At 55.8% G+C, this 60,948-nt stretch overlaps 1 protein-coding gene across 9 annotated transcripts; it reads right to left on the bottom strand.

The window, feature by feature from the left end:
• Positions 1–3,253: 3,253 nt before the first annotated feature.
• Positions 3,254–50,897, bottom strand: JADE2 (jade family PHD finger 2). Of its 9 annotated transcripts, none has more exons than XM_056124252.1 (13): positions 50,804–50,821; positions 46,165–46,238; positions 41,186–41,243; positions 38,643–38,731; positions 27,247–27,404; positions 22,977–23,131; positions 22,108–22,319; positions 20,949–21,116; positions 19,219–19,335; positions 17,252–17,716; positions 11,350–11,467; positions 8,755–8,883; positions 3,254–7,707 (listed from the first exon to the last, which is right to left on the bottom strand). In XM_056124252.1, exons 3-13 carry the CDS (start codon positions 41,241–41,243, stop codon positions 6,908–6,910), a joined length of 2,469 nt encoding a protein of 822 aa, XP_055980227.1. In that variant the 5' UTR covers positions 46,165–46,238; positions 50,804–50,821; the 3' UTR covers positions 3,254–6,907. The 9 variants fall into 9 exon arrangements, with proteins under 9 accessions (XP_055980227.1, XP_055980224.1, XP_055980225.1 ...); XM_056124249.1 differs by lacking the exon at positions 50,804–50,821 and adding an exon at positions 49,222–49,582; XM_056124250.1 differs by lacking the exon at positions 50,804–50,821 and adding an exon at positions 48,923–49,003.
• Between the last annotated feature and the right edge of the window lie 10,051 nt (positions 50,898–60,948).

Genomic DNA, 60,948 nt, shown 5'->3' with positions numbered 1-60,948 from the left:
CGGCGATGCTCGGGGAACCCTATAGGATGCCGGGGATCGAACCCGGGCCGGCCGCGTGCAAGGCAAACGCCCTCCCCGTAGTGCTCTCGAGCCAGCCCCAACTAGCAGCACTTCTGACAGAGCAGAGTCGAACCAGAACTTTCCACGACTCCTCCTCAGCGCCTCAGACTTGGGTCCCTTCTCCAGGCCCGGGGACGGTAGCTCGGAGGAAGGCGACTCCCCCGGGTGCCATCTGCCAGAGCAGCTGCCAAAGCCGGGGCACCAGTTCACTCACGAATTCAGAGAAGAGCCGCTGCAGGTCCCAGCAGAGGGCGTCCATCCTCCAGGAGACAGCCGACCCGCTCCACTCCCCACCCCGGAAGCGCTTCAAAGGCCCGCTCCTTGGGGGGCTTTTCAAGAAGCTGCTACATTGGCATGATTGATTGACCCCTTGGCCAATCACCTGTCCCTCTCCGCCTCTAAATGTTGCACCCACTGGCTTTGTTTTCTTGACAACATCCATCCCCAGGTGTTTCCCTGAAGTTCCCTTCACTACGATGAGGTCCTTTCCCAGCTGTCCACACTTGGAAAACTCAAAAAAGTTTTGAGAGCTCAGTGGGGCTGGAGAGTTGGTACAGTGGATAGTATGCTTGGCTAACCCCAGTATGATCTCTGGCATCCCAAATGGTTCTTTGAGCCCTGTCAGGAGTAATTCCTGAGTGCAGAGCCAGAAGTAACCACTGTGTGCAGCCGGGTGTGACCCAAAAAAACAAAAACAAAAACAAAGAGTTTGAGAGCTCAGGAACTAGGGACTGCTAATGAAGACCAAGTGAGTATGTACTTTTGCCTTTGTGTGCACAACCCACAGTGCTCAGGATCTATTAACCTAGCTCTGTGCCCAGGAGTGATCCCTGGCAGTGCTAGGAGGACCATATGTGGTATCAGGGATCAATCTAGAGTTAGCCACATACAAAACAAGTGCCTTACCCCATGTACTAGCCCTTTGGCCCTAGAAACATGTGTTTTGATGGCATGAAGTCACCAAAATGTCATCTCTAGGTGCCCTTGCAGACATACCTTCTATTGCACAAATGAGGAAACGGGCAATTTTCTGGGGGTAACCTATGGGGTCAGTAGCCCAGGACCTAGATTCCTTGAGACCCCATCCAGCCACTCTCCACACAACACTGAGCTCTTAGAGGAGGTCTAAGATCCCTGCAAGTGTGTTGGGCTACCGCCACACACACAGCCTCTGGTGGCCACTCCATTGCCCTGTTCTCTTCCCTGATCCCCTTGGTCATGCAGCTACTAAATTTTCCATTCTCTGTGGCTTTAGGGCAGGTTCCCAAGGACATTGTAGTATACCTCCTGGAATACTGGCAGAACTCAAAGACGACTGAATAAATGAATGAACAAATGGTGTGGCTTCCTTAGACCTTGAATGCTCCCACCTACAATGAACACTTTCCCTCCCATCCCCACCACTTCTATAACAGCACCCTGTGTCCCCACAGCACAGGACTGTCCCAGGGTGTGGAAAGTGGCTACATTCCCCACACTTTTCAGAGTAGGTGTTCAGAAATTATGAGACTACTTACATATTTTGGTTCAAAATAGTTGCACCCACTCTGTTTTGTTTCATTTATGTTTCTATTATAGTTAGTGTGTTTACAATGGCTTTGATATTTATGGTTTGATATACAGTTACCTATTTCAAAACATTGGCACAACTTAAAAAACTTCATGATTGCATACCACGTTTGCAAAAAAAAAAACAAAAATTGACATAAAATCTATGATTATTGAGGTACTACAGCAGCTAAGTCAGTTGCTCTGAGCAGGACCGACCCAGGTTTGATCAACAGCTCCACATACAGTGGAGGTCCCCCAAGCACCCCCAGAGTGATCACTGAGTATAGAGCCAGGAGTCAATTCAGTGAGGTGTGGTCCAAAACCAAAAATAACCTTTGATGGAGCCAGAGAGATAGTACAGCAGGTTGGGCGTTTGCTTTGAACGTGGATGACCCAGGTTCAACCTCCAGTACTACATATGGTACCCCAAGAAGGAGCCAGGAGTGATCCCTGAGTGCAGAGGCAAGAGTAACCCTTGAGAATTACCAGGTGTGGCCTAAAAACAAAATGCAAAAGAACACACACACACACACACACATACACACACACACACACAATACTCTGTTACACAGCGAAACGTAGCACCCAAGTTTTTAAATTCTTCCCTGATCCAAGGGCACTTACCCCAGATTTCTTCCAAATCATCTATTGTCCCAATAGGTGCATCAAGTAGGGGGGCTGGGGACTGGAGCTATAGTAGAGCAGGTGGGACATTTGCCTTGCAAGCAGCTAACCTGGGTTCGATCCCCAGCATCCCATAGGTCCCCCAAGCACTGCCAGGAATAATTCCTGAGCGCAGAACCATGAGTAACCCCTGAGCATCTCTGGGTGTGACAAAGAAAAAAAAAGAAGGGGGACTGTCTCCCTACTGGTGCTCAGGAGTCTGAGGGCCCCTCCTGGTGATTTTTGGCCAGGCCGACCAGTGGATCAGTGCGATGGCCCAAAGATATGGCGTTGCTTGTTTCCTGGGATGCCAGGGATTACCCAGTCCACACCAGGAGGTGCTTGGGCAACCCCAGAGTTATACATCACCTCAAGGGACCATGTGGTGCCAGAATTGAAGTGAGGTTGGCTGGCTGCATGCGACGCATGGGCCTTCACATCTGTATTATCTCTTTGGCCCCTCTTAAAATTTACATTTAGTGAGCCAGGAAGAAAACATGGTGGGTGAGGCAGTTTGAAACCTGGTGCCAAATGATTCCCTGAGCACCGCCAGAAAGTGGTTTTTTGAGCATAGAACCAGAAAGAAACCCTGAGGACCACCGCGTTTGGCCTCTAAATCCTTAATCCATTTTCAATTGATTTTGGGGGCCACACCCAGTGGTCCTCAGGGGACCATGTGGTACCAAGAAGAATCACACCCAGGGCATGTGGCCCTGAACTTCACCTCACCAGATTTTGAGAGTTGGGATCTGTGCCATATCCATTCTGAATTCCAGGGGTAAGGTGAGTTTCGTGAAAAGCAAATTAGATATTGAGTATGTCCTCCAGTGCGCACCCACTGCCGCTCAGACTCCTAGTGGATTGCAGATGCCCTAGTACAGCCAAGGAACACGTGACTTCGCCTGGTGCACTGCTGGGGATGTACAGAGCCCCTGCCCCCCCCCCCCCCCCCAATGCAACAGAGCCTCAGACCAGCCGACACAGAAAACATTGCTTTATTAACTGCGTTTGCCAACACATGAGGAGGAATGCGGGGCTCCGAGGGCGACAGGCCCTCAAGGGGACCTGGATCTGGAGACCCCCATGAGTGAGCAGAACAGGATGGGCGGGGGGGTGACGCAGCAGCGGCAACACAGAGGCATGCAGGGCACAGCGGGCACGGGCCACGCCACGGCGGCCGCACATTCTATTGCTCGTCAAGGGCAGCGAACATGGACGATGTACAAAAAGGAGAAATAGGTCTTTGCGTTAATGAAAAATACATTTTTTTCTCTACAAAGGAATCTTCTCTAATACAAGAAAATAAATATTGCAACATAAGCCAAAAATAATTTAAAATTGCTCTTTTCAATATATTTTCAATATTTCTCTTGTATATTAACAAATGGCACATCACTTTCTTTGAAACAAAGACAGAAGAAGATGTCTCCTCCTGTGACATTCATATCACCCCCCCCCCCCACCCCGAGCTGATGTGGAGCAGAGTATGGTGCATCTGAGGGACATGGCAGGGGGAAGTGCCTGAAAGGCCTGAGGTCCCAGACTCCAGCCCTGGCTCTGTGGCCAATGTGGCCAGCGGGGCCAGGGGCACGGGACACGGCCTCCTCCCCAAGGACCTGGCTCCGGATCATCCTGTAGCGCGTGGGCATGGGGGGAAGTGGGCCACGTTTGGCAGTGAGCAAGGGAATGCCGATTCCAGATGCGGCTGACAGTTAGAATCGGGCAGTGGCATCTCCAGGAACGGCCCCGGCAAGTCCCATCATGCCCATCGCCATCACACGGGGCACCGTGTCCCAGCACAGGCGCAGGCTCAGGCCCTTTGTCTGCCAGCCTGGGGTCGGGGGAGGCCCTCCCTGCCATCCCACCAGGACGCTGAGCTGTGGGCACTACCAGTGCTCACACCATCACCAAGTCAGAGCTCCATTAATAAAATAGACCCTCTCCCGTGCTTCTCCTGATCTGCTTTCAAGTACACTTACGATCCATAAAAATACTTTCCTTGTATTCTCCTTTCTTGTGGTGATGAAGGGGGGGAGGGGAGGTGGGAGAATGGGGGTGACCGGAATGAGTAACAGAGCAGCTTCTCCCTCTCGGTGGAGGGTCAGTGAGTGTGGGGAGGTGGGGGGAATGGGTGGCCTTAGATTTGGGCCTCCCTTCCCGGCGTTTCCTCTTAACCTCGGGGCAGCAAAACTGTCCACTGTGGACAGTAGGTAGGAGAGCGGGGGGCCAGGCTGAGGACACAGTGGTAGGGAACTGCGCCCCAACCTTTCCGCAGCCTGACCGTCCTATAAGGGGCGAGCAGCCGCTGACACACAGATCTGGGGACCAGGCTGGAGTGAAGTGGGTCCCTGGGTGCCAGCCAGTTCGACAGTGGGCTCTGCAGGCCACAGCAGTGTAGAGCCCACAGGACGAGGCCATGGAGGTCAAAGCCAGATGCCAAAGAGAGCCCATCTGGCTCACCTAGTCCCTCGCCATGCCCCCTTCATGCTCCTCCCGGACTGCTCCTACTCCCATTCCAGGGAGCCCAGAAACCTCCGGATGGAGTAGAGACGCAGGCAAGGACTGCATTTGCTGGACCTGAGTCATCATCGCTGGCTGCCCCCCACGCCACCTGCGGCAGTCTGGTGGTCATCCTGCATGGTCCGAGAGTGTAATGCAGCAGAGATGAAACCGTGACCCAAAACCTGGGGAAGGAAGGTCCATTCTAGGCCAGAAGGAGACTGCGGGGGGTGGGGGGGATCGGTGCTGACCATGTGGGGGCTACTATAGCCCCAGCAGCATGGCGGTCATGCCCCGCTGTCCCCCACACTGCGCCCGCAGTTCTGGACGCATACCCCCGCGTCCACTCTGCCCGGCCCAGTGTTCAAAGCGAGGTCATTCTCTTGGTTTCTGTTCATGCTGAACTTCACACGTACCTCAGCGAGTGTTGGGAGCCGGCTGTGCCCGGCCACCCCGATTTGACCTGCGCAATCTTATTTTTTGCGTGGGGGCCACGGGGGTAAGGTGGGCGCTGGGCTGGTGAGCTGTCAGTGTCCGGCTCCCTCTGTGAGTCTCAGAGTCCGACAATGTTGGCGGGTCCTGCCCGGGATCTGGAGGCTAGTGCCGAGCGCCCGTAGGGTGGCGGTGTCCTCTCCCGAGGGTGCGTGTGCAATGAGCAGGTGTCGACGCTTTGTTGCTAAAGTAACGCCATTAGAAAAAGTCCCAGTGACACGCTGTCAGGTCCAGGCTGTGCTGTTTTTAGGGTCAAAGTAATCTTTGGCATCCATAGAATGATTCGACTGATTCACTGGACTTTTACTAGGTTCTTTGTTGGAGAAGTTCTGGCTTTACCAGTGGCGAAAGTGACCCAGGAGTAATTTGTAAAAGAAAAAAAAAACATTTTCACTGAATTCCTTTGTTTTTGTTTGTTCCCTGAGCGATCACCCTGGGGCCACTCCACTCAAATGCTTCCGAGCAAACCACCTGGAACCTGGAGGGGTAAGGTCTGGAAGGCAGGACACAGGGCTGGGGGACAGGGGTATGGGGTGGAGGGAGATGGGGGTGGGGAGTGTTAAGGCTGGGAGGGACAGTGGAACCAGGAACAACCATCCAGCAGGACTTCGCGCTGGCCCACCCCGGGCCCCGGGATCCCACTGCTTGTTGGAAGTTGTTTCCTAAAGGAAACCAAGGAAGAAGCTCACCTCTTAGCAGGGCTGGGAAACTTGAAAAGGCAAACGGTCTGGCCTGGTCTGCCATCGGGGAGTGACCAGACTTTGGCCGAGACTAGCCCCGAAGGAAGGAAGGAAGTTGGAGCCCCAGAAGGGGGCTCTGCAGCCGGCAAGTCTGTGCCCCATGGCCCTGTCTGGGCACTGGCCCTCCTCTGCAGCCCCTGCCCGCCCAGGCAGCTGCTGTTTGGGAGTCCCCTGAGTAAGTGGCACAGCTCAAGAAGGATTCTGGGAATCCCTACTCAGAGCCGCCGGGCTGGGCGCTGGCAGGGAGGGGCAGCAAGGGAGTGGAGGGGTGCGGGGTGGACGGGCAGGCCTCGGGTGTGGGGGGTTCTTAGGAACGGCTGTGGTTCCCCTGAAACTGGCGGCCGGGCCCTCTGCACCCCCTCAGTGCTTTCTCGGATAACCTCGTTGTGCTTGTGACAGTGATAGACTCTGGCTGGTGTCACTGACTACTTCCTTGGGGATCAGTGGAGTGCAGCAGGACCCCCCCAAAAAAGGACCCCAGTGGAACTCGGGGATGAGGCGGGGCAGGCCCTGGGCTGGCCCATCTGCCATGAAATAATGCCCAATTGACAGTCTGCGTGGCCTGGTGGAAGCGGGCTGGAGTCCTGAGTTCTCCTCGCCTGCACTCAGCCAGGAGCCTGGCGGAGCCTCGTGGGCCGGGCCGGGGCGCTGCTCGGGGCCCAGCTCGGTCTCCCTGGCCAGAGCTGTGCAAGGAACCCTAATGTCCTAGGCCAGCACAGAGGAAAGACAGGTGCGGAATTCAAAACTCTATTATTAAAAAATAAAACCACAGCCGAGGGGGAGCCTCGGGAGGGTCTGGGACACTCAGCGAAGAATAGAAATGGCAGTTGTGACTGGGCTGAGGCCTCGTGGGAGGGGGAGGGAGAACCAGAGCAGGGCCCGGGACAGGGGCCCAGGCTGCCTTAGGAGGCCAGTACCCCCATGCGGACCACTTCCTCAGCTGCCTCCCGAGAGCTCCGCTGCACCCCGCCGTCCTCAGCCTCCGCGTCAGAGTCACTCATCTCCCCATCAGAGAAGTAACCATCAGTCTCGGTGTCGAAGTGCAGGCTGACCTTTGGCCTCTCGGCCACAGCAGAAGGTGGTCCCGCCCCAGCGTCAGGCCTGGCCCCCGGCGATCTCCGGGTTCCCTTGCTCTCTCGTAGTGGCCGGAGGCGGCCTGAGGGCTTGGGGCTTGAGGTCGGGCCAGGCACTTGGACATTCGAGTCGACAGCCACTGGGGCCAGGGTGTCGGAGGCCAGTAGTGGGGGGCTCCTGGGGCTGGCTGGGAGGGGGCAGTCCCTGGCAACAGGGCTGGGGGACAAGTGGGAAGATGTTCGCCGTGGCGGTTTTCTGGTGGGTGGCCCCTGACCCCCTCCCTTGCCACTGCCCGTATCCTGACCCCAAGGCTTCTTGGGGGGCTTGTCTGGAGTGGTCTGTGACCCGGACCTGTCCTGGGCTGACTTCTTCTTGGCTGGCAGGCGGGTGCGTCCGCGGGCCTTCCGGGCAGGGTCTCCGGGCCGCAGTGAGGGGTCCCGCATGAAGCTCAGCAGCGTCTCCTCATCCTGCAGCAGCTCCTCGGACAGCAGCCCCGGGGCCGGGTCCTCCGGGTGCCCGTTGTTAAGCGGCCACTCGCTCATGGCCACGTTCTCAGCGGTGATCTGCACGGACTGCGCCAGCCAGCTGTTAAAGAAGGTGCCGTCGATGGGGAAGGAGGTGGAGAGGCCTGGTGGATGGGACAGAGCAGGCGGTGAGACGGCAGTGGGGGCCATGGGGGCGTGGTCCACCCTCCTCAGGCCTCCCCGCAGCAGTTCTCGGTGTTCCTCTCGGTCGCCCTGCCACCACCACCACCACCACCGAGGACAGGATCCACACCACACCCCCTCTCCCCACATCCCATGTCATTATCTGTGGGGGCAGAGAGACAAGTGACAGTACAGGTGTGGGGGGTGGAGGCCAGGCCCGGCTATGCTCAGGGGCCTATCCTGGCAGGACTTGGGGGGCCATGTGGGATGCCAGAGATCCCTGGCCAGCCATGTACAAGGCAAGTATCCTGCTCGCTGCAATGCAGCAAACCCCCCAGGCTCCTGGATTAAAAAGTAGCAGGAGGACCAAAGGAGCTGTGTAGGGAGGAAAATGCTCACTCATCACCAGGGGGCGCTGGACTTCCGAGCTGCCACCGCACAGCAGTGGGGTGAGGTGGGGCATGAATGGGGGCGGACTAGTAGTAACAACAGGCTGGGCTGGGCTGTGGCAGGCAGCTTCCATTACACAGCCCAATGGGAAACGAAGACCTGGAGCTTGTGCGCCATGATGATGAGGGTGGGTTCCTGGGCCCCGGGGAGCAGCACGCAGGCCGGGGGACACAAGAGCCCAGAGCCGTGGTTCCTACATCGGTCTCTAGGTGCGTCTGGAAGGTCCAACCAAAGGAAGAAAAGGGAGGACCCATTTGGAAAGATGCAACTGAGCAGGATGATGACGACGACTGCGAGACCCCACTGCTGACAGGAGATGGGGATCTGGACAGCACCAGAGGAAATGGAGGCCCATAAAGGGCCTCTGGGAAGACCCTGTTTCTCAGGGGGTGATGGGCCCAACTGAGTTCCAGGCTCAATCTCCAGCTCTCCACGAAACTGTTTTCTGTAATGCTGTGGCTGGTTCTGAGGCCTTGCTGTAGAGACCATAAAGTGCCTCTGGGGCCTTTCATTCCCGCCAGGGTGGCGAGGGTGGTCCCCCCGTCTCATGCTGGGGTGCTGCACAGTGGGGTACTCACCCAGCTGCCCCAGGACGGAGTCAGGGCCCGCCTTCACTTTCTCTTTCTTCTCGGGGCTTCCCTTTGGGCCCTCGCGGCCTTTCCTTTTGGAGTCGCTCTTCCTGCCCTTGGCTCTTCTCCCGGACCGCTCTGCATCAGGGACAGAAAAAGCAGGCAGGGGGGAGTTACCTATAGCCTCAGCTGGAGCTCTGGAGTCCTCCATCACCCCGGCCTGTCTCTGCACCCTGGGTTCAGAGCTGGGAGGGGGGTGCTGAGGGCAATAGGGGCACCCCAGCAGGTGTCACCCAGGGTGGGGTAACTGCCCTTGGTGGCCCTGGAGAGCCAGCGCTTGGCTCTCTGCAGGCTCTCGCCAGGGTCTCCTGGACTCTTCCCAAAGAGGGCTGGGGTGCCTGCTGGCCCTCACCCTTTCAGAGCACCCACACAGGACTGAGGCACTATTGAGAACGTAGAGCAGGGCCGGGCCACGTGGAGGAGGACGCAGGGCAGCGGCAAACCTTCCCCCAGCTTCCTGACTGCAAGCTGGGAAAGAATTAAGTCCTTATTCCAGAATAAGAAAAGGTAGAGTAGTGTGGGCCCAGCTCCTGGACATCCCCTGGGCTACCTCAAGGTCCTCCTCTCTCCCAAGGAGGCTGCTCCTAGATCCTCCGGAGGGGGCTGCTGAGGTTCTCCACGTCCGTACATTAATCTGCGCTCCTCTCTTATCCTGGCACTTTCCACTCAGATGGCCTCACTGGTTTCCCTGCAGTCCTGCTAACAAGACTGGTTCTGGTCTCCATGTCTGCTCTTCCCCTGCATGGCCTAAGTGCCAGCAGTCTTCGTGGCCAAGTAGGCCTCAGCTACATGCTTGTGGCCCTTGTCACCCAGACCTTCTCAGCAGAAGATCTATACTCAGGAATTAGTCCAGATGGTGCTGAGAGGACCATATGGGATGCTGGGGAACGAACTCGGGTCAGTTACATGTAAGGCAAGTGTCCTTCCCACTGTACTATCGTTCTAGCCCTAAGGAGTCTTGTTCCTTGATGCTCTGTTCTGCATGGAGGATGCCTGTGACCACCATGCTCATCCCCAAACTCCATGCAGAATCCTGTCCTTTCTTGGTTCTTCTGGTTTGTTTTTAGTTTTGGAGCCATACCCAAGTGTACTCAGGGCTTACTTCTGGCTCTGCACTCAGGGATCACTCCTAGTGGGCTCAGGAAACATGGGATGCTGGGAATCGAGCCTGGGTCGACCATATACAAGGCATGTGCTCTACCCACTGAACTCTCTCCAACCTTGGGAGTCCGGTCCTTGATGAGGCTTTTCTGGCATGTTGAGTGGGCACGGCCTGCCTTGCCAGTCCACAGGCTTGACTCTGCACCTCTCCTCCTGCACATGGACGTGTGCTCATGTGGGGTTACTGCTCCAGAATCAAGACCACCTGAAGCCATCGACAGATGGCCCTTCCCAACGCTGGCAGGGCGGTCCCCCCTGAGCCGGAATTCCTGTCCATTCTATCGTGACAGTGAGCAGCACAGTCAGGTGGGAATCTGCCGGCGTCTCAGGGACGTGAGGTGCATGTTGAACTCTGCAGGGCAGGGCCCCACCTGAGCCAGCACTTGTGTTTGGCAACGTGGGGTCACAGCCAGAGGAAGGGGGAGGTGACAGAGCCAGCTCCCTGGTCTCCTCCAGGGTTGGCCCAGCAGTGACCTCGCTGTCCACTGCAAGTCGAGTGGACCCAGAGGCTAAGCAGAAGAATCTCTGTCCAAGAGAGTTGCACGTCATCCTCCAGCAGGGTGCCGCTGGGGTGGGGAGGTGCTGATCTCTTCAACGTGTCCAGCCTCAGCGCAGGGACTTGCACACACACACAGCTGACCAGAGAGCAGTGTCCGAGCTGCCTGGCCTCTGTCTGGTTCTTGAGTTTGTTTTGGGCCCCTCCAGGCAGTATTCAGAGAACAATGAGGTGTCAGGGTTTGAATCTGGACCTCCTTCATGGACAGCACACACTCTAGCCCGCTGTCTCTCGACCTGGGCTTGTTTGACTGTAGTACCAGGGCTCTAACGCAGGCCTTGTGCTCTCATGAGTCACATCCCCGCCTTAGATCATCATTGATTCCTAGATCAGGACAGCAGGAGAGGAAGAAGGCATCCAGGTAACTGGCATGGGGCTTCTTGCATTATCTGGCATTCTTGTTAAGGATTGACGCATCAGGCTCAGCTCTTCTGACCCCAGTGTTGGCTTTTGTTGTAAAGTTGATGAAAAACAAAGACAAGACCAGTAATTGCCGAGAAACAACACTGCTTGAGGTTGCTGGGTCCCAAGAACCTCTGGGCATCAGGATCGCCAGCCCTGAGTCTCAGGGAGCTGCTCGCATTCAACTCTTCCCTGCACGCGGTGGCCTGCACTGCCTCGAAGTCCCCAGGGAACCAGAAAGCCAGCTTCTTACTCCGACCTGCGGCTCTGACCAATACTGGAAGGAGGAGAGCAGGGGAGACTGCCACTTGTCCCAGGTCACCCCCCTTGATCCCCAGCAGGTCCTAAAGACACCCCCTTGGTGGGAGTGAGCCCTGCAGGCGTGCACAGAGGTGGCCGTCGGTGGTGGGCGGGGAAGCGCCTACCTCGACACAGATCCTGTTCAATAAGTCTCATCTGCAGGTGGAAAATCTGCTCCTGGACTTTGCAGATGGTGTGTTTCGTTCTCTCGCGCCTTGTCACCATGTAGCACAGATTTCTAACCTGAGGAAACACAAGAGAGATTTTTCCACCTTACTCACGGGCCACCACCCCTAACCTCCCAGCTCTGGGGGAGCCGTACCCATGGGTGAAGACAGCGTCTGGGCCCGAGGCCCGGGCTGGCACCCCTACCTGACCTGTGCCAGAACTCTTGCATCCAAAACTTGTGGCCAAGCACAGCCTTGGCCCTGGGCCTGTGTGGAACCCACAAGTGGCCGGGAGTGCTGGGCTGGCTCCTGCCTCCAGTGTCCTCCTGGTGGGCCTGCACTCCCTGCAGAGCAGCCTTGAAAGGCCACCAGGTCCATCCCTCTACCTCCTCACCAAGGGCTCTTTCTGCTCAAAGGAACTCTTCAAATCAAGCACCACAGGAAAAAAAAAAGTCCCCTGTCCTGAGACAGCAGTGGCCACGGGATGTTCTTCAGTGCTAGTCCAGCAGTCGTCAGCTCTGAGCAACAGCGGTCCTTGGCCATCTGCCTCCAGGCCCACATCTGTGCTGGTTCCTAGGTTCTCACAGCCACGCCGGAGATGCTACTCCTTGGGGCAGGGGCCTCTCGGGCTCGCCGAGGCTGGCCAGAAGATGTGCTGTGTCCACGTGGCCCCTTCGTCAGTGCCTCTCCACTGCCTGGGGCTGCTCTGGCTGCTCTCAGGGTGCTTCGTCCTTGGGTCAAGTCAACACATGTGAGATGTCCTCTTCCTGGCATCGTCTTCAGCTCAGGACGGTGCCCCGAGCAGCCTGGTCAGCTTCTCCAAAACTGCGGAATGAGAATTCGGGGTCCCACCAGAATCTTTCTGTGCAGAGACCAGAACCACTGTCCTAGCTGGGGGTTTGTCTTCATGTTCTTCAGTTTGCTGTTCTACACGTCTGAGCTGGGGGTCCCAAAGTGCCCCCCAGTTTGGTGCTGTCACTGTGCTGAAGCGGCAGGAGGCATTCTCCTGGGCAAGGTCCTGAATAAGACCCCAGAAAGCCTGCTCTAGTCTCCATCTTGCTGGACAGGCAAAGTGATTCTGGGGTGCTCCGTCGAGGTGTGCCAGGTCACCATGCCCATCACAGGGCCAGAGCCTCTCCAAGGTGCAGCCACGGGGGCTGGAGAGATGGTACAGCAAGTAGGGGTGTTTGTCTTGCGTGCAGCCGACCTGATCCCTGGCATCTCATCTGGTCTCCTGAGCACCACCAGGAGTCATTCCTGAGTGCACAACCAGGAGTAACCCCTGAGCATTACTGGGTGTGGTCCCCAAACAAAAACAAAAACAAAAAACCCAACATGGGGCAGTCACTGCCCCAGCCCTAGAGGACTTGCTCTGGCCTGAGGGTCCTTCCTCTCAAGTCCTGTACTTGCTTGGGGCTCTCTTCCAGCAAGTTCTTCCTTCATGTTGTCAGGCTGTGCACTCTGGACCCTGGGCTCTGGGCCCTGGTCTCCGCAGGGAGCAATAGCTTCCAGGTCACTTTATTCTGCAGGGCAGACAGAAGCCAACTAGTAGTGACAGGACCAGGCAGCTCTGAGCAGAGAGGAATGTTTACTGCCAAGGGGGCAGTGAGGCTGGTGGGAGTCAGTCGCACAGGCAGGCACAGGCTGGGAAATGCACCAGAGTAAAGTCGGGCTCAGGGGCTCTGTGCAGGGCTCTTGGTGGTGGTAGGAGAGTGTGGAAGGACTGAGGCTCAGAGGTCATCCCGAAAGACCCAGCACCTCATTGGCCCCCAGAGCTGATCCACCCGAATGTTCCCGATGCTCTTCCCATCGGTTCCCTCCACTCCCTAGTCACCCCACCCCCTGCACCTGGACAGGACATTTTGACCTTCTGCTAGCCCAGAGCTCTCTTCCTCACACAGAAATGTCCTAAAATACCCCAGCAGGGGCTGCTAAGACAGTGGGAAAGGCGCTTGTCTTGAACATGGCTGACACGGGTTTGATCCCCAGCATCCCGTATTGTCCCCTGAGCACTGCCAGGAGTAATTCCTGAGCACAAAGTGAGGAGTAAGCCCTGAGCACGAGCATTGCCAGATGTGGCCCAAAAACCAAAACCAAAAATGAAGTGGAAAAATTACCTGTGTCTGCCCCTTCGCCCTCCCCAAATAAAAGAGACAAACTAGGGTAGGGACTGGGCACCTAATCAGCTTGCCTGGCTGTTGCAGTAGGTATCATCCCATTTTCCAAATAATCCACACAGGGGCTGAAGCAAGGGGAGAGGAGGGAGGGACAACACCTGGCCAGTGGCCTTGTGCTAAGACGCACCTGTGCTGGGACCTGGAGGAGCAGGCATGCAGCACACCAGGTGTGAAATGGAGGTGTGCTGGGCCAATATCTGGGTGGGGAGCAGAGGTGTGGGGTAGATGCGAAAGAGCACTGGGGCCTGAGCAGTACTCACACAGGGAGTAGGCAAAGTGAGCTGTCGGGGGCGGGTGGTCCTGACTGATCACAGCGGTCACTGCAGGGAGGCATAAGGAAGCAAGATAGGGATAAGAGGAGAAGGTGAATGTTGGGTGGCCCTGGTGGAAGGTTCCAGAATAAGGAAGTAGCAGGAGTTTGGCCAGAAGCAAATAAGGAAGAGCAGTGAGCATTAGGGATGAACCAAAAAAAAAAAAGAAAAACAACTACCCTGACCTGGGACATGGTGGGGCTGTGTGCAGAGAGAAGGTGGAAGAGGTGGGAGCACCCAGGCTGGCTGCGAGGGGACCCCGTGCTCACTGCTCCAGGGTCACTGCAGGTGGACCCCATGGTCTCTCTGCTGGGAGACCCCGCAGGGACAGGCCCCTGCACTGAGGGCGAGCCAATGGCGCAAGAGTGAAGAGTTGGCGGGCGGTGAAGGCGGGGACCTGGGAGGCGCTGGGCTGGGCGCAGGAGGCTGAGCAGAGACAGCAGGGACCTCCCGGGAAGCCAGCTGAAAGGGGCTGCAGGGGCTGGGAAAGGCAGGGGCCCTCCCGGGGTGGCAGGTATGGGCTGGGAGGGGCCTCAGTGACGGCAGCCAAGACGCCCCCAGTCACAGCAGTGAGAACGGAAGAAACGGGGAGCGGCCAACTGACAAGGAGGAAGAAGGTGGCAGCTGTGGGGGAGGGCAAGCTGGCCCTCCCCTTGGGAAAGCTACGGCAATGAGGCGAGATGGGGGAGGGGGGTCCCTGCCTGTTCATCCTGGCTGGGGGTGCTGCCTGTGAGCTTCCCCTCCCCCGGGGCCCCTCTCAGACCAGGGCTTCGCATAAATGCCCCGTGAGCAGGTGCTGCCAGGGCTGTGCGCCGGCAGCCCTGCAGCCAGCCCAGTTGCTAGGGGAAACCAGTGGGGTGGGCTGATGTCAGCCGCTGCGACTGTTCTGTCAGCCGGGAACGACTCCCAAAGGCTGCAGGGGCTGCGTGTGCCCGAGCAGGCGGGCTGAGCCTCAGGCTGAAACTGTGGAGATGCACGCGCAGGCGGACCGCCCAGTGAACCTTAACGCGCTGGCCAGGGCAGGGGCCCTCTGCCATCAGCAACAGCCTTGCCTGGCCGTGAAGGACAAACTGACGGCGGGAGGGTTCCCTGCAACAGCCAAGAGTCAGCTCCCTCAAGCTCCTCGGCTCCCCCGTGGAGCCCACCCTGACAGGAGTCAAACTTGTGGGGCTGCAGTGGTGGTACAGTGAGGAGGGCGCTCGCCGACCCGGGCTCAATTCCCAGCATACCCATATGGTCCACCGAGCCCCAGCAGGAGTGATCCCTGAAGCCGTAGGGTGTGGCCCCAAGCTCCAAAGAAAGAATGAAACTTCTCTAGGGGTCACAGTTGCTCCAATAAATCTGCCCCCCCCATCTTTGCTGTGAATCAAGGCCAGCCCACCCAGGCCTCAGCTTCCAAATGATCCCGCCCTGCTGGCCAGGTGCCTTGTGCCAGGCTGGACAGAGTCTGGGCTCTGCCATGGGCCCTGGGACTGAGCTGGCCAGCCAGGCCACCCACAGGCCTGGGTCATTACAAAGAGCCGGCCCAGGGCTCTGCCCTTGTCCTGTTCACTCCCTCCGATCCTTCCAAACAGAAAGCGTGGCTGTGACCGAGGCTGGACCTGGGCTCTCCTGGCCCAACTCTGCTGCCACTCCCCTCCCTTGCCTGCCAGGCCCAGGCCAGCAGCCTGGTCACAGACCCTCCTGCACCACTGGCAGCTGTACCAGCTTTGAAGCCAGTCCACCTCCTCTTCCTGAGGCCCCGAGGGCCAGTGCCTGCCCAACTAGGAGGCTCCGCCAGCTTGGGGCAACTGGGGTCAGCCTGAGCTGGAGCCCTAGACACCAGTGGCCTCTGCCCACCGGAAACGGTGGACACTGGGGCCTGGTGAGGAGGAGTCTTCTCCCGGAAATGACAGAAGCTCGAGCGAGCTGGCTTCCCAGCAAGTCGCACCCATCCACGCCCCCTCAGGTTCGGATTCAACTCAGATCTGAGAAAAACCAATCCTGGACGGCCTCCTGCCATGGAATCTCCAAGCACTTCTTCAGTTGCCCACATGGGCTGCAGTGGCCTTTCTCCAGGGTAACTTTACGCCCGCTGTTGGCGCGCCCACCCCGTCTCTGCTTCCCACACGGCTGAGCTGCAGGGTCACTCGGAAACAGGAAGTCAAAGCAGGAGGCTTGCGGGAAAACCCTAGTGATGAGCGTGGGCCCGAGGGACGCTTGGGACATAGCCTGGCTCTCAGCAGGGCGTGTGCTCACTGCCCCCTGACCCCGAGAGATGCTGGGGGAAGTGAATGCTGCTGAGCAGTGGGAGGGCTGTCGCAGCTGGGGACCTGGGGTAGGACAGTGGGGTGTGGGACCTGGGGTAGGACAGTGGGGTGTGGGAGAGGACCCTGAGTTCCCCGCCTGCCAGGCTGCCCTCCCTTTGCAGTCTTCCTGGGAACACTGGCTGCCCATGGCTAGACCAAGGCTGCCGCTGCTGTCCCTGGCACAGCCGGTAGGTACTGCCTCAGGCACCCAGACATCGGCGGGGCCCCCAGGAACCCAGGCCCGCCTGCGAGGAAGGCCAGAACAGCACCAGGGTTCCAAGAACTGGGTCACTGACCCAAAAGTGCCTTTTCATCCTGAGGATGCCCAGAACTGGGGACTGGTATTTTATTAGCTGGAGATACTGGCAGGATAGGAAAATCAAGCTCAAGGGTCCACTGGAGGCAGACCCCCGCCCCGCCCCCTCAAGGGACTGGAAACTGTGGGGGGACCTCCATGCTTCAGGAAATCAATTCATTACCTTGTAACCGACAGCCCCATCCCAAGCCATGACACCCGGACCCTCCTCCTCTCCTCATTCAGCCCCCAAAGCCAAAGTCTTCAGCCTCCCTGCACGCAGATGAAGGGAGTGTCAGGCCACCCTGCAGAGTTGGGGTTCCCAAATTCCTGCACAGGAGCGGCAGTGACCTCAGCCCGCCCCACACCCCCTCTCCCACACTTCCCTTGGTCCAGAGCCCCCAGGAGACAAGTTCACACCTGACTCCCCAGTGCTGGCACAGCACAGGAAGAGCCCGGGTGACTCCACTGGCCTGTGACTGCCAGCAACTCCCACAAGGCCACAGAGGGGCCAGAGGACATAGGGTGTTGGAAGCCCCTTCCTGTCCTGAAAGGCCCCCCCACCTTCACTGGACTGGCGAGAGGGCTGGCAGGAGAGAGGCTCAGAGCCCCAAGGGGCTGTGAACCTTCCCTGTTGGGCAAGGTCATCTCCACTGAGTGAAGAACCTGGAGGTCCTGGGTGCTCACCTCAGTCCTCTGAGTGCCATGGCTGCCCCAGGGCAGGGGTATGGGGTGGGGGAGGTCCCCGGGAGCCCCAGGGGGCAAGCAGGGGGGTGGGAGGGCACTCACCCTCTCCAAGTCCTGCCGCAGGTGGGTGAAGAGCTTCAGACGGCCGTACAGGACATCCTGCTCCTGCTGGGCCAGGTTGTCCACCTCGTCGGTCTTGGGGGTGAGCAGGGGCTGGTTGCCGTTGGCTTTCCTCTTCAGCTTCCAGTACTGGTAGATGAAGTCCACCAGCGCCTCCCCCAGGTCCAGGCGCTCGGCCACCTCGGCCGGCTCCACCAGCTCATAGAATTCCTCCTCCAGCTGCTGTAGCCGCTGCTTGCGGAGCGTCACCTTCTCCAGGTCCTTGCTGGCTGGGCTGGGCTCCATGGGCTCGGACGCAGGCTCCCCCCGAGGACCCCCGTCGCTGTGCTCCTGGCAGAAGGACTTGAACTTGACCTCGTCGTTGTCAGCTAAGATAGTCCGCATTTCCAGGCCGTGGTCGAAGGCGCAGGTGACGTGGAATGCTGTGATGCAGGCGGGCATGGAGCACTGTGGGGAGAGGGGGGGGGCTTCAGGCAGCTTGGTGTGGGCATGTGCCCTGGGGGCCCGGGCTGAGTCAGGCACAGGGTGTGGAGACAGCCTGGGCAGTTCTGGGGGCACCAGGAGGTGCCTGAGGGCACCCACTCTCCTGCCGTGGGTGGAAGGAAGTATGGCAGCAGGAGGAAGCTGCTCTAGGGTACAGGAAGGGACAAGAATTCAGCAGCATGTACCCCGGGAAGCCAACAGAACTGCGGCAAAGTGGCATCTCCAGGGCACCCAAATGTCTCCAATCGTGCATCAAAAGCAAGAAGTTCGGATGGGGCAGACTGCAACACAGGGCAGAGGGGAAATCCCTGGCTATGCCCTCCAAGAACAAGAGCTGATATCCTTATCTTTTTCATTTTGGAGAGCCACAACTGTCAGTGCTCATGCATCAATGTATCATACCTGGCTCTGTGCTGGGGGAATCACTCCTGGTAGGGCTGGGGTACCACAGTCAGGGAGCCAACCAGCATTAGTCACGTGAAAGGCCAAAGTCTTAACCCCTAGACTAACTCTCTAGGATCTCCCTGCAATTTTATTTTATGTGGCCCAAATTTTATTTGGGCCACACCTAGCTGTGTTTAGGGCTATCTCCTGGCTCTGTGCTCAGGGATCACTCCTGGCAGGGCTCAGGGGATCATATGAAGTACTGGAGATTACATCCAGGTTTACCACATACAAGGCAAGTGCCCTACCTGCTGTACTATCTCTGTGCCCCCAGCGCCCATCTTTTTGTATTTTGGGTTCACAGATGATAGTGCCCATGGCCACCAGAGCTACAACCCCCAAGGCACTGAGAGTGGGCATGCCGTGTCAGATGCCTTGCACATGCACGTCACAGCCCTATCCCTGATCTCATCTCTTCTCCAGGGGTTCACACCTCCCTCCTCACCTCAGCGGATGGCCATGGGCAGCAGATAACTCTTGGCAAGAATCCCACTGTTAAGTGACCACCTACAAGTCCTGCCCCACCCAGGTGGAGGCCCCTGAAAGGCTGTGACAGTAACTGTTCTCGGGAAATGAGGGACAGAGGGGTGACCCCACCACACCTGAGACCAGCAGCCTCAGGAAGGCCTTCTACAACGGCAGGTCGGCAGGCCAGGCACCGGGGGTGACCCCGCCGCTCACCGCCTCGGAGCACCGCTGTTGACAGACAGACAGGCCTGCCTGGTGTCAGGAGAGCCCGTCAGTTCCCACCCCGTCCATGTCAAGTATGCTGGCTGTCACAGCAAGGTCAACAGGCCCCTTCGGCCCACAGTCTCTGCCAGCTGGGGAAGCCAGAGCCCTAGCACCAGCGACGGGCCATGTGCTAGCTCCAGTCTCAGTCTCACGTTATAGAGGACTGGCCCTGGGGTTCTGGCACAAGGTGCCGTCCCAGGCTCCTGGAATTATCTATAAAGGGGTTGGGGGAAGGGAAAGTGCAGCTTCCATGTTTCCCTGTCCCACCCCAGGCCGGAACCCTACCATACCTGGATGCAGGTGCCTGTGCACTCTTTACAGAGGCTGCAGGACAGAGCCCAGCGGCTGGCCGGGATGTGTGAGATCTTGGTGATGGGTTCCATCTTCTCGGGGCAGCCGATGCTGACCTGGGCAGGACACGGGGAGTGGTCTTAGGCTCTGATCCCAAACTGCAGGAGGCAGCTGGTGGGCACACGGGGAGCCCCTAAACCCCCAAGTCCTTTTCAACTGCCCTAAACTGGCCGCTGGGTGGGCATGTCACCATGGGTGTGTTCGCCTGGGCTGGGCCCTTGGGGTTCCTTGGGTGCGTACATGCTCACGGGTGAGCATGCACGAGGCCCTTCTCTATTCTCTCTCTGCCTTAGAACTGTTAAACATATCTTCAGATTTCCCTTGGGAGCCCGCGTCTAACTATTTACTCTGGCTTGTCCAAAAGGGAAGCAGAGGTAGCACATTCCGCCCCCCCACCCCGGAGGCTCCTGGGGTCCTCTTGGCTGGTGGATGTGGGCTTGGCTGAGCCCCTCAGTGGAGATGGGAGCCCCGCCCACACTCGGGCCTGGGCGTCATGCCCAGGAGCCCTTCCAGACATTCCAAACCAGAGGGTCCCACTGGCTGGGGTCCTGGTTCAACACCCAGTCCTGTTGTGTGCATCCCGGAGGGTGTTCAGACGTAGATCAGGATTCCAGTGTGGATCTGGGAGCTGGCGGCTCTTGTGGGCAGAGCACAGCCACTCCAGAGGCCACAATGTGCAGCCCAGCAAGCCACGCGGGACCGTGAGCTGGTGAATATGCATGCCGTATGCCCGTATGCACACTCTTGTGTGCCTGTGTATGTGCGCCATGTGTTGGAGTGTGTGTAAATGTGTATGAACGTGTTCGAAAGCATGTGTTGTGTTGTGTGTGTGTGTGTAAACGTATGAATGATCATGTCAGTATTTGTGTGAGCATGTGTGTGTGTGTGTGGTGTGTGTGTGTGTGTATGTGTATGTTAGGGCTACCTGGCAAGTATCCTACCAGCTGTGCTCTCTCTCCAGCCCCGCATTTAGCTTTGCTTTAATTTTACATCTTAGGCCTGCCAACCTGAGCTCAGGAGTCACGCTGATAAAGAGCTGGTGCTTGGGAGTTCCATGCGATGCTTGGAATTGAAGTTGGTGCCTCGCACATGCCAGGCATGTGCACTAGAACAGAGTGATCTCCCAGCCCAGCTAACTGTGCATTCGGCGGCTGCCTGACCTTTATAAGGTCATTTGGGTTTCTTTTTTTGGCTTAGAACAAAGGGTATGACTCAGCCTGGATTCCAGAGACCCCACAACCTGCTTGCCCTGTCTTGCTTCTCTCCAGCCCCCATACCGACCACCTGTGCCCACCCTTCCTTGACCCACACTCCCACACTCGAATGGACAGCTCCCTGAGGGCAGCCCTCCAAACCCAGAGCCCAAACTTGACAGACCCATTTACAAGTGGGTCACACTGCTCACCCTAGAGCTCTGCCAGCTGAGTACATGCACACCCACGCACCTCAGAGATTTTGTTTGTTTTGTTTTCTGGTGTTTTTTTTTGGGGAGGGGGGAAACTTTTTTTCGATCACACCCAACAATGCTCAGGGGTTACTCCTGGCTCTGCAGTCAGGAATTACTCCTGGCGGTGCTTGGAGGACCATATGGGATGCCGAGGATTGAACCCAGGTTGGCCTGGTTTAAACATCCTGCCCACTGTACCATTGCTCTAGCCCCTCCACGCACCTCAGGAATCCATAGAGCACAGCTCACATGCACCCACTTCGTCCCGCTTCTGGTGGGCTTCAGGGCCCCTCCTCGCTTGGGGCAGAGCAGGCACTTTGGCTGGACGCCCAGGGCACACGTCCGGCATAGCCAGCTGCCCGTGGGCACCTTGAGAATCCCGTAGCAAGCCTAGGCAGAGAGCAGAAAGCGGGGGTCGTGAGCAGAAGAACTGGCCAGTGAGGCTGGGCCACAGCCCCAGCTAGAAGTATAGAGCGACACTCTGGCTCAACGGCTCTGCCCCACAGCTGGTGGGCTCCCCAGGAGCCTGTAAGGCTGTCCACTGTCCTCTGGGACAGCCTCAGGGCTGCCCTCTGCCGGGCAGATAGTCACCTTTGCTCCAGGGTCCAGCAGCGATGGATTTCCCAAGCCTGGACTTGAACGGAGTCTATACCCTCTAAGAACGGAGCCAACACCCTCCTGCACGGGGGCTGTGAGCACAACTCCTCCTGCACAGACCTGGCCCAAGGGACTGAGAGCTGCGGGCTACGGGTGAGGTGGGAGAAGGGCGTCCACTGCCCACCCACCTGCCAGCCTGGTGTAGCCTCCCTGAGGTCCCCAGGCATGATTCCTGCCGCAGGTGGGGAGCGGCTGCCCCAAAGTTAGGGCCAGACCTTTTGCAGCCAGGCCCAAGTGCAGAGCTTTGGGGCCTGAGATGAACAGGGTGCCAGCGGGGAGGCCTGGGGTACCAATGCCCACAGCGGTGACACAAGCTCAGAGAAAAGGTGCCAACTCCTCCCAACTCATTTTCATTCCCTGGTGTGGAAACAGACCCAGGGTGCTGACAGGTATCCAGAGTCACAGCGCCTGGGCAGGATAGGGGAGGGCAGCCGGACTCTGAGCTCTGCTCTCTGGCAGTGTTCTGGGCTGTGCTTGAGTATGGGCGATACTGGGGGACAGGAGGCTGAGAGGGAGGCCTAAGGGGTGTACAGGGGGGACTTTCCGCATGTCTTCAATCAAGGCTGAACCCAGTGGCCCTGAGTCCTACTTCTCAGTGTCCCACCAGACTGGTCAGCAAGGACCTGCAGGCAGGGGCCAGCTGAGGTGGTGGTGGTGTGAGCACAGTGTGGGGGGTGCAGAATGGGGGAGCACAGAGAGGGGAGCACTACGTGGGGCCGCCCACCTGGTGCACGCAGACATTGCACTTGTCACAGAAGACCATCTCATTGCCATCCTCGCCCTCGGGGGAGCGGCACACGTCGCAGACCACGTCCTCATCATACTCGATGCCCAGCCCCTCCTGTGTCTCAATGGCCCGCTCCATGTTCTGGTGGCACAGCGTCTCCAGCTCCTCTAGCACCCGCTCCAGCGTCAGCTCGTCCAGCTCGGGCCTCTCTGTGAGTGGGCAAGGGAGCGGGTCAGGCACGGCGGGGATGCCTGGGGCTTCTCACCTTCCACTGTGTCACACCATCAAGGGCCCCTACAGGCCCTCAGGATATCCCAAGAGGGCCACAGGTGACAGTCACAACATGGGGGTGGGGGCATGGCAAGAGACGGAGGGCCAACCAGCAGGACAGGGAGGCCACAGGAAAGAAAGGAAATCAGGAGGAGCCCTCGTGGGGAAACGGTCAAAAAACAAAGGCTGCAGGTCCCGGGCTTGACCCAGCTACCACAGACACGCGCGCGCGCGCGCGCGCGTGTGTGTGTGTGTGTGTGTGTGTGTGTGTGTGTGTGTGTTTGTGTATGTGTTGTGGCAATGGCTGGGCCCTTCCCTCCTGGGCTCTAGCACACTGCCATCCCACACTCCTGAGTTCATGAGTCCCTTCCCTGTGCACTGGGGGCTATGTGACTGGGGCGCCCTCACACTGCAGCTTTGCAAACCAGAGAATGCCTCTAAACAGCAGTGCTATGGGGGACAGCCCCCAACCCCACAGCAACAAGGGCCAGAATGGCCACTGCCCTGTCACAGGATGATGCAGGGCAGAGGGGAAAGCCTGCCTCCTGCCCCTTGCCCGCCCCGCCCCCACCCCACTCAGTGGCGGCGGTACCTACCCATTTCCTTGAGCTCGGAGTTGATGAGCTCCAGCCAGTAGGCATCGATCTCATCCAGGTCATAGCGGCTGCCCCCCGGCCAATCGGGTCGGGAACCCTCGCCAAGTCTGGAGCGGCCAGGGGAGCTCTGGGGGCCTTCCAGTGGTGGCAAGAGCCTAGGAGATCAAAGTGGGGGGTAATCATGAGGAGAGGGGCCTCAGCTGGGAACCCCTGCTGGCTCGGTGGTCCTCTGATGAGCGGGCTGACCCAGCCTAGGAGCTGAGGCCAATCAAGGTGTACAAGCACCCTGGGTGCCAGCTGGGACACCGCTTCCCCACCCCCCAACCTCTTTCCCCTGCTTCCACCCTGCTTCCCAAGCTGTGGAGACAGGGAGTACCAGAAGTGTCCCAAGCAAGGCCACTTTGGCATACAGGTTGGAAGAGCCAGCCAGGCTCCAGGCCCTTCAGCACAGTGCTTGGGGTGGAGAGGCCAGGGATGAGGAGGGCCTCAACGATGCAGCCTGAGGCAGCCTGGTCCAGACAAAGGGCCACAGCGAGGCCCCAGGTGTTGCCCACACCCATTGTCCTTCCCTGAGACAATGTCACCCCCGCAGCAACAGACAGGATCACCCGCAGACCAGCCTGCAGACCAGCCTACAGAGCCCCCACGGTGACCCATGTGTGCCTCTGGGCTTGTCCCACCTTGGCTAATACCGAAAGCACCGACCTCTGACAGCTAGCGAGGCACTTCAGTGGCTGAACCACGTCAAGCCCTTGGCTCAGCGCCTGGCACACGGCCCAGTCTTCCGTGGGTGCGCGCGGCCCGGCCGTGGGGTACCACTGTGCCCCTCTGCACCCGAGCGAGACTGTTCTGCCCTGCGAGGGCATGGTTCCCCCCACCCCCCCAGGGCTCAGCTGTGCGCTGCCCCTTGGTTCCTGATGCCAGCTCCAAATGCCAGCTCTTCCCACCCCCCGCCGGTTGCCATGGTTATTGCTGCGGAGCCTGGCCTCCATCTGGCCGGCCCTGCCAGGGCTGGGAGGCCCCTCACTTGCCCGGGAGGCCTCCTGGGGTCGGAGGCAGGGCTGCCAGGGGCTGTGACTCAGCGCAGACTGGGGAGGGGAGGGCAGCGCCCTGCATGGCACAGAGACACAGCCCAGCTGTGGGGAGGAAGCACTTGGGGCGTCAGCAAGAGGGGCAGGAAGGGAAGGCGCCCGGGCAGCAGAGGCCTGAGGGAGAGGCAGAGCAAAGGCTGCTGCCCAGAGGGAGAACAGCCCGAGCTGGCACTGCAGGGGACCCTCACTGCTCATTCCAGGAGAAGGAGAGATACTCTGCCCTACAAGTGCCTTTCCTAAGGCTGCGTTTGTTTGTTCGGGGGCCACCCTGGCTGTGCTCAGGGGTTACTCCTGGCTCTGTGCTCAGGAGATCATACAGCATGCTAGGGATGGAACCCAGGGCAGCAGCATGCAAGGTGAATGCCCTCTCCGTTGTACTATCTGTCGGGCCCCCACCTTGAGACTCTCATTTGCAATAAGGCACTCAGAGAGCAAACTCCATTTGGAAGCCAGTCAGTCGCTTCCCAGGTCTCTCTTCCCTTTACTTCACAGTGCTACACTCTGGGGTAGCCCCTCCCTTCTTTAGGGTCCATGTTCCTTTATGTGGGGGGGGTGCGGGGGGCCTTGCTTTTCTTTCATTCCATATTCTCCTTAGAATTCCCATCTTCGGGGACCGGTGAGATAGTACAGCGGGCAGGGTGCTTGCCTTGCTTGCGGCTGATACGGGTTCGGGCTTGATCCCTGGCACCCCCCAGGGTCTCCTGAGAACCACCAGGAGTGATCCTGAGTGCAGAGCCAGTGGTAACCCCTGAGCATTGCTGGTATGCCCTCCTCCCATCCCCCACGAAACAAGTACCCTCCTTAGCAAGATGATTTAATTTTTTTTAAAAAAAGTGTAAGACAGGGGGGGGAAGAAAAAAAAAGGAAAAAAAAGAAGAAAAAAAAAGGAAAAAAAAAGAAGAAAAAGAAAGAAAAAAGAAAAAAAAGTGTAAGACAGAAAAAGAAACAGCCACCAAAAAAAAAAAAAAAAAAAAACCCACAAACTACTGTCATGACCCTGCTCTCTTTGTACTCCAAACACAAGCTAAGGATTCTGGAGAACCCAGGCGTTCAGCCTGCCGCCAACTGGAAGACTTGTCCATACCTGTTCACTCGCTCAGGCCCTGGGGACAAGATCACGTGAGCGCCTTTTCTCTGGGGAGCTGGGGTGAGCGGGTTCACCCCAGAAAAGGCATTTCCTGTGCATCCTGGGGCTCTCCTCTCTAGGGTCTGGAGGAAACTCTGCTAACAACACATGGACAAACCTCACCCTGAGCCAATACTAAGGGCAAATGGGAGGAAGTGGGTTGCTGGGTGGGGACTGGGGGGATGGGCACCCAGAAGACAAACATCTGGGTCTGTCTAATCCCAGGAGTGTTTTTTAGCCCCCACCCCCACCAATAAAGGCACAGAGGGCCCTGTCTCAATTTGCCATCTATGGTGAGATGGGTTCACCCCTGAGAAATTTTGGGCCATGAAGTAAGGCAGGGAGGACCAGGAGCGGGAGCGGGAGCGGGAGAGAGCCAGGGTAGCGGAGGGGAGGGGCCACGCCAGGGTCTGTTCTCATGGCCTGTGATTTCCTGGCCCAGCCCACAGGCCCTGGGAGTCAGGCAGGGAATTCCCCAGAATGTACGTCCTTATCTCTGAAATGGGACCGGGAACCTGTGCATTAGAGGGTTGTTATGGTAATTAAGTGAAAAGATGAATGGTGAGATCTCAGGAGCTGAGGTCTTGCCTGGACCATCCTGACAGCGCTACACGTCTGGTTCACTGCACGCATAGATGGATGGTCCAGGACCTGCAGGGGGAGCAGGGTGACCTCGCCAGGAGCGCCACCCTTGCAGTCCCTGGTTGCCCCTTGCCCAAGGGCACAGACCAGGAGGAGAGCAACAGCCCCCAGGTCTGCTAGCATGTGAGTCCCACTCCTGATGTCGACAGATACACCCTGTGCATGCAGGTCGAAGCCCAGGGACAGACAAGCAGGCATGTGCAGTTCATTCCCGGGGCTGGCCGCAGCTTCCAGAACGCTGACACTGACATCCAGGGGCATGACACACTGCTGGGCCAGGCCGAGGCAGGGCGCCCTTCTCTCCAGCAGCAGTTTCACCCTCAGCGTCACGCGCCCAGGACCACACTGCTCTGACCCACTCGACAGCTGGGAAGATGCTCAGAGGTGCAGGGACAGCAGCTCAGTCTACAGATGGAGCTGGGGCAGGGGAGCACACATTCTTTGAATCTGCAGACCCTCTCTTCCAGAGAGGCCCAGAGACTCCCAGAACCTCAGGGGGACCCCCAGTCTGTACCCCCAAAAGAAGCCTGGGCCAGAGTCTAACCCAAACCTCTGGAGAACTTGAGTTCACTTTGCCTCTGTGACATTTGTCCAGGCCAGGTCAGGCACCAAGTGGGCACTGGGTGCCAGCAAACCAGTCAAATGCCCTCCCTGCTGTACTTGGGTACACATCTGTGATCTCTGCCCCCAGGCCTGGGAAAAATGGGCCATGGCAAGGGCTGTGGGCTGGCAGTACCAGCAATAGACCACCAGGGCCATCAGTGGGTGAGGGGTGGGAGACAAGGAGACATATCCTTGGAGGGTTTCCGGGGTGCAGAGAATCTCTTTCTCCTCTCTTCCTCCTTCTCTTCTCTCTCCCTCCCTCCACCCCCCCGCCCCTTTCTCTGCCACGTGTGAGGCCAGCATCAGTTCTGTCATTTCCACTCCACTGAGACTGGATTACATTTCTGCCCTAGGTCGCATAAAGCCATCAGCCTCAAAGTTAGTAAGTAAACCACCAGTATTTCTGGAATGCATTTGATGGTTTACGGGACAACAGAATAAAAAACAAACTGGAGAGACAGTGTACAGCGGGCTGGAGTGTGTATTATGCCTGCAGGAGAACCGGGTTCCATCCCTGGCACCAAAAGGTTCCCTAAATACTGCTGGGAGCAACCCTGGGCACAAGCCAGGAGCAGCCTGCAAACACACACATACACACACGGACCAAGAATGTAACTCAAAGCACTAGAACACATACTTTGCATGCGAAAAGTTTTGACTCTCAATATCAAATAAATGGTCTCCCGAGCACTGAGCTGGGGTAACCTAATGAACAAATACCAAAACAGAGAGAAAGAAACAGACCAGAGAGAAGACCCAGACTGGGAGCTTTGGTTCCCCCCTTCCTCTGCCCAGGGACGACACTCACCTCACTACGGGCTCAGGAATGGCCTCAGCCCCGGCAGGCACCTGCACCCCCTTCTCCCATTCCTGTCGCCAAGGGTCGGCCAGGATGTAGTAGTCATCCGGGCTGAGCTGGTACGAATCTGGGATCTTCATGGCGGTGATGAGGTCTGTCCGGAACACCTGTGGGCAGTGAGGGGGGGGCAATGGCTTCAGCCGGCCCTGGGAGGTTCACAAGGCGCCAGTGAAGGCAAGGACAGTGCGACTCTAGCAGCTTCCTGCCCACTGCCTGAGAAGCAAGATGCCAGAGGGCCTAGTGGACAGCTCAAGAACTGGACAGGCCCCCAAGTTTGCTCCCTGGCACTGCATGGCCCCTGAGTGACAATGGTGGCCCCCAACATTGCTAGGCTTGAGAAGCAGTACAATGGCAAGTAAGATAAGACGTGGCCCCTTCACATGCCCTCCAAATGAGAAAAGAAGTCAATCTAGGGACTAGGGACACAGCACAGGGAAGCGCCCAGCCAGGATGAATCCCTGGTACCACACAGGCTCCCAGGGAAACAGCCTAGCCTTGGGTCCTAACACTGAACCATCAGTACAGTTGGCCCAGTGTCGTCCGGTCCTTTGAGTACCATGAGAGCTCCCACCCCTCCCAACCACCATCAAAAGAAGTCAGTACACAAGCTGTCAGTCACCCAGCACACGGCACCCAGCCGTCACCCAGCACACAGGGCTCTCTGCACACGAGCAGACTCCAGCACTCTGCAGAACTGAATTACCGTGTGTTCTGACCAACCAAAGGGCAGCCAAGAGAGGCACCAGGATGTTTTATCTTTTTTGCTTTTTGGGCCTCACCCGACAATGCTCAGGGGTTACTCCTGGCTCTGCGCTCAGGAAACATTTGCCAAGGAAGGTAAGAGTGAGGCGGGGTGGGGGATGGCACGTGGAGGCCCGGCTTTGGTGTTCATACCCCCTCCTGCCAGTGTGCAACGGCTCGGGAACTTCTGCAGAGGGCTGAGCACACCTGCAGCCACGGGAAGTGGAGGGGTAACGTGTGCAGGGTGTCAGCCCCAGGAAGTGAAGGCCAGATTCTCAGGCAACAGTTGTGGGAGATCAAGGGGTCTGGGGAAGCCTAGGGAATGACTTTCCAGGGACCAGGGTCTGCAAGGTCCCCTAAGAACAAGGACCCAAGGGCCAGAGAGATTGTACAGAGGTTAAAGCATGTGCTTCGCACTCAGCGGACTCTGGTTTGAATCCCTAGCAACACCAGGAATGATCCCTGAGGGCAGAGTCAGGAGGAAGCCCTAAGCACCGCTAGGGTGTGGCTCAGAAAAAAAAGACCCCGTGGTCCTGACCAGTGGGGTCTTCACATTGCTGTGTGGGAGGATAAGAAGAAGATAGTGTTGAATTTCTTTGAAAACAAGTAAACCCTGCCCCTGGCTGAGAGAACCCTGATGCTCTGTGTACCTCCCACTGAGGGGAATGACATTTCCCATAACCGTTACCCCACCCCCACCCCTGCTGGTCCCTGCCTCCTCAGCTGCTGACCTCACAGAGGGCCTGCCCCAAAGGCTGTGCTGGGGCTTGGTGGCAGCTGCAGATGCTGTGACTTGCTTGGGAGCTGACTTCCCCAGTGATTATCTCATGAGATTCACATTAAAGAAGTCACATCACCAAGACCAAAGGAACCACTTCAAGGAGGACTCTAGGCCTCACATGAAACTCCTAACACACCCTCCCTGGAGAGCCAACACTGCTGGCCTCACTGAGGCTCAGACATCCATGCAGAGGGCAGCCCTGCCTGGCCTGCCAGAAGCCCTACTTGCTGGCTGGCTAGGTGGGTGTCAGTTGAACGGAGAACCTTCACCACAAGGGAATAATGGAAAAGGGTGCAGGGGTGAGTGGGGAAGGGGCTGGGCGGGTGGGTAGGGGTGCTCAGGCAGCCTTTTTTGCAGAAATGTAATTAACATCTTCATCTAGCTGGAGTCAGCCCTGGCTTGAAAAAGGTCAAGTTTCTTGAAGACTCTATTTGCCAATATAATTTAATTGTTAAGACTAACACCCTAACATTTAATTAGGGTGCCAGTGTGAAAAAAATTAAAATGAGATTACGATTAAATGCTAATTAAACAGAAGATGGAATGTGGTAGAGATTTCACAGCCCCAGTAATTTGCATCTCTTACTAGCAAGCAGTAAGACACGGCTAATCCAGGCCCGGGGAGGGAGGCGAGGGGCGTTTCTGTGGAGTTCTTCAGCCGCACCCCCATTGCTGGCTGCAGCTTTTCTTGGCTGAGGCCTCTGCCAAGCCCAGCAGGGCCAGCCTGGCAAGAGAGATCTGAGCCCTAGTGAACTCTGGACACTGGACAGTCTCAAAGATCTCCCAGCCCAGACAAGCCAGTGCCACATCCAGCACCCCGAGCCCTGCTGCAGTGATGCCAGCACACCTGGAACAGCTCACTTGCTGCTCCAGCAAGCAGGCAGTTTCTCAAGAGCATCCCGGTCCTCCTGAAGAGGCACCGGAGTCTGGACACACCTGTGGTTTCTCATCCTGGGTTATTGTTGAAATCAGACTTCCCTGGGGGTTCCTCACCTGGAGCACCCAGACTCCAGGAATGCTGATGGCCAGACCAAGCCGTGTCCCACCCCATCCATCCTCCCACCTCACTGCCCAGCACAGGCACTCGGGAGAGCTAAGTGTCTGACCCACGCTGCTTCTTAGAACCTCCCTTCCACGCCTCACCCATTCTCAGCTATACTCTGTGCCTCGCACAGCGACTGAATAAATGAAAGACTGAACGAATGAAAGTGCATCTCTGGAAGTCTATTTAATGGGCCTTAAGCTCCCAGCTGGCTCTTTGTTGAACCCCTAGGAACAGGGCGCGCCCTTGAGGATAAAAACAGTCAAAATCTCCATGTGAACGGACCTCATTGGAGCAGCAGGCTGGAAAACCAAGAACCAGACCATGGCCCAAGACCCATGGGTGGACAAGACCTGGTTCTAGGCACAGGCCAGCACACAACCCAGGCAGGGACTCAATTCTGTCTCCAGTTCAATTCAGTCAGATGAGAGTGATTCAGGAGAGCCCAAACCTATTCCAAGAGGTCCACATGTCGGGCTGCAGGGATGGGAATAAGACAGTTTGCCTCCCAGAGGGAGTCCCAGCTTCGATCTCTGGCACCTCACAGTGCCCATGCGCTGCTGGGAGGGCCCCACTACCATCCCTCCCGCCTGCACCCCCTCCCAAGAGCTCTGTGTGCCCACAACAAGCCTGAGGACGATCCATGAATCAGCTAATGGCCCCTATGCCAACTCTAGTTTAGGGCACGACCATCTGATTATTTTCTCTCTCTAGTGGACAGCTGAGAAACCCTGGAACTCAGGTCAGTGAAACAACAGACTCAAGATCCTACGCACTGCAACAGGTAAAGGAACCTTCAGGACTGGAGCAATAGCACAGCGGGTAGGGCGTTTGCCTTGCACATGGCCAACCCAGGCTCGATTCTCAGCATCTCATATGGTCCCCTGAGCACCGCCAGGGCTAATTCCTGAGTGCAGAGCCAGGAATGACCCCTGTGCATCGTCGGGTGTGATCCCCCAAAAAAAGCAAAAAAAAAAAATGAACCTTCTCAGGGTTCCTTCAGCCCACGACAGCCTTGGAGTCTGCCAGCACTCTCCCGGGGCCCCTGCTCCTCTCAGTCCTGTGCTTGCTGCCAAAGTCCTGCAGTTAACCCCGATGAGATGGTTTCCATAAAAGCTGGGACATGTAAATCAGACGCTGGCTTTGTAAGCTCCCAGCCCCCTACAGCTTTGCACCAGCTTCCCACCGCCGGGTCCACCGGGCTTGTGGCCACAGGGATGTACTTGCAGTGTCCTGGGAACTTTTGCTTTGGCACAGCGGGGGTTGTCTTCACCCCTGCCAAAGCAGGCTGAGCTTAAAGTCTCAGGCCAGCACACAGCTGCTCCGGGCAGCCTTCCTTAATGCCAGGCTGGGCTCTGGGCTTCCTCTGAGTGCCCACAGCCCCAGCGTTGGAAGCTCCTGGCTTCCTGCCGTGTCTCCTTACGAGTGAGCTCAGTGAGGTCTGGCCAGAGGACTGCGCCCCGCAGTGCACCCCAGGCCTGGCAATGCCAGGCACTAACCAAGGCCTAGTGGCTCCCAGCCTTGCCTGGATCTGCCGCCACCTTTCCAGGATGCTGTCCAAGGCTGTGCAGCTGGGCACTCTCCTTTCCAAGGAATCTCTGGACACTTACAGGAAACTTGTACAACAAACGCGGCAATTCGATCACAAACCTGAACATCCTCTGTCTTTGAACTGCTAGAGGTCGGGTGTGAAAAAGAGGCCCAATTATTCTCTCACAACGTCTCTGAATTATTTATGGAAATGGAATACAGAATAAAATGGACACTGATGAACTGGAGGCCTGCTGTGGCAAGCAGAATGAAAAGTGAAAAACAAGCCATTTTGGGCTGGAGGGGGTCACACCCTGTGATGCTCAGGACTTACTCCTGTCTGTGTTCAGGGATCACTTTTGGTGGACTTGAGGGACCTTATGTGGTGCTGGGGATAGAATTCAGGTGGGCTGCATGCAAAGCAAGTGCCCTGCCCACTGTACTATCTCTCCAGCCCCTAGAACAAGCCATTTCCTTTGATAAGTGTTTGTTATTTTTCTCTTAAGGCAGCAATGGGCACATTGTCTTTAACAGTCTGTTGCCTAGGGGCTGGGGAGATAGCTCAAAGGGCTGGGGCAAGCCCTGCACATTCAGATCCCGAGTATAGATCCCCACCATGGCATAGAGCCTTGTTCTGTCCAGGTGGAGCAGTGAAGCCTGCTGTGGGCTAGGAGGGGAAGGTCTGTGGTGCAGGGCACGGACCTCAGGGTTTCACACACACAGATGTTCTACCACTGCAGCTATCACCCCAGTCCCCCTCTGATTCTTTCCCCCAATAATAAAGACTACCATAAGGGAAGAGATGTGGCTCAGTGGCAGAGTGCCTGCCTTGTACGTGCAAGGACCTGGGTTTGATCCCTGGCACCACACACACGCACATGCGCACAAACACATGCGTATACACACACACACATACACACACACACACACACACACACACACACACACACACCACTGAAACACCTCTCTAGTTTTCTGTATCTACTTCCCTAAGAACTAGAAACAGGCTCTGCCAAAAAGTATCTGTAGCGTCTGATGCAATCTCCGAAGGCAAATAAAGAAGAGGACAACAGGCCACGTCAGCGCACTATGCTAAGAATTCGTTTATCTGAGCACCAGATTGGTGGGTATTATTTCAGTGTTTCGCCCAGGGACCTTGGTCTCTGCTTCCCTTTCTCAAGGGTAAATTCCTGTCTCTTCGCTAGTCGTTGATTTTTAGACCAAGAGGCACCAAGAGGAAGTGGGTTAAGCTCCAGCACTTATCACAATTACAAAATGTGATGGTTTGTGTAATGCCCATCTCCTTGAAGAGTGGAGATGAGCTGAGTGTGGCAGAGGGGGCCTGCGGTTGGCTCGTCCTTGTGCCTGTCTGGAGCCCAGGACTGGGCAAACAGCTGGTGCCCAAGAATTCCCTGTGGCATGGATGACTGAGTGATGGGAGCTTAGGACTGACTGGCAACGTGACCCCATGCTTCAAACTGCCTGTCCTACTGAACAGAGAGAATCAGGAGTGGGTGCATCTGGCCCCAAAGGATCTGGGGGACTCATCCTGGTCACTGTGCCAGAGCCACTAAAAAATGCCATTAGTCAGGATGAGACCTGAGCATCAGCTCCAGCACAGTTAGTTTCTCAAAGGATGCTTCAGGGCCTGTCTTAGAAGAATCAAACAAAATCACTATCAGATTTCTGATTTTTAAATCACAGTATTTTTCTCTGAGTACCTCATCTCATTAGCTCATGGTAAAAAATTGAAAACCAACTGCTCTGACCTGGCATGTCAGATATTGTGCTTAATGCCTCATATAAAAAGAAAACCTCAGCAAATTCCCATTAACTGCCCTGCTCCACTTTACAGATGAGAAGACTGAGGCTTATGAGTTAATGAGGCTGGAGCAATAGCACAGAGAGTAGGGCGTTTGCCTTGCACGTAGCTGACCCGGGTTCAATTCCCAGCATCCCATATAGTCCCCCAAGTAATTCCTGAGTGCATGAACCAAGAGTAACCCCTGTGCATCATCGGGTGTGACTTAAAAAGAAAAAAAAAAGAAAACAAAAAAAGTAAAAAGTTAACATCCCCTGTGGAGATCTGATCTGTTCATGCCTTTGTGTTTGTTTGAGCTTTGGGTCACATCCATCAAGTGCTTGCTGACTCCTGGATCAGTGCTCAGGGATCACTTCTGATGGAATTTGGGGGTGCTGGGGATCTAACCGGGCATGCAAAGCAAATGCCTTAACCTCTGCACTAGTCTTTCTGTTCTGGTTTTGGTTTGGGGCCATACCCGGCTTAATCCAGGACCCTCTGGAGTGGTAGGGACCAAACCTGAGTCAGATGTGTGCAAGGCAAACGCCCTACCCAAGTACTCTGGCTCTGGCCCTGCACTACCGCCTGCACACAGTTACCTGTTATTCCTTCCAAACAAAACAAAATGTTCTCTCCCCATGCTGGGAATTGATCAAGAATGTCTTAGCCGGAAGCAAACTTAATATAGTCAAAATCAGGCATGAAACACTAGAGCGAGGCTGAGAAGAGCCTCAGCCTGGTCCCTTTGAAGCTTCCACCAGGCTAAGCTTCGGAGACATACCTTGCGCTGGCTTCCACCCTCGATTGCTTTCTCTTACTTTCACAGAGATAAGGGCACTGCCTGCTCTTAAGGAGGATTCATTACACACATTTCTTTCACGGGACAAGTCCCAGAGGCCTGGAGGCCTTTCCAGCTGCAGGATCAGCCCTGCTTCCAACCACTACAGGAGATTTCAGCCATCAGCCCATAAGGAGGCAGGCGCGGGGCTCGGGGATGCCCACCCCACCGTCTGCTGCACAAGGATCCCGGCTGGGTCCCACATAGCGCACACAAACACTAGGTCTGGCTTCTTGGTACTTCCCAAGTCTGAGCACTTTGCGTTTCCCCCACAGTGCATACCATCACTCTCTTCAAAGAAAATGAGCTCTTTCAAACACAGGCTACTCCTCTACTCCTCGTTCCTCCTGCACACCGTTCTCATCCTGGAGGCCCACAGCCAACACACCTGGGAACCCCGCCTTCTCTGGCAGTAGAAGGGCCCAACTTTATTTACTGGTGTGTGAGTGTGTGTGGGGGGGGGGGGGGTGTGGTGCGGGGGGTATTTGGGGCCACACTCTGCTTGTGTTCAGGGGCTCTTCCTGGCTCTGTCTGGAAGAACAGAGCTGGCGGTGCCAGGGTGGCTACATGCAAGACAAACACCTGACCTCACACTATGTCTCTGACCCAGAAAGGCCAAGTGGCTCCACGATGGTCTTACTCAATGTCTCTGCAAGGGGGATGGTGGGGGCATGCAACGCTGAAACTTTCCCTGGGCACCACTGGGACTGGGGGTTCCCCCCAGAGGCTGCCAACAATAGCATCACCCATCTCTCCCAGGACATGGCCAGGGGGTGACCTGGGTGGCCCCCAGCTCCCACATCTTGGTCGACTGATCCCAGTGGGACCCCCATTCTCTCTCTCTCTATTTTTTTTTGCTTTTTGGGTCACACCCGGCGATGCACAGGGGTTACTCCTGGCTCTACGCTCAGGAATTACCCCTGGCGGTGCTCAGGGGACCATATGGGATGCTGGGAATCGAACCCGGGTCGGCTGCGTGCAAGGCAAACAACCTACCCGCTGTGCTATTGCTCCAGTCCCTGGACCCCCATTCTCTTGCCAACCCTCCCTCCCCTCCACATCCCCACAGCCAGGGTTTCAGTGCCCTGGATGCTGACTTTATGTCCACTCTCTTCTGGCAATCTCCTTGTCCCAGGACCCCATGCCCAGGGCAGGGCTCACTGGCCTTCGTAGTACCAAGCTGTTCTCACACACTTGGCTGCACAGCACCTGCATCCTGTCAGTCAGAGGCCTTCCCCCGGGACCAGCTGCTTTCTCTCTCCTGCCCGCCCCAGCCTGGAGGGGCTCTGGAGTAGGTGCTTGGTAACTTTCATCTGCATCAGCGGCTCTTGTCCTAGAGATTCATGTTTTTTTGTCCCCCACCCCCATCCCCGCTGTCTTTTGGGGATTCTGATTTCCTGCGAACAGCTTTTCTACCTGACAGTTGGCTCCAGGGCAACCCCACCCTGCATCCTGCCCCTCCATCTGCCCCGGCAGAGGAAGACCCAGCTGCCAAACCACAATGCTGGCATCACAACCCTGCCAGGCCTGGAGCCTGTCCCCTGGGCCTTGCGCGTACGGCCAGGTCACTGTCCCTTACCCCCAGTCCTGGCTTTGCTTAGCTCCCTGGGCAAGGCAGGACAGCCCCACTCCACACCTCACTGCAACCTCAGGGTGTTCCAGGGAGGACCAAGTCAAGACCCACTCTTAGCTTAGCTACAGTTGGTGGATGGGGCAAAGTACTACTGAGAGGAGAGGAAAGGATGAAGATGAAAGAGGAAGGAGGGAGGGAGAGAGAGAGAGAGAGAGAGAGAAGAGAGAATACACACAACAGGCTGGGACACACGTGCAGCTGGCTGGGGTTTGATCCCCAACACCACAGGGACCCCGAGCACCACCAGTAACAACCACCACTGCCAGGTGAGACCCAAAAGCAGAGAGAAGAATAGAAAAGTAAAAACAACCCAGTACATGTCCCTCGGGTTCCTCTCAGACCAGGTAAGTAAGAATTCTCAGGGTAAGGAGGGATGGGGGCCTGATACAGACTTTAAGGAAGAATCTCCAAATCTTGGATGCCCATTAGATTCTCAGGCACATTAGATTTCCATGCCACAAAGGGACAAAGAGTTAAGCACTGTTTAGACTCACATCTTTTGGTGACACAAGCCAACCAGCTCAGAACCCTACTCTTGGCCATGCTACCCTCTCTCCTCCTGCCCGCAGGCAGAGCTGAAGGACTCCAGGCTTGGTATACCTACCCAAACGCCGCTGGGCCTGGGGCCTGTGCACGGGCCCCTCTTGCTCCCTGGCCAGGGGTACAGGCCAGAAGGGAAGGAAAAAGGCCTCAAGGTCTCAGCTCTGTCCAGGGTCCTGACTCTTGACTGCAGCAATTTCCTCCCACCCTGGGGCACCTCACGGGGGGCACCCCTTGACAGGTCCCCACGGGATAACTCTGGGAAAGGCTGGTTTCCTGATACCCAGGAGCAGCCCTCTGGTTTCCCTGAAGTCCAACCCCAGCCCCTGTCAGGGCTTTTGGACTACCTGAGAGCCAGTACTGGTGCTAGGCAAAGTACTCCTGGGTCATTGGGCCACCCCTCCCCGCCACCATCCAGCCTGAGAAGGGGTGAAGTAAACCAGGGTATTGAAAGCCACCAGGGAGGGGGTCTTGTCCCTGCTCCATTGGCAAACACATCCCCCTTTCCCCACTACAGGCTTTAACCTGATGCTAAAGCCTTTGCTCCCCTGCCACCGTCCTAGCCCTGCTCCCACATGGAGCAGCGTGAGGAGACACATCAGGGGCTGCCGCCTAAGCCTCGCGCTCCGTGCTGTGTTCTTGTGAGCCAGCTCATCTGGATGGCTTCCTCGCAGCTCCACGAGAGCCTGGAACCGCCGCCGGCCACAGATCAGCCTCCTCACTGAGGGGACAAGGCAAGCCTGGCTGGGCTCCTGCAGTGTGGGAGGAAAGTCGGTCTCTTGCCCCAGCTCTCCCGGGGCCTGGGCAGGGAGGGCAGGTGGAGCCCCACCAAGCCTCAAACCCTCTGACTCAGGACCCCAGGCTGTTGCCACCTGTACAGGGTTTTGGCCCTATTTTTAGGTGGGGAAAGGTTCAAAGGCCTAGCGCTGGAAAACCCAAGAGGCAGGGGAATTTTCAGCCCCATGCAAATCACCTAGCCCTCAGCACTCACACCTGTTTCCTCCCAGGCCCCGCCCCTCCCGGCTGGGCCCCTCCTCCGGCAGAGCTGTAGGGAGCTTCCCAGAACTCCCCACCCGGCATGGATGGGAAAGGAGTTGGGGGCTCCAAGCATGACAATGCCTCCTCCCTGGACTGGGAGGGACTTCAGTCTTGCAAATAAAACCAAAAGTAGCAGGAAGCCCGGTGGGGGAAGGCTAGGTGGAAGGGGCGGAATGTAGGTGGGCGAAGGCTAGGGGTGGTCCTAGGCTTCCCATGGGACCCCAGCACCCTGGATACCCCCATGCCCAAGGAAAGTGGTACACGCACAACCCTCCCACCCAGGGGCAGGGAAGCTTCAGAGGGCCCAGGACCGCCACCTTCCCCCTCCCCACCTTTTGTTCCTGCCCCGCTGCATTCCGGGAGCTTCTCCCCACCACCTCCCCCCCTCCCCCCCTTGGGAAGCCCTGGGAGGAGACAGGTGGGGGGAGGGGTGGGAGGCATCAGATCTCAAAGGCTGCCGCCTCTCAGAGGCAGAATCCCAGGGTGGGCTGCTGGGGGGGCGGCGGCAGGGAGTCCTTCAGCTAACTCCAGGCTCTGCGGAAGATCCCCCACCCCCACCCCACGGGCCTGCTAATGAAAGCGAGGCTGGTGCAGGGGCAGGGAGAGTAGCGGCGGGCTCCCCACAAAGACACCCTCCCCTAGCCCAACTCAGCTGCCCACCTGACTCTTGCAGCCTTGGGGGCTTCTGTGTCTACTAACCATAGATCTGGAGGCTCTGGGCTAATTTTAAGGGTGAAAAAAGTAAAAGTGGGGGGCGGCTGAGAGAGGCTCAGTGGGCTGGACAAATGTTTTGCATGTGGTAGGACTAGGCTTGATCTCTGGCACCCCACAGTCCTCTGAGCAATCTTACACCTGCCCCCCACCAGGCTTAAAATAATCAAAAACAATAATAAACACACGAGCAAAGTGTCTAGCCCCACACCTCTAGTGGCCGGAGGACAGTGTCCGGAAGGGCTGGATCTGGACCCACCCCACCGCACTTCCAGTTCTTGAAGCCTTTGCTGCCCAGCGCCATGTACTGAAGACCAGGAGGAAGATGAGACTGAAGGAAGCAGGATCCCCATGTCCATCTGTCCACTCTCCCCCCAGAGTTTTCTGCACGGCTCCCACTCCCCAGCACCACCTCCATGGGAAAAGAGGAAGGCTCGAGGGGTGGATGCAAGTGGAGCCCAAGAAGAGCAAACTCCCCGCTGCAAGGACCTCCCAAATGTCCCCCAACCCTGCTGCACCTCCCAGCTCTCAGCCGTGGCCACTCAGCTTTCTCTTGCTTGGTCCTGAGGATCGGGCTGTAGAACTGACCTCCTGCCCTCCCCTGGGCGCCTTGGTGCCCTGTGGCAGGAATGTTTCCCAACTCCCTCACACACATCACACATTCACGGGCAGCGGGTCCTTGCCACCCACCTCTGAGGGCTTCTTCTCGTTCTGCCGAGGCCAGCCAGCCTTGGTGCTGCTGGGCAGTTTGGAGCATCTTGATGCGGATGTGGCGTGACCTGCCAAAAGAGGGGCAGTCCGTGAGCAGGCCTGGGAGGCTGGGTAGGAAGCCTGAAAAGTGAGCTCTGTTCTGACACTGCAAGCACGCGGCAGGGCCTCGAGCATCACTGGGAATAAGACATTAAGTCCCCATTGCTTGCCCACTACAAGAGGGCCAAGAGCAAGGGACAACCAAATATAGCCAAGGAGGTGCTTGCCTTGCACAGGGCCAACCTGGGTTAGATCCCTGGCACCACATATGGTCCCCTGAGCACCAGGAGTTAAGTTCTGAGCATGCCTGGGTGTGACACCTCCCCCTCCCCCAAACAAAACAAAACAAAAATACACACACAAAAGAAGTGACAGACAGGCAGGCAAGGGCTGCCTTGCATGAGAGACCCTGGGTTTGATCCCTGGCACTACACTGTCCCCCAAGAATTGGTATGGTGCAGAGAGAGAGAGAGAGAGAGAGAGAGAGAGAGATGACAGGCTCAGTGTGAGCTAAGTGCGTGGCTCCAGGACCAAGTCCTGTACTTCCATAGATCTTTCTGCGTCCTCCTGCAGGAGGGCCAGAATAAGCCTGTATTGCCACGCTCTGCCATAGCCCCAGGCTAGATCCCCGCCATGATGCCCCATGGGTGTCCCATGCAGGACAGGACATCTGCTGTTGCTCTTCATGAACCCTAGCATGAGCTTGGTTCCACCAGTCATGTACTAGCTTGACTCTGGGCAAATGGCCACATTTCCTTGAGCCTCAGTGCCCTGCTCTTCAATAAAGATACAATATAAATGGGGGCAGAGCAGCTTCTTTCAAAGAGTTGCAAGAATTAAATGATCAAGCCTGTGGAATCTTTATTCTAGGTTGTTTACGGTTTTCTTTTTTTCTTTTCTTTTTTGCTTTTGGGCCACACCCAGAGATGTTCAGAGGTTACTCCTAGCTCTCCACTCAGGAATTACTCCTGATGGTGCTTGGGGGACCATATAGGAGGCCGGGAATCAATCCCAGGCCAGCTGTGTGCAAGGCAAGCACCTGACCCGCTCCCCTATGTCTCTAGCCCCGTTATTTTGAATTTTGTTGGCTTTCCTGCACTTTGCTCTGACTCTAGCAAGTACATGGTCACTGTTATCACGGCCTGTGGCCTAGGGCCCATGCTGACATCAGTGAGTTCAGGGAGCAGCAGTGATGGTAGAGGCAGGCGGGAAGGGAGGAGGCTCCAGCCTGACCCAACTCTGCTGCAGCTGTGGTGCTAGTGTGGGTGCCTGGCCTCCTGGAACTCTGTGCTGGAACAGCCTGCAGAGCCAGGCCAGAGGGCTGATCCTGCGATCTCCTGCCTACTGCGTGTGGGGTAAAGGCAGACCTGGTCAGGCACCAGAGAAGCCTGAGAGCTGCAGGTGACACAGGGGCTGACAGGGATCTGAGAGGGACTGTTGGGGGCTGGCAGAGGCTGACAACGATCTGACAGGGACCTGAGAGGGCAGGCCCAACTCATACCTCTATCCTCAGGCAGGGGCATGTCACAGGAAATCAGGGAGCTCTAAATCTCCTTGGGAATCTGCCTAGTGTCAGTGGGAACGAAGTCAGGTCTAGGGTTGCAGGATCCAGATCTGTACCCCCAGATTTGCCCCTGTTCTGGGGGCCAGAAGGCAACTCCTCATTCCACAGGTATTTGCTGGGCCCAGCTACCTGGGGCATCTGAGGAGAGCTGCCTACTAGTTCCAGAGAAAAGCACCCCCAAACCTCCTCCCATCTTTTTTATTTGTAAAACTTTTATTGGTCCTATCCAGTGGTGCTCAGGGGCTGCTCCCAGCTCAGGGCTTGGGGAGTGGTCCATGTAGTGCTGGGCCAGGAATGGGCGGCGTGCGGGGGGGGGGGGGGGCTCTCGCATGCAAGGCATGTGCTCCATCCAGCCCTCTGAGACATCAGAAAAAAGGCTGAGAGAAAAGCTTGTAACATATACAAACTCCCTTACTTTGCCCCAATTGCAGAAGGTGCTCCTTCCACCCCATTTTCTCCCCAGTAAGTTCTGCTCCTGCTCCCGACTACTATCCACACCCCCGTCTACCCCTGAGATTCAACGCCAAGAGCCCACCAAGGTCATACTTTCTCCAGCCAGCATTTACTGAGCAGCTAGCTACCAGAGAAAGATGGGGAGCTGGGGATACAGCCATGTGCATGGCCTGACTGCCACATTGATGGGGAAAAGATGCTGATGAATGGCAAATAAGCGGTTTCCTCTGTGACCCCTCCGGCAGCTCCTGAACGTGCTAGGATGGCCCAGGGCCTGGGATATGTGAGGGAGAGGCAGGGGAGCAGCATAGGTGAAAGCTGAGGAGCACTGTGCAGGGGACAGACAAGGCCACGTGGGTGTGAATGCAGGCAGAGACCATGGGGCTGCCACCCCCACCCCAGACCTGTGGGCCTGAGGGGCTGCCAAACACTTTCCCAGGGGGAGCCCCAATCTGGGAGGTCTTACTGTCAGTGGTGTCAGAGTTGTCGCTGCTGATGGAGTATTTTCGCCTCTTCTCTTCCATCTGCAAAAAAAGGAGGTCCTGGTAAGACCCACAGGGAACCCTGGGTCTCACAGAAATATTCCCTTACCTTGGGGGGCCTAACCCCAACCCCAATCCAACCCACCCCCAAACTGCTACTCTGCTGCGTGTCCAGGAGGAGAACAAGATTAAATATTTTCTCTTTATCTTTTTTGGGGGGGAATGAGGCCACACAGAAACACCTGGTGGTGTCCGGGTCTCTGTCTCAGGAGTTCATAGGGTGCCACAGATTAAACTGGGGTCGGCCGCATGCAGAGTGACAAGAGGGATTCTCTCAGGAAGGCTGTGTGCCCTGGGTTAAGCAGACAAGGCGCGTCAGCGGACATGCCATCCTGGCTGTGGCGGACACAGGACTGCAGATGGGGTGAAGGCAGGGCAGCTCCGAGCTGGGTCTGGGAGAGCTCCCGAGTGTAGACTGACCGTGCCTCTCCACAGAGTGGCAGGGTAAAGGCTAGCCCCCTCCCACCTGGGTGTGTGTGTGTGGGGAATCTCAGTGGGGAGGCCCAGGCCCTAGTTGAGTTGGGTCTGGGAGGCTCCACCTGCTGCTGGCACCTCCTGCTGTGGGGCCTGCTCCCCTCCCCTCGGGACACTGGTCTCCAGCTGCTGCAAGACAGAGTCTGGATGTGAGACAAGACCTGGGGCTGGGGCTGGGATCCCCCCTGTGACCAGCTGCTGCCCCCAAGTCTGCTCTTACTGAGCTGGGCAGGGGGGGGTCTCCTTTTCTCCCACTGTCAGGTCTCCCTTTCTCCAACTGTTGCCCTGCAGAAGGGCGGGGCCACTAGTTTTCGCAGGATGTAACTGCCTGAAAAGATCCCCCTTGCTTCTCTCAGCCCCCCCCCCCCCCCCCCCCCCGTCACCGTCCTGTCACTACCCCTCCTCCCACCCTTCCCAACACACAACAGGACAGGAGGACTACTGGTGGTGGGGTGGGGTTCTGCTGCCCTCCTCCAAAGTGCTCCCCAGGGCTGCTCTGGAAAGCAGAGTCCCCAAAGAAGGGGGGTGTGTTTCGAGGTCCCAAACACCCAGTTCTCACTGAGGCTGCGAGGCAGGGTTCCTGGGCACATGGGCACCCAACTGGGCCCTGACAGCTCTCACTTGGGGGCCCACACGGGTGGTCTGGAGGCTCTCCACATCTGAGCAATGAGTATGAGTAGTCCAGGGATCCAATCTTGGTCTGAATGGGCAACAATGCGTAGCCACCGCCCCCAAAGCTGCAACTCCTGCTATCCTCCTGGGTCTAAGTGTGACAGGGGGTTCCCCTGACAGGATTCCCAACTCTCGCCTGCCCTTGCCAGGCCAGCCTGTCACAGGCATAGTAGGCAATATCTCTGCAGCTCAGCCCTCCACTTCCCTGCCCTTCCTGGGCCAGAATTCCAATGCTCTTCCGGCGAGGCCAATAGGAGCCTTCCCAGAGCACAAACTCAGGATTCTGGGGTGATGAGTTCTAGTTCTAGTCCTAGTCCTGCCTGCATCCCTCAGTGGTCCAGGGACATAGACTGACTGAGATTTGAACTGGAATCTCAACAACCAGAGTTGGCAACTGATTCCAAATTTTCACAACACTCAGAGAGGGCTAAGTTAACACATCTGTGGGCCAGACAGGGTAGACGGCAGCCTGCAGGACAAAGCCTGAAGTGCAGGGACTGGCCCTCACTGCAGGGGCCATGGCAGGTCTTTGTGACAGGCATCTGGGACCACACGTGCCCTTCTCATCACGCTATTTCTGACTGTCCAGACACCAACAGGGACCTGTCCACAGACACCCTGCCTAGGGCTAGATCCCCATTCACGCCAGCCTTGGGAATGCCCTGAGTGCTCCCGGGAGCCAGCTGCACTGTGGAGCGGTTTAATTGGAGTAATAACTAGGCTTCGGCGGGAAACCCCTGCTCCAGGAGTGAGGCTTCTTCCCTTTGAACAGTCTGCTCTAGAGGCGCTCTTGCCGCAAGTGAACCCCCAGTGTCAGCGGCTATGGAAGTCCCAGACAAAGCGGGGGGGGCAGTGTGCTCTTCTGGGGACCACCCACTTTCAGCAGACCAAAGTCCAGGGCAGCAAATGCATCTGGGGGTATCGAGGCTGGATTTCCACCTCGGATCCAACTTTTCCACCAGCCCCTCAACATTCCCAGAGTTACGTGGAGAAGACACTTATGTGCCCCTGAAGCGCCACCAGGAAAAGAATGCGCCCCAAACCTTGGCTGCCAGCACGGCGCCACTGCTGGGAGGCTCTCCTTTAGGGCAGTGGGGGACCCCAGGACCCCTCCAGAGACCTGTAGCTCAGTCTCTATGCATGTCCTTCACCCTCATCCACCAAACTGAGCCAAGCCCGTGGAGGCTCTCATCACTGTCCTGGTCCCCTTTCCATCTCTGAAGCTATCCCACTGGACTCAGTCACTCCATTCCCAGGCTTGGGTCTCTGCATCCATTTCCCCTCTTCCTACATGGCTCCCCCATTTCAGGATCCACACAGAGGTGAAAAATGACCACTCAGGGGCTGGAGCGATAGTACAGCAGGTAGGGTGTTTGCCTTGCACATGGCCAACCCGGGCTCAATTTCCAGCATCCCATATGGTCCCCTGAGTACCGCCAGGAGTAATTCCTGAGTGCAAAGCGAGGAGTAACCCCTGTGCATCACCGGGTGTGACGCGAAAAAGCCAAAAAGGAAAAAAAAAAAAGACTGCTCATAGGCATAAATCCAATGGCCATGCCCATTTTTCAGTCTTTCAAGGCCTCCCTCCTCCTAAAGGGCAAAAACCAAGCTCCCAACCTCGACCTCATGGCCTCCTGCAACTCCTCAACCGGTGCCCGCTGACCAGGATCCCATTCCCACCAACTTCCAACCAGTCCTCTGCCAAGTGATGGCACATTCCTGGCACCTGGTCCCCACCCACCCACTCCTTGCCCTACTGCATGGTTACCAGTGGTCTCTGCAGATCTGATGCCAGAGTCCCAGAGGGTTGCAGAGTAATTCTTCGAATTACTCCTGTTACTCAGAACCTGCAGGGCAACCACCTGACTGGGGTCGGCTCATTCAACCTCTGCTCAGACTTGGAACATATAGTCCACAGACCAAGAAGCACATCTAACTGGGTCCTCGCAGGGCGCCCCAACACCACCCTGGTGTTGTACCTGGCACCTAACAGAGCTAGATGTGTGCTGAGTGCACCCTCACCCCTCCACCCTCAGCCCGGCTGGCCTGCCTGCAGCCTGCAGGAACCAACACCCGGGCCCAAGATTTCACCCTGTTTTCATAGCCCGCCTTTCCCCCTCTTCACCTCACACATTTTCCAGGAGGCTTTATTTGGTTGGGCTCCTGGCTAATGATCAATGTCAACTTAGTAATAGGGCAGCAATTTGGTGGCAGATGTTTTCTTGGCAGCTCGAGCCATGGGTTTTAGTGGGGGCCTCGATGTCTAATGCCAGCCCCCTTTAAAGACCTCTCCGCAAATAAACTCAAATAAACACCCTGGGCCTCCATTACTGCCCCTCCAGCTGACCCTGGGAACAGTGGGCCTTTCAGGCCTGCGACTGCAGCCGCTCCGCGGGCAGTTAAAACACCCCAACTTGGCCTCTGGCCTCTCCTCTCTGGGGGCCACCAAGCCTGCCCGACCCGCCTCCACACACAGCAGGATTTCGTCTTCCTTCTTAAAAAGGGGGAAAAGGGCTTTCAAGCAGGCAATTTACCATTCCAGACACAATCTTTCAGAGAGAAACAAAAACTCTCCCTGTCTGAGGCAGACCACTAAGGCGTGTGTGTAATAAGATGCTAATACAATTTAATGATATTTCGGCTGGAAAACCTGTCCTCAGAGCCTCCTTGTGTCGGGAAGGCCAGACGTTCAGAAAACAAGAGCGGCACACTCTTACGGCGCCGCCATCGGGGGTCGGAGCCCCCGCTCTCCTATCTCTCATTAACTTTAATGCCTTCTCTGGGACAGGAGTGGCGGTCCCAGAAACAAGTCTGGAACACACAGGTCCTCAGACTTGCTTTCACCACAGGGAGCCTGAACCTTCCTCGGACACCCCTCACAGTCCACCTGGAATTCCCAGCTTCCCTGGCACAGGCTGCCCGCTCACTGCCTCCCCTCTAGACCAAGGGGATGCTGGGACAAAGAAAGGGGCTTTGTTTGCTGCCCTGCAGCACCTACTCTACACTTCAGTGAGAGCCAGGCTCAGTCCTCTCCTTGCTCCTTCGGGGCGGGGGGGGGGGGGGGGGGGACAGCAGCAGAACCCTCTGGTACCCTTCCTCAGTGAAGGGAGCCTGGAGCCTGGCTCTCTGGGAGAGAACCTCAAGGGAAGACAGCAAAGGTCTAGGCTGCATTTGGGTCCTCTCCAGATCATTCATAGTAATACTCCAAAAGCCAGTAGCCATCAAGCGCTTACCTGATGCCTGCCTCTAGGATTACAGTCCTCAGTCTACAAAGGCTCATTTAGTCCATACTCCTACATACATACCTACATACACAGGAGCCATTAGTAAGTCCATCTGCAGATGGAGAAACTGAGGCACAGAGCAACTGTCTAGCTGGTAACTGCACTAGTCTTTAAACACAGGCTGTTGGGTTCCAGAGGGAGGGGGGACCAGGCCCACTGGGCTGGGGTGTACAGACCTTCAAACTCCATTTGTCACCTGGTAGGGGGTGCTAGGTAAGTGACAAGTAAGCCAGGGTCTTCCCTGCCTGCAACTTTAGTTTGTCCCTATAACAGCTTTTAAGGGAGAACCATGAGGCCTCAACAACCCACCTGCTGGAGTGTGAGGATTTACACTCGAACCCTCTGACTGGGGTAGGAGTATAAGGCATGTATCAGAACACCCTGCCCCCAACTTCAAGGGTATGAAATCAGGATTAAACAAGTCTAACCTCAAAACTGCAGTGTACCTAGGGGATGGGGACCAACAGTCCTACCTCATTTGTCAATGAAGGCGAAGGAGAAATTTCTGACAGCCTCCAGGATCAGAGTCACGGGCCATTCAGCCAGGCTATTTGGGGAAAAGAAAAGCAGGCTGGAGGGAAACATTCTGGAAACACCAGCTGTATGCTGAGTCCAAAACAGCTCTATCCTTAAACACTTTTATCTCCAAAAGTGCTAGGGGAGACCCTTGGCCAGTTTCAAAACCAACATTTACTCCAAAGCCTGCTGCTGCCTGGGGCAAGGACTTCCCTCTGTGAGGCATTTGCTGGGGAACCAAATGCTCTTCCACTCTGAACAACAACCGAGGGCTCCAGATCAAACAAACATCCCTTTTTCCCCTACCATGCAAACTTTCTCAATAAATTATTCGCCCACTTCGGATCAAAGCCTGTTTTTGAGGCCTGTGACCTAAAAAGCAAATAGCATCTCTTAAACATGAAAGCCCTCCTCCCTGCCTGGGTCGGCTTTATTACTCATTCCTTCCCCTTACAGTTATTCTGTTGTTATTTTCTTCCTCTGCTTGTTAGATCGCTCTGCAAGTCCCAACCCGCCTGAGGAAGATGGGACAGGAGAGATGGTGCGTTCACCGGGGGGCCCTGAGGTGAGAGAGGAAGTTAGGGGAGGGGAAATGGCAGCACCCTGGGAACCCGGAACACAGGGCCAGGCCCGGTTGGCAGCTCCCTTGCTCAGCCCTTTTTTGCCAAATGTCCTACTGGGAATTTTACCAGTGAAGGAGGGGAGTTAATGCCATCCTTGGGAGGAAGGGCCCAGCTGCCTTCGCTACCAAGACTGAGTTTGCAAACATAAACTTTTAGGATTCGCCACAGCTAAGGGCTCGGCGCTCCTCTGAGTTCCAGCTAAGGTAAGGCAGTATGCTCGCGGATCAGATGTGCTGATTGCTGAGTCGCCCCCCAGGCCCACTGGCCCAGGTCTGAGCACGGAAATGAAGCCTAGAGAAGACCCTAGCAAAGTCAGCCCCAAGGATGAAACTTTCTGTCTAAGAATCCCGCTGCAGGCGAGGGGGAGGGGCTGCTCAACCACGGGTGAAGAGGGCTAAGGTTTGAAATCTGCAAGGTCCAGCGTCGCCAACAGCCGCGTGCCCACGGCACCCGGCGGGATAGATGCGCGGCACTTCTTGCCACCCCCTAGTGCAGCCTTGGTCACTGGGCCTTCATAAAAGGTGGTTAAAAAAAAAAAAGTGCCGGGGCCGGAGGCGGTAGTCCGGGGGATCGGGAGGGGGCGGCGCGCCTGCCTCCAGCCTGCCCCTGCAGGCGGTGCGCGGGACCGCAGGCTGGAGGCGCGCCGGCGTGATTCCGACCGCGGGAGCCGGGAGGAGGAGCCGGAGGTGGCTGCGGGGGGCTCCAGCCCAGGAGATTGAAGGGCAAGAGGCGGTTCGGGTCGGGGGCCAGTGCCGGGAGGCGGACTAGATGCCCCAGGTGCAGGGGGTGGGAGGGGGGGGAGGTCTAGGTGATGTGGACACCGGGCGATCGAGTCCCTGGCGGGTGGACAGCTGTGTGTAGTGGAGGACGGGGTGTAGGAGGGGTGGGGGTGGGGGTGGGGGGAGGCGGCTGTCCGGGCCTCTGGAAGCTAGAGTAAAGCCTTACTGCCTGTCTCGCAGACATCCTCCGCTTCTGATGTAACATCTACGAATCGCCAGGCTGATCCCTCTCATCTCCTCGGCCCGGAGCAGAGGCTGTCTCGGGGCCCGGGGATAGGCGGGAAGGGACCGGAGGGAGCCACAAGTCTGCACCCGGCGGGGAGGAGGCGGGCGGGAGCCGCGCGGCAGGCGCAGGCGAGTGGGTGGGAAGGAGAGAGGGAGGAAGGAGGTGAGGCCGGGAAGATGCCACAGCCGGGGGCGGGGCGGGGCCCGGGAACCGGCAGAGGGACTGCAGCGGTGCTCGGTGGGGGCGGGGGCTGCAATGTCACTCATTTGAGGGTCAGGTGTGTACGTCCCAGGCTGGGGGCCGCCACTTGCCGACGTCTTCCCGGTCCTAGCCTGAACGCCGGGGCGGGAGGCAGAGGGCGAGGGACTGCGGATCCGTCCCCGGAGCGGGACGCGAACCGGCAGAGTTTGGGAGAAGGTAAACAAGGGCCACGCCCCCTGCCGTCGCCCCGCGGGCGCGCACCCGCCGCTCCGGCCGCCGCCGGTACATTTCCACTCTCCCAGCTCTTCTCCCCCGCCGGACTCCCGCGCAGCCCCGGAGGGGGGAGCTGTCCCCGACCCCAACCCGCGCCCCCAGCGCCGGGACGGTTCACCCTCCACACTCACCTGGATAGGGTGTCCCCCGCCCCTCCAAAAAAACTGTTCAATTTGTGCAGAGCCTCCGCGCCCGGCTGCGGAGCATGCTGCCCCCGCGTGCAGCGCCCGCGTGCACCCAAGCCCAGAGAGGGGGCGACAGGGCGGAGGCGGTGGCCCCCGGAAGGTGTCTGGGACCGGACCGGCTGCACGTGAGCCCAGCGCGGGGTCATGTGCACCGGCTCAGCCCGGTTCGGCGCCCGGACGTGCTGCGTATCCACAAAAATGAAACTCGGGGCGACAGGAGGGCAGATAGCTCCGGGTCCTCCGAGCCCCCGCCCCCCCCCGCAGCCGCGCGACCTCCCCTCGGCACCGGTCTCCCGCCGCAGCCCCTCCGCCCAGCCAGAGCCCGCGGGGCAAGTTGCAGCCCTGGCGCGCCCCCGCCCGCCCGCGCCCCCTTGCCGGCCCAGGGGCGCTTTGCCGCAGTCATTAATAAAGAAGGTCGCCAAGCTCACCCTTCCAAAAGTTGTTGTTGCATGCGCCCCTCTCAGCCTCCCCGCAATGTACTCTTTAAAATACGACTGACCAACATGCGCAATCTCTCTCCCCTGTGCTGTGCATCTCCCCCCCCCCCCCCCCCCGCGCTGGCTTCCTAGAACAGGCAGCCAGCAGGAGAGAGAGGGAGCGAGCGAGCAAGAGAGAGAGAGCAAGAGAGAGAGAGCGAGGAAGCGAGGAGCGCCGGCGGATCTGTTGCAAAAACACAAAATAACGCCGGGGAGATGCGCAGGGCCCATCGCCCGGGGCTGGATCTTACCTTGGTCCGCGGTGCCCTTTCGAGGGGCGCTGCCCTCGGCTACGCGCCACGACGGGGGCCGGCGCGGGAAGGATGCTCCCGAAACCCGGAGCTCCTGGGGCCGGCGCGGGCGGGTGGGGGGCGCGCATCCATCCGGGGTCGCGGCGAGGGAGGCGGCCAGGCCCACGGCGTCCCCAGCCCCGCACCCCTGCGGGGGACGGTCAGCCCGCGGAACCCAAGCCCGTGCCGCTAGGAGTGGGCGCAAAGTAACTCCATTGACGCTACTCACCCCCCAAAAAATAGCCTCCAAGTGCGATGGCCGCGGTCGGCACCATTCACCAACCCCCCTGTGTATGTTTCTGTTTCTTTTTAAACCAAGACTTCCTTGTGATCTCTTTAGAAAAAAAAAATGTGTTGGGGTGGGGGTGGGGTGGGGGCGGGCGGGAGGAGCGAGGGAGGGGGAGTAGCCACTTTTTTCTTATTCACTCGGATCTCCACTCCTGACACCCCCCTCGTCGCCCGACCTCCCCCCTCCAATCCGCCCCCCCCCCGCCCCGCGCCCAGTTGTTTGGCTTCAGCTGCGGGTCCAGGTAGCATTGCAGGCCCCAGGGTAGGGGTGCCCAGCCGGGCCGCCTGCCTGCCTCTACCTCGGGTCCGGACTCCCCATGGGCTCTGGGGCGCCCCCAGCCCGCCCTGTCCCCAGGGCCGGGCCCGAGCGGCGGCTGCGCCCGTGCAAGTCCCATCAGGTCTGCTCACACTTCACACACTCACACACATACCCCGCCCCTCCACTCTCTCACTCACACTTTCTGCTCACACCCCGCCCCCTTCGCGCCCCAGGCCCGGGCGGCGCCCCCCGCAACCTTAAAAAAAAAACAGCAAGCTTATACTTAAAAAAATCTTTTGGCGCCATATTAATGACGTACTTAAAATTTGCCATTTCTCCCTGCGTCAAAAAGACGTTTCTTTGCAAATAACAGCCTGGAGGCGACACTCGCGGAGGGAACGAGGCTTGCACTGAGCACCCCGCCTCCCGGGGCTCCAGCACGGGGAGACCCTCGCCCTAGGCCCTGCTCCCGAAACGCTGGTTTTAAAATGCGAATCGAATATATCGCGTGGCGTTTTGCAGCGCCAGAAGTGAGCAGAAAGTGCTGGCAGTAGCGGAGGGGAGGGGCGCGCGCGAGTCTGGGGGAGGGGGCGCGGCTCTCCTCCCCCACCCACGGCAGATGGAAACTAACATCCCGGGAGGGGGAAACTTGAAATTGTGGGCGACCTCCAGAAAGGAGGGGCGGTCCGTAGAGAGGGTCTCTCCCGAGTTCGCCGCCCCCTCCCCCCGCGCCGGTGCCTCCAGGCGCCCTGCTCTGCCCTGCATTTCCGGGGGATGGGGACGCGGTGTTGAGTGGGTGGGCGGCTGCGCGCCCTGGCCCCGGGAGTTTGCCCCAGGGTGCCCCCTTCCGCCTGCTCGTCCTTCCCACTCCCCCTAAAGGGTTAAAAACCGAGGGGCAACTTCCAAAGGCTGGCACTTGGCGAGGAAGCGGTGCGCCCCTCTCCCCACCCTTCGCCTCCTCGCCCCTCCTCCTCCGGCTCCACTTCCCGACTTGACCTTGTGGTGCACAAACAGTGCTCTCCGATCCTCGCAGTTTCTGGAAGAAGAGCTTGCGCTCGCCAGGCGGGCGGGCTGTCGGGCGGCTCGCGGGCGGTGGCGGGGCCTTGGGTCCGTTCCCGGAGCCACGGGCCACACCCACCCAACCCGCGGCGCCCGCCGTGCTCACCTTCTCTCGAGGAAGGAGCAAGGGGAGGGGGTAGCCTCCTGGATCGGAAGAAGTAGGGGGGCGAGCTGCAGCCTTCTCCCGGTGCTCCCAGGTGGGGAGGGGATGGGCTGGTCTCAGGTGGGTTTTGAGCGGCGGGGGGCCGCCTGGCCTTAGAACCCCAGAGCGCTGCTGCCAACTTTTTCTTCTCCCTCCCGTTCCGTTCGGCAGCCCCTCCAACAGGATCCAATCATTTTTTGAGCTCACCTTTGGCTTTGAAGGCACGTGGGTGAGTTGTGAACTGGGATGGGCACTGCCTTTCCCTCTCTCCAAGACTGAAGGTTGTTTGTTCTTTCTTTTCCTGCCACCCCCTTGCATGGAAAGATAAATATTCAATTTACATAAAATGACATTTATGTGACAATTAAGAAGATTCCCCGATGGAATGTTGTGAACACATTTGCTTATAGGAGAAATAAATCTAATAATAAACAAACTCATAATAACAGCACAGATCCTGCGACAGGGCAGACTGTCTGCACAACAAAGACAGAGATGATGGATGCTGAAATAAGCACTTTTTTGCAACAAGAAAGAAATAGGAGCTCAAAGGGAATCACTGCAACATTTCTCTTCCTTGGCCTTCATTCACAAAGTGGGGGGAGGCTGGCCCAGCACCACTGAGGGGCTGAGAAACCTCTCCCAGTTATGCCTGCCTCTCACTGGGCAGTTGTCCGACATACCCACACCAAGCTCAGTGCCTGCAATCTGTCCCGGCTGAGTGTCTGTAACAGAACAGTGAACTGTCTGGGTTTTCATTCTAGCTAAGTGGGCAAGTTGATTCAGCTCTTTTCCCCCCCTGCTTTGTAGAATAGGGTGGTTAGCATTTCCTGGGGCCACTTGTGCATATCCACATGTGCGTGACGTATGACATCTACATGCTCGGTGTCTAAAGCAAGGCCTGCTCAGGTGCACAGTGCACACCTGCACCTCCCTGGTGCCTGTCTGGAAGGGTGAGTATGATCCCTGAGTGTTCCCAACACTGTGAGGCTGGGGGCATTGACTCTGTCTTGAGAACACTCCCAAGATTTCCTAGGGTGGGCAAAAGGAAGGAAAACCAGGCGAGAAACTGTGCCAGATGGTGGGCTGAGTGGTGAGGGTCAGAAGGCAGCCTCAGCCGACATGGGTGCCAAGGGGACCATTGCAGGGGCAGGGGTATCTCGTGAGTTTACATGCCAGAGAGGGCCAGACAGGTCGCTTCTATAGGCTGTGAAGATATGACTGACAGATGGAGGAGGAGGGGAATGACTCTACAGGACACCTGCTCTGTGTCAGCCTTTTCAGAAAGAACATACCCACAATCACATGACCTGCAAGTGGTGGCAGCATCACATCTGCCTCTGACCTCTTTGTTTTCCATTCTGCCACACTACCAGAAGCTTCTCAGCACATAATAGTAGTGTTGATGTGATTGGGGAGGGGAAGTTGTGTGCTCTATTGTCAAGAGAGAATTTGAGGAGCTGGAGAGAATGGAGGTTGGGGTGCTTGCCTTGCGTGTGGCTTACCCCAGTTCGATCCCTGGCACTGCACATGTGCCCCCCTCCCCCCTCCCCACCGGGTACTACCAGGAGTGATCCCTGAGCACACAGCCAGGAGTAAGTCCTGAGTATAGTCAGATGTGGCTCGGGAAGAACTTGATGGGTAATATTTGCCTCTGAGGTGCTTCCTTGAGTTAGTGTGTGTCCAGGTCCCCTAAAGAAGAAGAGACCTCTTAGAAGGAGCCTGGGGATGTGGCTTAGTGGCAGAACACTTGCTGTGCAGGCTTGAGACCAGGACTCCACCCCTGGCGCAGCTCCCCGTCATTGAAGGCCGTCCCAGCAGCACTGCTCTTGTGTTCTGTGGCACAGACAACCCAGCGAGTGTGGGATCCCCTTCACTCTACAACCACATGTTTGCGAGCCCCGCAGCCAAGTGAGTGCCATAACTAAAGGCTGCGGACTTCCCCCTTTCTCCCTGGACATCATAAAAAAGCAAGAGGGAAAGTAAAGGAGTCCAGGAAAGACACTTCTTTTGAAAACTGGAAGCTTGTTGGATATCCAGGGCTCTCTGTTACTGTTTAAGGTTAACCTTGGAAATGGTAAAAAGAATGATAGTAATAAAGCTAATTATAGCACCTAATCTTTCATGGACATCTCAAAAATCATTCATTAACTTCACACAGAAAGCAAAAGAAAAGAAACAGAGTTCTTGAGATGTAAATCACCCATTCCCTCCACCCCCCCAGCAAATATTTATTAAGTGCTTCCAGGCGCCATGCTAGGTGCTAAGGATACAGCACACACATGACAGTCAGGACGGCCTGCTCCAGGGGAACTCGCTCGCTATCAGGTGCAGGTAGATGCAAAAATATCCCAAATTTTAAAAGTGGCATAGGTGTGTGCGTGGGGAGGGGGGCTGCTGAGATAGTACATCAGGGAGGGTATTTGCCTTGTATGCACCAACCCAGGTTCAATCCTCAGTATCTCATATGATCCCCCAAGCACTGCCAGGAGTAATTCCTGAGTGCAGAGCCAGGAGTAAGTCCTGAGCATCATTGGGTGTGCCCCCGCCCCTTGCAAAAAAAAGTGGTATACATGGGCCAAAGAGATAGTAAGGAGTTGAATTGCTTGCCTTGCACATGGAAGACCCTAGTTCCATCCCTGGCACTGCATATGGCCCCTGAGTTGGGAGTGTCCCCTGAGCACCACCAAATGTGGCCTACCACCACCCTCCAAATAGTATGCTTGTGGGTGAAGATGTGGTATGGAGAAAATTAAAGAGAAAGGGGAATGTGGGAATGAAATTTTAAGAAGAGTTATATAGGGAAGAGCTTGTCAAGAAGGTGGCTTTTGAGTGAAGAGAAGGGAGGGAGTCAGTTGTGAAGATTAGCGGGTAAGAATGTTCTGAGCAGGGAAGGCTGTGTTTCACAGTGTCAGGGATCAAACCCCAACAACCACACAACACCAGTGCACTAGCCCTTTCCGCTATCCTGCTGGCCTGCTGAGCTGGAATCTCTTAACCTGGACTCCACAGACACCCTGCTCCATAGGTTGGAGGACAGAACTCAGGGGCTCTTGGGCTTAGAAGGGAAAAAGTGATGGCTCTCTTTTCACTAGAGTTTAGAGTGCTCTTCCATATAAATGCATCCTGCAAATTGTAGTAATATTAGCAGCACCTGTGATGTTGTTGCTAGTATAAATCACAGATATTTTCATATCACATTAGTTGTTGCAAATATCTTAAAATATCTTTCCACTCATCACTACTTCAAAATTATGCTGCTGGTTCTTGTAATTTAGTGAATTAATAAGAAGCACATATTACTATATTACACAATTAAAAATATTTTGAGAGTTGTAGTTCAATATAATTGGTTTCTTTATCATTACTGTAGGTAATTTTACAGATTTAAGGGTATTATAGTCAGAAGCAGTCATAGTCATCACAGATTTCAAAGGGTTCCATGGCACAAAATAAAAGATTAAGAATCATAGCCTTTACAGAGAGACCAGCAAGTGCCAAGGCCCTGAGGCAGGAACATGCTTAATATGTACATGAACAAGGAAGAGATTCTATAGGGCATTGTTAAGAATTTAGCTTTTGCTAGGAGGATTTTAGTAGAGAGTGACATAATCAACACTGGGTTCTAGAGGTCACTCAGTATCAGGAAGAGAACAGACTAAGGGTACAAAGCTGAAGCAGAAAGACCAGTTAGAAGGTCACTAATGGATCAGGTAAGAGATGCTTATGTAGACTAGAGTGGAAGCATAGAACCAATTTGTGCGTGTGTGTGTGTGTGTGTGTGTGTGTGTGTGTGTGTGTGTGTGTGGTTGGGGGCCATTCCCAGTCGTGCTCAGGTGCTATTCTATTCCTGGCTCTGTGCTCAGGAGTGACCTCTGGCCATGCTAGGGATAAGACTGGGGCCGGCCATATGCCAGACAAGCTGATTACCTTCTGATGATCTCTCTAGCCCAATGCAGATATACATAAATATATGTAATTTTAAAATATGGGCCACTCATGATGAGGCTCACCCTTCAGTGCTTGGTTGAGTTGGTGTTTGGTGATCCCCAGGGTAACAGTACCGAGGTCACCAAGGCTATATCTAGTGGTACTCAGAGGGCCGTGAGGTGACAGGGATTGAACTCAAGGTCTTACACAGGGTAGGCATGCACTCAGCCCCGTGAACTGACTTCTCCAGCCTGTATCACTTTTGAAGAAACCTCTGATAAGATTAGTTGAAGGACTATGAGAAATCAAGAAGTCAAGAATGATGGTATTGGCACTGGTGGAGGGAAGGGTACTCGATCATTGTATGACTGAAACGTAATCACGAAAGTTTGTAAGTCTGTAACTGTATCTCACTGTGATTCATTAAAAAAAAGAATGATGGTAAAATTTTGCTTTGAATGAGAACTGGAGAGATAGTATAGCAGGTGGGTCACTTGCCTTGCATGTGGCCTACTGGGTTTGATTCCTGGTACCCCATATGGTCCCGGAACCCTACTAGGAGTAATTTCCTGAATGCAGAGCCAGGAATAAGCCCAGAGCATCATTGGGTGTGACCCAATGCCCACCCACCCCTGCAAAAAAGAGTTTTCCCTTGAGACAATGGAAGAATGGAGTTGCCATTCCCTGAAGTGGGAGAGTGGGAGGAGTAGGTTTTGAGGAGGCTAAGAAGTTTGGTGTTGGATTTGTTAAACCTAAGATAGTTATTAGACATCCTGGGGTAGCCTTCCTTTAGGTAGCCAGAAATGGAGTCTCAGCTCTCAGGCAAGATCTGGGCAGAAGATGTCACATGAGAGGGGACAGCAGATAGATGGTACTTAAAGCTTTAGGACTCTTTAAGATCACTAAGGAAGTGAGTGTAGACGCAGAAGAGATGAGCCAGAGAAATAATACAGGAGGTAAATCACTTGCCCTACATGTGGCTGACCAACCCCGTTCAAATCCCCAGGTACCACATATGATCTTCCAAGCACTGCTAGGAGTCACACCTCAACAAAGGAATAGCTTCTAAGCACCAGTAGATGTGACCCCCCCCCCAAAAAAAAAACAAAGAGAAAAAGAAAGATGGAGCCAGAGTGATAGTACAGTGGGTAATGTGCTTGCCTTGCATGAGGCTCACCCAGGTTCCGTTCCTGACATCTTATATGGTCCCCTGAGCTCTGCCAGAAGTGACTCCTGAGTACGGAGCCAGGAGTAACCCGTGAGCATTGCTGGGTGTGGGCCAACATCCCCCCCCAACAAAGAAGAGATTAAGTAATGGTGTGCTGGGGGCAAAGAGGATAAAGATGAAGAGGACTCAGCAGAATATTATCATTATCATTGCACTGTAGCACAGTAGCACTGTCCTCCTGTTGTTTATTGATTTGCTCGAGTGGGCACCAGTAACGTCTCCATTGTGAGACTTGTTGTTACTGTTTTTGGCATATCAAATACTCCATGGGGAGCTTGCCAGGCTCTGCCGTGCGGGCGGGATACTTGTCTTAGCTTGCTAGGCTCTCCGAGAGGGATGGAGGAATCGAACCCGGGTTGGCCGTGTGCAACGCAAATGCCTTACCCACTGTGCTATCGCTCTGGCCATCATTATCATTATTTATTATTATTACTCTAGGGCTGGAGCAATAGCACAGCGGGTAGGGCGTTCGCCTTACACGCGGCCAACATGGCCGACCCGAGTTCGATTCCTCCGCCCCTCTCGGAGAGCCCGGCAAGCTACCGAGAGTATTCGATATGCCAGACACAGTAACAACAAAGTCTCCAATGGAGACGTTACTGGGCCCGCTCGAGCAAATCGATGATCAACGGGAGGGCCTTTACCTTTACCTTATTATTATTTTTTTAATAAGCAGCAGGGGCTGGAACAATAGTTCAGCTGATAGGGTACTTGCCTTGCACACAGTCAACCTGGGTTCAATTCCCTGCATCCCATATGGTCCTTCAAGGCCATCAGGACTGATTCATGAGTGCAGATACAGGAGTATCCTTCGAGCATTGCCATGTGTGACACCCCCCATTCCAAAAATAAATAAATAAAAGCAGCATCCAGAAATTTCTCCAAGAGATGCAAATGGTCAATAAACACATAAAAAAGAGGCACCAAAAATAATAAATAAAATTAAAAATTAAAAAAATGCACTATGGGAAGCAAAACAAAATGAGATATCGCTTTATACCTATTAGAGTGGCTACTATTCAAAAGGGAAAGGAGAGGACAAATGTTGGTGAGGATGTGGAGAAATTGGGACCCTCATGTTCTGTTGGTGAGAATGTAAAATAGTACAGTCACTGTGGAAAACAGTATAATTGTTCCTCAAAGAATTAAAAATAGAATTACCATATGATCAAGCATTTCCATTTCTGGGTATATACTCAAAAGAATTGAAGGCAGGTCTTGAGGAGACATATGTGCACTCATATTCAAATATCAGCAGCATTGGTGTGCCCCCCCAACTCCCCCAAAATATGTAATCAGAAGAACAAATACCAGCCACATTATTCACAATACCTAAAATGTGAAAGCAACCCAAATGTTTGTTGATGGATGAATGGATCAGCAAAAAATATATCCATAGAATGAAACACTTTTCAACCCTAAAAAGGCTGGGAATGTGCTTGCCAGGAAAGCACTTGCCCTACACATGTGAGGTGGCAGGTTAAATTCCTGGCACTGGGGGAAAAAAAACAGTGGGTGGGGGTGGGGAGCCTGGAGAGACTGAGCACATGCTGCCTTGCACATGGGAGGCCCAGGTATGATCCTCAGTGCCACATGGTCCCCTGAGCATAGAGCTGGGAGTAGCCTCTGAGCATAGCTAGGTATGATACAAAACAAACAATAAACAAAAGGAAGGAAATTCTGTGATGTGCTTCTACAGGGATGAATCCAGGTCTTTACACTAAGTGAAATTAGCCAGTCACCAAAAGACAGAATGATTCCGTTTGTATGAGGTTTCCAGAAAGGTGATTTTCACTGACATAAAGTAAAATGGAGATTGTCTGGGACTGTGAAGGGGGTGTTGAAGGGGGGCAATTTCTGCTTCACATGGTTGATTCAAGCTCTGGAGATGGACAATGGGGCTCGTGAAAGTAGTTAATGTCACGGAATTGTGCCATTAAACTGGTTAAGATGGTAAAGTTTATGTTTTTGCATTTTACCATAATTGGGCTGGAGCGATAGCACAGTGGTAGAGCGTTTGCCTTGCATGCAGCCGACCCGACTGACCTGGGTTCAATTCCTCTGCCCCTCTCAGAGAGCTCCCGCATGACAAAGCCTGGCAAGCTACCCGTGATGTATTTGATATACCAAACAGAGTAACAACACATCTCACAACGGAGACCTTACTGGGCCCGCTCGAGCAAATCGATGAACAACGGGAGGACAGTGACAGTGGCCATAATAGATGATTTGTTATTTGGGACAATAAATCCCATACCCACAGCACTCAGGGGCTACCCTGGCCCTGTTTCAGCATCTTCTGCATGCGAGGCATGTGCCTTACGAACTCACTCTCTCTCTCCCTCTAATATTTTTTTCTTTTTGGGTCACACTGAGCAATACACAGGAGTTACTCCTGGCCCATGCACTTAGGAATTACTCCTGGAGGTGCTTGGGGGACCATATGGGATGCTGGGAATCAAACCCAGGATGGCTGCACGCAAGGCAAACACCCTACCCGCTGTGCTATTGCTCCAACCCCTCTAATATTTTTTTTTGCTTTTTGGGTCACCCGGCGATGCACAGGGGTTACTCCTGGCTCTGCACTCAGGAGTTACTCCTGGCGCTGCTCAGGGGACCATATGGGATGCTGGAAATCGAACCCGGGTCAGTCGCGTGCAAGGTAAATGCCCTACCTGCCGTGCTATCTCTCTGGCCCCCTCTAACTTTTTTCAATGGGAGAAAAAGGCAGCAGTCAGGAGAAGAAAATTTCAGGAGGGAGAAAAGCCCTATGAGCAAAATTGCTGAGGGGTCAGGTAAGATAAGGACTGAGACTTGATTACCAAGTTCAGCCATGTCAAGGCCACTGGATGGTCCCAGTGTGTCAGTGAGAGGTATAAGTTCAGGGTTGACTAGAGAGAAAAGGGAAGTTTACAATTGTTACAGCTTGCTCTTAGATGAGACCTGCATCAGAGATGTCTTCTGTATATGCATGTTTTGAAAGATGGATAATCACATGTGTGCAGGAATTCAACTCAAGCCACTTTTGTGGCGGATTTTTCGGGTGTTGGATAATGAGTACTATAGATGCTGAGGGAAATAAATCAAACACATTTACTGCCTTCTAAGATTTCACAAGAGGGGCTGGAGCGATAGCACAGCGGGTAGGGTGTTTGCCTTGCACGCAGCCGACCCGGGTTCGATTCCCAGCATCCCATATGGTCCCCTGAACACCGCCAGGAGTAATTCCTGAGTGCATGAGCCAGGAATAACCCCTGTGCATTGCTGGGTGTGACCCAAAAAGCTAAGATTTCACAAGATCTCACAGTCTAATAGACTCTGTAGACACACCTGAAATACATGGAAGGTGATACAAATGACTAATTACACACAGCTCACCTGAACACCCAATTTTCCCAAAAGACAATACAATTAAAACCATGGGGGATTCAGGCAATCCTGTTTCCAAAATTTGCCAGCTCTGTGACTTTGCACAAACCAGATAATACCTCTCAGTTTCTTCCTCGGTAAAATAGTGATGCCATAATTTCTAAGCTTTAGTTTACTTGGAATGCTTATTTAAAATGCAGTTTCTGGGGTCAGGAAGATGACTTAAAGGGTTGGAGCACAGACTCTGCATGCAGGGGCCATGGGGTAAATCCCTGGACCCTGAGCCAGGAGTTGCCCCCAACCACTATGGAGTGTGGCCCCTAAACAACAATGAGAGCAACAACATCAACAACAATAGAACAACAACAATAGATTTCTGGGTCTTATCCTCAAAAGTTTGCAACCTGTGTCAGGGCGCAAATATTTGTGTTTTAAACAAGTCCTTGGTCATCCTTTGTCTTGAACCACTTTGAAAATCACAGGGAAGCAGACATTGGCCTGACATTCAGTCCTTGCTTATTAGACCAGACCTGTCCGTCCAAAGGGCCTTCATTGAGGCTAACAATTCTTTAGAAGCAGAGATTCAACTGACCCCAAGAACCCTAGAGAGAGAAAATAGCTTGACATTTCTATTCAATATTCATTCATTTCCTACTTACTGAGGGCCTACTATGTTCTGGGCAAGGAAAAGGTCGGACCCAATCATCCAGAGAGCTGGGCAGCCTGCTAGCAGTCCCCAGTGCAGGAGAGAAGTCCTCAGGGTGGGGTCTGTGTGCATCTTTTCTACAAGGTGCCTAAGGCAGTCACCAACACAATTATCAAGGAAGGTTGTGATGGCTCCTGTGGGTAGACATTTTTGGTTGTTGTTGTTACTTTTTGTCTGAGGGTCACACCCTGCTGTGCTAAGCGAGGCTTACTTCTAGCTCTGTGCTCAGGGATAATTTCTGGCAGGCTTGGGGGACCATATGGAATGATGGGGATCAAACCTGAGTCAGCGCATGCAATGCAAGCACCCTACCTGCTGTACTATTGCCCTAGCCCCAAAGGGGGGGCATTTTGAACAAGCTCTCAGAGGGAGCAGGCACACCTGCAGTAGCACAGATGCAGAGAGTTAGGCCAATTGGTAATGACTCTTTTCCCAATAGTCAAGTTCCTGGGGAATTCCTGGGACTCCCGAGGGAAAGACTGGAATCTGTGACTACACAGGGCACAGGTGCAGGTGAAGTTTGTGCATCACTTTCTTCTCGTTCCTCTCTTTCAAGAATCTACTCGTTACCTTCACACCAGTGGTATGAGGTGGCCTTCCCTAAAGGAGGATGAGCATTCACTCTGCATTCATTCATTCATTCTTTCATTCATTCTTTATTTTTCTTTTTTCTTTTTGGGTCACACCCGGCGGTGCACAGGGGTTAC

This window comes from Sorex fumeus, unplaced genomic scaffold (genome assembly GCF_029834395.1).
Source record: "Sorex fumeus unplaced genomic scaffold, SorFum_2.1 ptg000051l, whole genome shotgun sequence".
NCBI classification, from domain to species: Eukaryota; Metazoa; Chordata; class Mammalia; order Eulipotyphla; family Soricidae; genus Sorex; species Sorex fumeus.
This window is presented reverse-complemented; position numbering and strand designations above follow the sequence as displayed.

Coding starts and splice junctions, on each gene's coding strand:
- JADE2 (XM_056124255.1), bottom strand. CDS start 41,243: ATGGAAGAGAAGAGGCGAAAATACTCCATCAGCAGCGACAACTCTGAC. Junction 21,117..22,107: donor GCAATGTCTGCGTGCACCAG/GTGGGCGGCCCC, acceptor CTCTCTGCCTAG/GCTTGCTACGGGATTCTCAA. Junction 19,336..20,948: donor GTGCTCTATGGATTCCTGAG/GTGCGTGGAGGG, acceptor TGTCCTGCCCAG/GTCAGCATCGGCTGCCCCGA.